A 72089-nucleotide genomic window follows, 5' to 3' on the forward strand; every position below is an offset into this window, starting at 1 on the left:
TTAGAGTCTCTGAGATCTAGTTTCAAGTCAGCTTTGGGGACACATTGGCTCTCAGGGCTCTGGGTGACTTTCTCACACTCTTAAGTTTCAAATCTAGTTTAGTAGAGGAAAGTTTCTCACTAGGAACACCCTACTTTGCTGAAATCATAGGCCCTGACCAATAGGTAGGTGGATAGATAGATAGATAGACAGATAAACAGACATCTATGTGTCTATCTATAGACACAGATCTCTCTCTCCGTGTGTGTGTGTGTGTGTGTGTATCTCTTAGGGGCCTCCTTAGGCCTAATATGATTTGGGGTGCAAGGACAAGGTTTTACTTCTAAAATTCTCCCCCCAACGCCACCTGCTGAATATTTCCCAGAATTTCTTTATCTGGGGGACTTTTTTCATGTCATAATTAAAGAAAAGGGACTTAAAATATAATTATGTAAGAGGGTTAATACATCAGTACGAATGAGCTTTAGAAAAAGCATCATCTTCCGTGTTGTTGGGAGAGAGTTAAAAAGCAACAAGCCTCTAAACGTCTTAGGTAGGGAGAATGAGATGGTATCTGGGGGGAAAAGGAGGCTAAAGATCTGGAAGAAAACGTCACTAAAATCACAGTTTTGGGCTCCTGGGTCCTATTTATCTTTATCTGTCAGCAAACAGAAGCTGTATGCAAAGATATGTCACATCCTGCTGAGTAGGTCATGTCCTTTACAGGCTGGCTTGGCGGGAATTGTGGATAGAACTGGAAAGGGACAGTGAATGAGAACATCATTGACCTCAGAGGTCCATTCCAACTTTAAATCTATGAGCCTATGAACCCATAAAGTGGGGAAGTCGTGAGGAATTGTCTTGGAAAAGAGGTAAACACGTATAAAGTGAGCTCCTTTGGGTTTAATCAAGGAATAAATCCCTTCAATCTCTGTGCTATTTCCCATCAGACTTGAAGATTTATAGCCAGAGGCCCAAAGTGTTTTTGTCTGCCCACTGGTTCTCCCGTTGAGTGACCCTGTTAATTGCTTAGAATGATGTTGACCATGTTCAGTTACATCAGCATAAATTTCTGCACGATTTAATAGTTGACAGTAATATTTTGGGACCCTTCCTTTGCCTCTCTAATGGAAATTTTGTTTCCTTATGCAAATCAGCTTTAAAGTAGTACCATCAGACCAGAGGTTTAGTGACTCAACTATATACAATTCATATATTGTTTTCTTACTGGAAAGAGAGGAGGTGGCATGTGTAAGGTGGGTCACACTACTGCCACCACCGCTGCCTGGACTCCAGTGGAGAAAACCTAGAACCTAGAGTCCAAGAGCTTGGGAATTAGTCATCCCTCCACAACACCGGTCCTGCATCCAGCCTGGCTCCCACAGCCATTATCTAGGAGAGCCAACCTAGTGGAGAAAGAGTCACCATCCCCACTACCAAAACAAACTGCCAGTCAACTGCTTTCAACATGAGGATAAGGCCAAGAATCTTGGGAATTGAAGTGCTCTTCAGATCACTAACACCGTTATCAGCTTGGGCCCCTCGGCCATCTTCCAGGGGAGCTAGTATTTTGGAAATGTGACCCAACAATGGACTCCACACATACTTGTCCAGCCCTAATTTCTCTCCTGATCTCAGCCTCACATCTCCAACTGACTCATGGACATCTTGAACTGTATTCCTATAGACATCTTAAACTCAATATGTCCAAAACCGAATTATCTGATTACTGTTAAAGGTACCACCACCCTCCCAGCCATTCAGGCTTACCTCTTAGGTGTCATCTTCTCACACCTCCACCCAATCTGTTGACAAATCCTGTCAATTCTACCATCCCTCACATCTTTTGTATACAGCTCCCTTCTCTCCTGACATTGTTACCTTCTGACACAGCCTTTATCACCCCACACCCGGACTGTTGCAACACCTGCTGGTTTGTCTCTCTGCCTCATTTCTCCCTATCATTTATCCTCCACTCAAGTGAACTGATCTTACGGGACTAAACTCTCCTAGTCAATAAACTCCAGTGACTCTCTTGCTGTCAGGATAAAATATAAAATTCTCTATTTGGCATCTAGTCCCCCTCCTACCTTTCTAGTTTTCTCATATCTTATTCACCCTCCATGATGCAAGGACACTGGCTTCCTTGCTATCCTTTTCACAAGACACTCCCATCTCTAACTTCGTATTTTCATTGGCTGTCTGCCATCTCTGAAATTCTCTCCCTCCTCATCTCCACCTCCTTGTTTCCCTGGTTTCCTCTAAGTCTCAGCAAAAATCCTCCCTTCTGCAAGACACTTGTCCCAGGCCTTTAGTGCCTTTCTTCTGAGATTACATCTAATCTATCCTATCTATATCTTGTTTGCACATAGTTGTTTGCATTTTACCTCCCCCCCCCCATTAGATTGTAAATTCCTTGAGGATAGGGATTGTCTTCTGCCTTTCTTTGTATACTCAGTGCTTAGCACAATGCCTGGCACACGATAGATACCTAATGTTTTTGATGGTTGGCACATAGTAGGCACTTAATAAATGCTTGTCAACTACTGAAGAAAAAGGAAAATGGTACTCTCATAGAGGATGACTTCATCATGAGTAGGTCGTATCAGATTAACTTTATTTCCTTTTCTGATAGTTGGTCAGGGGAATGCCAGAGATATAGTATACGTAGGAGGTGGATGGGAGTCTGATAAAGGACAATAAAAAGAAGGTAGAACTACTCAATTCTTACTTTGTTTTATTTATGCCAAGAGGAATGACTTGTGGACTAGAAAGGGCAAAAAAAATGGCTAATAAGGAGTTAATACTCAATATAAATAAAAAGATATTAAGAAAGCATCTAGTTACCCTTAGTGAATTTACATTCCTTGGTTTCCAGACTATATCCTTGGGTACTGAAAGAACTGGCGGATAGATGAAAAATGTCACTGGTATTTGAAAAGATGGTGGAGAACGGGAAAGCTTCCACACTACTGAAGAAGAGCAGATGCCTTGGTTTTCAGATAAGAGAACAAAATAGGGAACTGGGCTGGAAAACATTTCCAAACCCTTCTACAAAAGGGCCTCTGAAATGGTTGTTTCTCAAGCATGTGGATGACTATAACAGTCCTTTCAGGTTTCACCAAGACCTGGAAATCCCTGCAAATAGTTGCTCAATCTTTTCACCACGAAAGGTACCTGGTAGTCTAACAGTACTTGCAAATTGGCAGGGGGCTGCTTCTTACCATTCATGGGCTGCCTAGTTAATCATCCATTTAAGCTTTAAATAGTTATAGCCTTTCCTCCTTATGCCTCCCATAGGGCCTGTCCTCTTCACACTCACTCCTCCTCAGCTGAGTAATTTAAGTTATAGCCAGCAAGCCAAATGATAATTTAAGTCTGGGAGAGTTCACCCAAATGTGATTGGTTTGTCCCTGGGGACTTGCCCCCTATAACTACAGCAGCTGTTGATCCCAAACTCTTGCTATCTGTAAATTCTTCTTAACTCTTTGACAAAGAGCTCTATGTAATTTTGAGAGCTCAGATCATAATCAATTGTCTGTAAAGGCAAAAATCTCCTGTCTCTCTTTTTAGTTTTCATCTCGATCCATCTGGGCCCTTCCCAGCTGTCTACACACTACCATGCTGTCTCTTCTTTAGCCACCATCCTCACCTCTGCTCCCCTGAACCCTGGACTCTACCTGTGTTCCCTGATCCTGACAGATGAGCTTGCTTCAGCCCAGAGCACTTCCTGACTTTGTCTTCGCCACGTCTCTGTGTAGGTCCTACCCTCTTGTCCTAGTGCAAATTACACCCCAACGAATTCCAGTTCTGGGTTACACATCCCTCAACCACCTATCTTCTATTTTCCTACTCGAGAGTTGCTGTTGCGAATGGGCTCAATACAAATTTGGGCTATTGTAGAGGCCTATGGGTTACGGCTACGTCACACAGGGTATGTGCTGGTGGACCCGCAGGCTGCTCTGCTCCTGACTCACTTCCTTACCAATTTCACTGGCTCACTGGCTATGTAGTGGGTATGTGTTGAAATATTCTTATCAATTGTCAAAATGACAAAAGCTCTCTAATTGGATTAGCACCCACCCTAGAATACCCACAGAAAATCTCTTCCCATTGGCTAATTTCTCTGTCTTCAACCCTGAACATACCATGTAGGCTTAAACAGAACCAATAACGGGTCATGTAATTTATGTCAAATAACAAAGAAGCAGATAAACATTTTAAACAAGGTCTAGGCTTCAATAAGCCTCACAGACAGGCACCACCTGTACTCCGGGAAAGCCAGGAAACCAAGCTGCAGCCTGAAATCCCTTCTTACCAACTGTCACCAAGTGCCGACTGCTGTCAAACCTGGCCTCCACTTCTGTCACACACTTGTCTGGCTGGGCCTTCGTCTGCTTGTGCATTATTCTTGTCTCTCCTGTCTGATTCCCCTAAACTTGGGTAAAAGTCTTCCTCCCAAAACACAAAATCCACAGAATAAACTGATCTCTCTCTAGAACCTGTCAACAGATCAGCTCCCCAAAGAATGCAGCTTAGGTTTTTGTTTTCCTCAGACTATCCATTAACTGTCTTATTGTCTTCTGGATTTTCTTCTCCAAGAAAGAGAGATCTCCTTAAAAATTCTGGATCTCCTTAAAATTAGCATCCAGTCTCCGATCCTAGGTCTTGGCAAACCAGGGCTACATTATTTAATCTCAGCTGGCTCTCACTATTGTATAATTCTTTTTTTCTCCCTAGTTGACTCTACCACACTCTCCAAGGTGACTTCCAAACCTCTTCTTTCTTAAGAGGTTTTCTCCATCCCCTCTTCCCCTTTCCCTATCAGCAGAGGTCCTCACCTATTTTACTGAAGAGGCTGAATGTTCCAAGCTCCTTCTCTCACTCCACACCTTCAATCCCCTCTGCATCATCCTACACTGTCTCTTTTTCTCCAGTCTCAGGTGAAGAGATGGGCTTTCTCCTGGCAAAGGCTAATCCCTCCACTTGTGCACTTGGTCCCATAAATAAATCAATTTAAGTTTTGTTAAGTGCCTACTATGTGCCAGGCACTGGGGATACAAACACTGAAACAACTTCTGCTGTCCACCTTTTAATTGGAGCTTCCATCCTTGCACCCCACCCCCTCCAGGCTTCTCTGAGAGCTCAATCTCTTCACCTTTCCCTTTTTCTCCTAGCTTCAATTTCTTTCCATGCCACCTTATATAAATATGATCAGGTCTCCACATACTTTAAAAACCTTCACTTCCATTTCTGAAGCAACAACTTAGGCCTTCTTTTCACACATTCCTAAAATGTTTTCTACGTTTTGTTTAGTAGTTTCCAGCTGTGCCCAAAATTTTTTGACCCCTTTTGAGGTTTTCTTGGCAAGAATCTTGGGTTTGCCATTCCCTTCTCCAACCCATTTTACAGATAAGAAACTGAGGGAAAGAGGGTTAAGTGACTTGTCCAGGGTCACACAGCTAAGTGCTTGAGGATGGATTTGAACTCAGGTCTTCCTGACCCCAGGACTGGCATGCTATCCACTTTGCCACCTAGCTGCCCCCATTGTCTATACTTGTCACCTATATTTCCTCACTTCCCACCCCTCAATATTTTGTAATCTGGCTACCAAAACCGTTACTAGACAAATTGCTCTCTTTAAGGTTGTTAAACTCTCTTTTTGCTGCTGAGTCTATTGGCCTTGTCCCAAGCCTCATTGTACTTGATGTCTCTAAAGCTTCTGCCACTGTGAACCCCACCCTCCTCCTTGGCTTCCATGACACTGCTCTTGTCATCCTTATCTCCCATCTGTGGGGCCATTATCTTTGTCCTGTCCACTAAGTGTCGGTATACCCCGTGACTTTGTATTGTGCTCTCTTCTTTTCATCCTCTCTTGGAGATCAACTACAATGAGTTTAATTATCATCTGTATGCAAAAACTATCTAAAACTACATACCTAGCCGTCCTGAGTTCTAGTCTCATAGAAAGTCATCTGCCCGCCGGACTTCTCTACCTGAATGTCCCATAGGCAGGCCAAACTCAATACATTCAAATAGAACCCATTCCCACCCCTCTTCCCTCTGCCTCCAAACCTACCTGTCTTCCTAACCACTATTTCTGTCCAGGTACAACCACCCAGGTTCACAACTCAGTCCTCAACTTTTTCACTTTCCCCTCATCCAATCGGCCTCCAAGACTTGCTGATTCTAATGCCAAAACTTTCCTCCTTCCCTTTCTCACTACTCATGTGGACACCATTCTAATTCAGGCCATCATCACCTCACCTGGACTACTTCAATAGACACCTAATTAGTATCCCTTCCTCCAGTCTCTCTTCTTCTCCAATCCATCTTTCCACCCAGCTGCCAAAACAGTCTTCTTCAAGCCACTGCTCTTGTAGCTTGCCCCTAGGAAGACAGAAACTCCTTTCTTTGGCATTCGGACCCATTGGTGGCCTCATTTCAGCCTGCCTACTTGTTTCTCACATGCTCCATTTCCCCTTTCCTAGACTTTGCACAGGCTGACCTCCTGTGCTTAGAAGTCTTTCCCTCCTTCCCTCTACCTCTTGAAATTCCCAGCTCCTTCCCCAATGTTCTTATGTGGAAGAGGGATCAGAGTATTTGTTCTGTTTGACCACAGATGGTGGAAATGAGCACAGTGGGGTGTGCAATGGGGAATATGCAGAGAAGTAAACGTAGGCTTGGTGTCAGGAGGAACTCCTCCATTATGACGAGAGACGTAGAAGGGGCCACCACCAGAAGCGGCTGCCTCCTCTATGGAGGTTTTTAAGCAGAGGCCGCCCTCTTCTAGGGTGTGCTGGAGTGTCTTCCTTTCCCATGTGCTGTGGAGGTCCCATCTATCTCTCCAATTCTATGATTCTGCAAAGGCTCCATCCAAGTGTCACCTCCTACACCAGGCCTTTCTTGATACCTCTCCCCTAGTTATCATCATTCTGTTCTTCCACCAGAAGATGCTGTGTCTATATTTTGTGTTTATTCATCTGGGCACAGCTCGTTCCTTCCCTGATAGAACATGAGCTCTGCTCCACCCCTTGTATCCCCAGTGTGTAGCAGGTTACTTAAATATTTGTTGAACTGCACCCTAAAAACTCCAGGGATGTTCTGTCTGGGATAAATTCTCAACGTTGTCTGGATGAACAATCTTGATACAATGATGGGAGCTGTGATGTAGACATGCCCTGGACCAATGTTAAAAAAAAATTGGCCAGTTTTGAGTCACTAGGCAGTTAAGAGTAAACTATAGTCCTAACCCCTTTTATTTATTTGTTGTGACTGCTTATAATCACCAGGAAATTTTTATCTGACAATGATGGTTATTTGAAAATGGCTAACATCACCATGAAAATACTCAGCTGAAAACACTTTACCAGGTGCTATATTTATTTCTGCCCTGTTCCTTCTCCCATAAACAATTTGTGCTAATAATGATATCAGTCTGTGGATGTCCATAACTGCTATGACTGATGAAGCTGTTCCTATTATAAAGATGGAAATAAGACTACCATTTCAGCAGGAGTCAGAAAAAAGAGAGGGTACCTGTGGGAGGTAGTGGCAAGATGTCATTAAAAACACCCCCACTATACTAACACTTAACAAATGGGCCATTTAAGGGAGTGAGCTCAGGAGGCAAATATGCACACAACTTGTCAGAACTGCTTTTCTAAGATAGAGTCTGTAAAAACCAAGTTTGGAAAAAGAAGGTAGGATCATTTAAAAGACTGCTGGATCTGGATTTTAGCTTAAATATGCTCATGCCTCCTTTGGTCCTTGTCAGTAGCATCTAATTTCTCTCCTTCCCTCCCCACACCCCAAACCAGGAAGCGAGCCTGAAGTCAAATAGTGGAGCCAGAAAGAAGCAGGGACAGGCTGAAGTAACCATCTTCCCATTCACAGATCTGGCAGTGGTGGCATGTGATGGCTTGAGAAGCCCTTCACCCTGTGCCCAGGGCCTTTGGCTTGTATGCTTTACTCATGTGAGTATCCCTTCTGTATTTTGCTGCATTCATTCACTCCCAGTAAGTCTCCAGAATTCAAAAGAGGGGGCTACAGAAGCAGTCTGGAGAGTACCTCTTACACTATTGTTTTGGTTTGTCCTTTGGAGCAGGGGCATGTCCTAGCAATATGCCCCTCATGGTTCAGACCCCATATATTGAGCTACTTGTGTCAGCTCCAATAGTATGACTGTGGAGAGGGAGGTCATAAAGGAGCTGGGGGAAGGTATCTAAGCAATGTCTATGGAAATGGCTTCACAGAGGACTGGCCCCACTTGAAGTGGCTCTTCATTTAGGAAATGGGGTCCAAAAGGAAGGGGAGCCCTACTTGGCTTATTGTCCTGGGAGAATCTATCAGAGCAGAGCAGAGTTTCTACCACTAGCTACCCACTCCCACCCTTGGACCTGGCAGAAACCATGGGTGTGAAACAATATACACAAAAACATCAAAACGTATTTATTCCTAACAAGTTATAAGCGCCTATTCTGATACAGGCATAGATTCTCATCTGTCAAAAAAAAAAAAAAGAGTAATGATGCTGCAAAGGAGACTGCATAGAAGCCACTGTCCCCAGATGACTTTGTACACAGTATTAGATACACTATTCTATTTTCAATTGAAACTTAAAATGTTTTTTACACTTCCATCTGATGACAATAAAAATGCGGATTTTTGATCTTTATGGATACCTTCAAATTTGCTTGTACCCTCAGTCAAAAAGTATGTATCTTTGTAGTTTTTGCTAATAAAAAAATGCTAGTCAGGAAGTTTAACCCATTTTAGGGCTCCTACCTGTATGTAATTTTTAAAAAAGAGTAAACCTGACATCAATTCACAATAAATTTATTTTACATAAAGGAAGAAGCTTGCCGTTAGTGAAAAATTCAGTAGAAAACAGATCTCCTGCTTTCTATCTAGGTTTACTCAAAAGTAGAATCCGTTTGTTAGTGAAAACTTCAGTAGAAACAGAGAATCCTGTAAGAAAACATCCTTGGCACGAAGTAAAAAGCTCTTAACACCAAATCTGAAGCAATGAAAAATTTACCATGCAACGTTATTGGCAGAAAAGCCTAGTTCTGATGGCTGGTAGTTTCTGAGTCTCTTTTAAGACATTAACATGGAAGACACTTAAACCTGCTTTACATAGTTAATCATTTATAAATATTATGTCATAACTGGTAGTCTGGATAGAGGCCCCCACTTAGTTGAGCAGTTCTAAGTAAGTAATTGGTACTTTGCCCTTTTGGTTTCCCCTTTCACCCATCAGCCAGTCTGAATCCATGCCAACGATACTGTATACTGTGATCACCTAAAAAATAAAAAAGTTTGCAGTTATTCATTTTTTTAATAAAATATGACAGTGACTATAAGTGCTCTTGTGAATCGTGTTTTATATAAAAATTAAGAAACACTTCTTCCAAAACTACCTCTGACTAGCTCAAACTCTCATTTTTTCAAGGAATTAAACAATGTTACCAAATCTTGTCAAAAGATACAGTGTCTCTTAGGGCTACTTCTCCAAACACAGAAAAAGTACCGTCTTACCAGCTTTTTGGCATCTTACTCTGTTATACAAGATTTAAAGTCAAGAAAAGACAGACAGTAATATAAACCATCAGAAATCTAAAGTCATGCCTGTCCCCAGGGAACGTCCTAAGGGCCTTACCTCATCGGCGAGAAGTGATAATTCACTACTGTTTGCAGCATCATAATCATAGAGAACCCTGGCCTTCCTACTTCCGCTGGATTCCTTCAAGTCACTGAGGGAGGGAGTAACAATTGTGCTACTTGCTGAAGGCAACAGAGAGGAGGTAACTGGGGTTGATGAGGAAGTGGAGGTGTTGGACGTGGAAGTTGTGGAAGCCTGATTGTTGTTAGATATGAAGGCAGATGGAAAACTGTTGAAAACAAAATGGCCAAGGGATTATTTCCCTACTCTTTATTTTTAAAAATTGATATACAAATTAGTCGCTAAATTGTTAAGGCTTCTTTCAGCTCACAACGACGAGCTTCTTTTTGGTTAAAATAAGGGATTAATTTCTTCTCAGCGTAGACAATCACATTCGCAGGACTACTGTTAAACTCTGCAGGAAAGAATTTTCTCTGAGAAATCGGGCAATAAATATTTTAACAAGTTTCAGTCGTCAAACAGTCAGCACCATAGTGCTACCACTTGGCGGCACTATTCACTGTCTTTGGGAAAAAAGTGGTTAATGACAAAATGCTGTGGCACAGCCCCCAGCTCCCATTCCCTTCTAAGTCTGCAGAACAATGATGCTGGATAAAGTTCATAAAGCTCCAGGGAGAAAAAACAAAGTGTGTTACAAAAGCTTTCTCTTAAAGACCTCTGGAATAAAATACTGCTTTTTACAAAATGTTTCTTGAGTGTGAAGGAATTTTCCAGAAAAGTAGAAATTCAGATTTGACCTTAAAAGTGTCATGGGGAGGGGGGGGAAGGGGCAGGCAGAGAATGGAACATTCATTTAAATAATAATGAAAGAGAAAAATTCCCAGAATTCCCCCTTTAAAAATTCAGGTACAGAAATGAAAATTGTCATGGACACACAGGCACCATTATAGTCAGTTGCCTTTACCTTATAAAAATCCATATTTCAACTTAAATGGTATTACATAACCATCCTGGGTCATTTTTCAGTTGTCTGACCCTTCATGATCCCAAACGGGGTTTTCTTGGCAAAGATACTGGAGTGGCTCTCCATTTCCTTCTCCAGCTCATTTTACAAATGAGAAAACTGAGGTAAACAGGTCACGAGACTTGCCCAGGGTCACACTGCTAGTAAGCGTCTGAGGCCAGATTTGAACTCAGGAAGGGGACCTGGTGTCCCATCTCCCACACCACCTAGCTGTCCGTCCCACATTCTCCATATCCAATGTTAATAATGCTAGCTAATATTTGTGTAGAGCTTTAAGGTTTGCAAAACGCTTTACAAATATTATTTCATCTGATCTTCACAACAACCCTTCGATGTAGGTGTTATTATTACCCTCATTTTACAGATAGGGAAACTGAGGCATGAAGGTTAAGTGGTTTGCCCAGGTTTACACAGGCAGGGCTCACACTCAGTTCTCCCAGACCACAAGTACAGCATGTTCTCCACTGTGCCATCTAGCTGCCCCCAAATTTATGACTTCTAACATCTCTTGTATAAGCCCACCACCCCGGGGCAGGCAGGCCCTTCATCACCTCACGGCTGGTCACCCTGCCACCAGTCTCTCTCCCTTCTCCAGTCCATCCTCCACTCAGCTGTAAAAGTGGGCTTCCTAAAGGGCCACTCTGGCCATTTTCAGTAAATTCTCATGACCCCCTATTACCTCTGGTAGCAAATACAAAATCCTGTTTGCCTTTTAAAATCTTTCACCACTTGGCCCCTTCCTACTCCTCTCTACATACTCCACAATCCAGTGACACTGGTCTCCTGGCTGTTCCTCAAACAAAACATTTTATGTGCCAGCTCTGGGCATTTTCACTGGCTGTTGTCTCCTATACCTGGAATTCTTCCCCTCCCTCTTCACTTCTGCTTGCTGGCATCCCTGGCTCCTTCAAGTCTCTACTAAAATTCTATCCTCTGTAAGAAGCCTTTCCTGAACCCCCTTTCATGCTACTGCTTTTCCTCGGAGATGACCTGGATGTATACAGATGCTTGCCTAAGGTCTCCTCCATTAGACTGTGAGCTCCTTGAGCGCAGGGGCTGTAGTTGCCTTTCTTTATATGCTTATTACTTAGTATAATGTCCAGCACGTGGCCCCTGCTAGATAAAACCCTGAGGGCCTGGACGAGCAAAACTTTGCAAAGAGGAATTCTCACTAATCTACCACTCCAGGAAATGTCCTAGGGCTATGCTCCCGACTTTCTCCCAAACCCTGCAAGAGCATCTTGACTAGTTAGCTACCTCATAAAGCAAGGTTTAACAGAATTTATATTTACTCAAGAACAATTTTTAGAAATACTTGAATTTAATGCTATTCTTAACACAACTGTCCAAATGACAGTTTTCTCTACTACTTTCATTTCGGTTTTATGCAGTTTCATCTATGCCTCCTAATATTTAGAGAAAAAATAGGAAGTATTCTTTGAAGTCATTAAAGCTGTGTGCTGAACGAACATTATTAGATTCATGAAAAAAATTAAAGACAAATCAAGATTTTTAATTTATAGCATGGCTACTAATCATATTATATCATATTAAAGAGAAATTGAGTTCAAGTCTGGCCTCAGACACTTACCAGCTGTGAGACCTTGGGCAAGTCATTTTACCCCATATACCTCAGTTTCCTCATCTGTAAAATGAGTTGGAGAAGGAAATGGCAAACCACTTCAATATCATTGTCAAGAAAACCTCAAATGGGGTCACAGAGTCTGAAATGACTGAACAGCAACATAGCCTCTGTTCATTCTAACCTAACCTTTTCCAATTAGGATGAAACAGACATTCTGACATAATGAGCCAAGAGAAGTGGTCTCAGAATCCAGAGGATCTGGGTTTAAGTGATGCCTCAGACTTACACTTGGCTGTGAGACCCACTCAGGGCTCCAGGGCCTTCCTTAAGGCTATACTTACAGATTAGGCCCCAGCTCGGTAATGGCAGAGGGAATTTCCTCACTGGGGGTACCTGTTTCCAATGAAAGCAAAAGGTCTGGTCCCCAGATTCCCCAACACCCCCCCATAAAAAAGAGGAAAAAAACAGTCTATATGACCCTATTTAAATTTTATTAAATACTTTGGTTCAGAACATTGAAAAAGAAAACTCACTTGGTAGAAAAGGGGGGTGGGGTGGGGAAGGCTGCTCCAACAATACAACTTTTTGTTTCAAAAGGGAAGTTAAAATAAAAAACACATGCTTCTGTTAGGTGGTTATGATCAAATACTACAACTTTCAAATTTAGGTTCCACCCTTCAAAAGGTCAATAGAGTTTTTAAAATATCACTTCCCCACAAAACCCTAATGTGTATTTCTTCAATGATAACTCAGGGTACCCCTCAAAGATCAGAAGAAGGGAGGAAAGCTCTTATTTCTCCCAGCTCTGTGTTCTTGTCTCAGGCATACAGCACCTAGCTGCTTCTCTGCCTGGCTGTCCTACTATTTGGTGTTTCAAGTTTCATCTGACAGAAGTCCTGAAAAGGTGGGGTGGTCTTATGGGAAACTAAGAAGAGAAACGATGGGTTATTTTTCCAATTTGAAACTTATGCCCAAATATTCCATTTTAAAATTAGTGTAACTTCTTATATTATTATGTAAATGCCAACTAGGATTCATACAACATAGATTTGTTAAGATTATTAATGTAATATTTTAAAATCCAATTTGGTGTTCAAGAATTAAATACATCATATTTTAAATTCAAATGCCTCAGTTACCTTTATACCCTTTTTAGTGCTACTATTAAAATAGAGGTCTTGAATAGAAATAAATGCAGGTTTGGAAGAGAAAAAAATGAGGTACCTAAAACCACCCTTTTACTGGTAACCTGCATTTTGTGTATAAAAACACCTTACAGTCCCTCGACCACAGGACAGGAGGTGAAGACTAGCCAAGTGATTCTTGATTAGGACAAATCTTTTGAACTTTAATTTCTGATCCACTCTCTTAACACCAGATTAGTCTGTCCAAACTGACAGAACCGGGTCTCTCTCTTCTGTGCTAAGCAGAAAAGAACAAATCCTCCACAGAGAATCCTGTCCTTCGCCTCCGCAAGGCCTTTCTAGACAGCCTCAGCCTTCCTAGAGCTCAGCAAAGGGAGGAGAGTTGGTAAGTCAGGTTCCCTGTCCTGCTTCATATTTGCATGACCCTCTCCTCCTGTAGACATGTGCTGATGGCAGACTCGGAATGACTGAAGACGACAAGTTCCCCGCCAGTTCAGTGGGATGGCTATTGGACACTGCCTGGGTTACTTGGCAGCAGCTTAACCTCTCTGGGCCAGACCTTATCTGTAAAACAGGGATAACATCTGCAGCACTGACCTCCCTGGGTTATTATGAGCATCAGATGAAAACATGTAAAAAAAAGATCCTGCAAAACCCAAAGTACGATATAAACTGCAGCTGTTATGATTCTCTTAGAACCCAGGATGCTTTGATAGGTCACTCAGATGTTTTAAGGTCTAATGTGGAAGCAAAAATACCTGCAGGAGACAGGTAATTGTACATTTCAACTGGATTACTAGAAAGAACTTACGAAGTATAGCTTGGGAGGCAGCAGATACGGCTGAATCTGTAGGGACAGGGACTAGGTTCAAACTCTGGCTTTGCTACTTCCTTGTTTGACCTTGAACTAGTCTCTTGCTTGGGCCCGTTTCCTCATCTACAAAGTGAGGTGGTGGGAGCTCTAAATCTACACCCTCTGATGTCCTTCAGATATCGACTGACCCTTTGCCTAACTGTCCTTCTTGGGGTCTCAATGTCTTCATGGAAAACAAGGTGACTGGATGGGACTGGATTGATTTTATGAGGCCCCAGTTATATTTATTTTTTCAAAGTTCCCTTTGACACAGCGCAGAGAATGTCCTCCCTCAACAGGGCTCTCACCTACATACTGACTGTTGATATCCCTAAATCCTTGCAAACAGCTGCAAGTACTTTAGTGCATGGAGAGAGTGGTGAGAACCAAATTACCATTCTTAAAAATTAACTGATCCTAAGTGTTGTAGAAACCATTAACATCTCTGCTCTTTCTTCCTGTGATCACAGGGAAGTCTCCCTCTAGGCTGGTCCACAGCTCCACCTCAGAAAAGGCACTCATTCCTACCTCCCAAGTTGTTTCTGCAGGTCCAGCATGTACTGGTAGCACTGAGCATAGTAAGTCATCTGGGCTTCCACAAAGTCATTCAAGCAGCGAAGATGGTGGGCCTAGGGGACAAAGTTAAAGAGCAGGACAAGGGCTGGCAAGTAACAATGACACTGATGAAGAATTATAAAATCCACCCTTAGCTTACGATGCCACTGCGTTACTGAAAGGAGATAATATAAAGTCTGTTTCACTAATATAATCACTAATATAACATAATGTAATACAGTGAGTGTGTATAGAGAAGGCCATGTAAAAACAAGAGAAGTAGGCCTGAAAACCTGCATGGCTCTACTGGACAAAGTGAGTCAAGGAGAAAGTTGTATTTTCCCCATTTATCATGACAAATTCCATACAATTTATGCCCCTCTTCCCCCCTCCTGGTATGCACTTTTAATATTTTCATCCCTTTGGAGTATATCTGTATTTTGCTTGAGTGTTCAATATTCAAAATGAATGATTTTAAGTACTTACATGTGTACTGCTGATCCCTTCCAGAAGGAGTCTGGTAATCTCTGCTTGACGGTCAAATTCACTCTGAGTTATTCTTAATTCCTGTTCAGACTTAAGATAGAATATATATGTATATGTATTTAGAATTCACTGAAAAGAAAAATGTATTAAATCAGCATTTAGCCTAGTCCTTCAATTATTTTTTAAAAAATGCTTTTACCTGACAACTACCTAATTTTAAGTCTTAATGTATCACTTATCTACAAGGGAATTAAGTGATGCTTAAAGGGAAATTGCCATACAAAAGATAGGTAAATATGCACAAAATACTGGGGAAAAATGGAAGGGAAGAACTCAAGACATTTTTAACAGTACTTAGGACTTCAGTATCACAACTACTTTCTATTTCATGAGGTTTGCTTGGAAAAAAAATATATATATATGTGCATATATATATACACACACACACACACACACACACACATATATATATAACACCACACACACATTTGTTTATATAATTAAATTCTAAACATTACTTTCAAAACTGTCTTACCCATTTTTGTTTCCTTTTGAGCTTTATTCTGTTCTCTTTTATCCATGTTACAATGGCCCTTTTATTGACATCACTATCGATAACCCCTGACATGTCCTCCCTCCCCCCAAAAAACTAAGGGAAAAAAAATCTTTGCAACAAGGAAGCATTGTCAAGCAAAATAATCACATTAATTTTCCAAAGAAGCTGTTCTCTTCCAAGTTACCAGTGACATGTAAAATACTAAATCTGATGATAATCTTTTCTTAGTCCAGGCTTCTTCTTTCTCCTGGGTTCTACTCCTTAGTCACCAAATGCCGATCAAACATTTTCACCTAGATATCCAAAAGGCATCTCAAAAACCCCATTACGAGACAAAGCTCATCTTCGCCTTCCCCATTCTTAACCTGTTTCTGCTGAGGCATCATTCTTCTTCTAGGCACTTGGGGTCACCTTCACTCTCACTTCCAACATACATATCACCAAGTACCAAGTCATGTCAATTCTATCTTTTTTCTATACTCACATGGCCTTCACTTTTCTCTCCTACCTAGACACTGAAATAGCCTCCTAATGGGGCTGTCTCCAATCTCTTTCCACTCCGATTCATCTTTCACACAGCTGATGAACACAGAACTAACAATGTCATGCCTCTGATCAAAAATCTCCAGTGGCCCCTGATTATTTGGTATTTAAAGTCCTTTTATCATCACGCTCCTGTCGACCTTCCAGGCTTATTTCACATTACTTCCCTTCATACACTCTGTGTTCCAGCTAAACTGGCCTACCTGCTGCAACCCACATTTGGTGTTCCAACTCTCACGCCAATGACTTTGCAGTGCGTTTCTCCCATGTCTGGGATGTACTGTCTCCCTCGTCCATACATCTTACAATCTCTCCCTTCACTTAGAACTCAGTCCAAGCGGTGCTTCTCCTAGCCCAGTAGAAACAAGCTCCCTGAGAGCAGAAGATGTTCTGTTTTTTTTGTCTTGGTATCCCCAGCACTCATAGCAGGCATTTAACAAAAGGAAGGGAGGGAGGAAAGGTTTGATTTCTGAAAAAGCAATTTTCAGTAAGTTTCAAAACAGTATTTTAATGATCATCAATTGTACTTCTAGGTTTTTTCAAACTTAAATCTTGGGGACAAAGCTCTGAGATCCTTCCCTGTTGTACTAGTCACTATAATGAGTCTACATAAATCTGAGGCTTCTTAGTACAAGGACTCCTTTATCTTAGCTTTTGACCTTTTCCCTGAGGTGCTCAAAACTATAAAGTGATAGCTGAGATTTTTGCTCTCTAGCTCCTCAGATCATTTTTTGCAAAAAGAAGAGCCATCAGCATTTCTGTGACATTTTAAAGTTATGTAATATTTCTCAAAGTTACAGCCAACCCTCAACTACCCGCTACAAACCGGAGTTGAGACAAAAAAGTTCACTGAAATTCATGATTCATAAATAATTTTTGCCAATAGTCACTAACCACCTCAAGCCTTTACCCAGAATTGCTTAGACAGCCTTGCTAATAAATACCCAAAGAATAACTGCTTAGCTCATCCAAATGTACTAGTTTATCCTCCTCAGTTGGGGGTACATCAGTGGAAATGGAAATAAGAACCTCAGTATCTTTTCCCCTTGCCACACAGTTAAGCTGTTCTAAGTTCCATGCAACAAGGCAAGTAGCTTCATCTAAAACTTTAACAAGCACAAAGGCTAACTGGACTGATTCTTTTCTCTTTCTCAACCCTTTTCACCCTCTAAGTTGAGGCATCTGAATTAGTTACGAAAAGATACAAAATCAGGAAAAGGGAAGCAGCAATAAACGTACTGATAATCTAACCAGACAAGCAATCGCCACCGCACTGACCTAAATGGGAAAAGCAGGTTCACTACTGGGGTTGAGCCCTTGGCAATACACCTGCATTGCTTAACAAATCATGTGATGAAATCATAAAAATTATTTTTGGTCTCAACTACAGTACACTGTGCTTTAGCAGTAGGCTCAAGTATATTTCACTTAGATGCTAATAACACAAACTAGATCAAGAAAAGGAAATATTCTACCTAACAAAGATTTTAAGGAAAAGCAATAAATCCAAAGTTACATTTGAATCGTGTGCATCTATAGCTGATTGGGTGACTGTCAAGGCTTAGAGGAAAAGAATAGAAGAGAAGCAAATTAATGTTACAGTAAACTCTGATAACACAATACTCTGGCAAACTCAGAAGGGTTAACAGCAGAAGGGAAGAGAAAAAGAAGGAATTAACTATACTTATATAATAAATTTATAGAACTATGTTGCTGGTATTGGGCTAAATGCTTTTTATAAAAATCATTTCAGAATCACTCAAGAGATGTTGGAGGCCAGCCACATTTACTCCTTCCTTTGTAAAAACATGACATATTCTGAAGGGTCCACGATAACAAAATCAGAGACATCCACAAGATAGCAATTTTCCACATGTAGATTAACTCACATGATTTAGCAGAGAGCACAGACCTTGGGAGTCAGAAATAATCTTGGTTCAAATACAAAGTCACTTATAGTCTCTTCATTTGTAAAATGGTGATAGTGTTTGTAATGCCTTCCTCACAAGGGTATTGTAAAAGTCAAGTGAGGTTTTATATAAAGTTCTTGGCCACAAGGAGCCACAGAAATGTCGACTGAAGTGATTATGAATGTTTGAGTAAAAGAATGCTGCTGAATTTCAAAGGACACCAAAGATAACTTTACTGAGAGCCTGATTTAATATTTAATTTTGTAGGAAAAAAGATGCAATTTATCATTTCAGTTTGGTGGGGACGCAAAGGACTTGCGAGACTGGATTGAATTCCTGCCTCTAGGACACAGACCTGACACTTCTGAAGAAAACAAGAAAAGTTTAAATTATATTTCATATGTTCTGTTTAAGGCATCTGATATGTTTTGGAAAGGGTGCTTCAAGAGTTAACCTTCAGATATACAGAAAAATCACACTACTCCAGCAAGTTGAGGTGTGGCATATGGTAAGAGGGAAAAAAAGCCTTTTCCAAGCTGCTTTTCTAACAACTGCTCTAAGGGACGACCTGGAAAAAAGGTACAAGGAAGTGAGTAGCAAGAGGCCAACTCCTCACCAGCTTGCTCAGGCCCCAAACACAAATGCAAGAGGACTTGAACCCTCTCACTCAGCAGCTTGCTGTTCTGATAGGGGGTTGCCTCCCCTGCTTTCTCCTCAGCAGCTGGCTGGTCACCCTCCTTGCCAGCTCAACTCAGCCATGGCAGCTAGGGCCTTGTTCACCATTCCTGGCCACTGCTCTCCTCTAGGCCCCACCTTAGAGCTCCAGAGACTGTCTTTTGCCTCAGTGTCCCCTTAGCATCATGCTAAGGTAGGTGCCTAATCAATGTTTATTGACTGACTTAAAAAATGCTTATTCATTCATTCCTACAGTATAGGGTTGAAGACCTTTAGCGTGAAAACAAGTCTCCCCACAACCTGGAAGTAGCTGGTCAGTCTTTTGGAAAATTCAGCTGTGTGGCTTTTTCACATTCTAAGCTAATGCTGAATACATGTGACCTAGTTACATTTAACAATATTCTGACAAGATCTTAAGGATGCTTACATAAACAGATTTCTATCATGTTTATGAAATGGATACCTTTAGGGCAGCTGGTAAAAAAAAGAAAGTCCAAGCCCAAATGCAAGCCTGGTGATTGCAGGAAAAGAGAGTTTGTTCAGACAACTACCACAAGCTCTTCCCCCACTATAAACTAAAAGAACTAAGAAAACATGTCTGAGCCAAAAAGACAAGCATACTTAGAGGGTTGGCTGTTCTATAATTTGGGGGTCCTATTGTGTTAAAGAGTTGATTATAGGGAATCCCTTAAAATATTACCAACAAATGCCATTGCCAGGTAGAGGCTCATTCACAACTCAGACCTTAGATCAGGGATTAAATTGGGTTCTGTGAACTTTAAAAAAATAATTATAACTATATTTTAATATAATTGATTTCCTTTATAATCATATGTATTTTATGTATTTAAAAACATTATTCTGAGAGGGGAGCCATAGGCTTTGGCTATATGACTATAAATTTTGGCAGCACAAAGGGGTCCATGGCACACAAAAGGTTAAGAACCCCTAGAATAAATGTACAGATTCCTATCATTTTTAACACTAAATTGGGAGAGCCAGCTCCTTTGCGAAACTGATTAAACCCAATTAGAATTATTCCTAAATGCCACATGACCAATGTGAGTTCATAGAAGCCAATACCTGAAACTATAACTTTTAAAAACAGTAGTTCAAGATACTCCACACAGTTTATATAGCAACCAAAACTGATCCCGAGTAAATACATACCATCTTTTCTATTACATGGCAAGAATAAAAACCCATTTATTATTTTCTCTTAGAATGTCTCTTTAAAAATTACCTTTTCAACAATAAGAATGTGCAACTCAACATTGCATAAGCAAAATTAAGCAGTATATTAACTTAAGTCTTTTCCATAATTTTCAGATTTGATCAGTAAACAATTTTAGATTTCAGTAATCAAATCCTTTTTTCATAAATTCTTGTGTAGACTTACTTACTTTTGTCACTTCCTCTGCCCAAATCTAGCCAGCATTAAAAATCAGAGAAAAATCATTGAATAGCATGAAAGAAAATTGTGATTAAACATTTTCTATATCAATGGATAGACAAATTAAAACGCTATTGCAGCATCCTTACCAGGACTATCTCTTTTTCCCCAGTTACTGAAATTTTAGGAGACTTAAACATTCTAACAACTTATTCAGTCCAATTTATAAAACATTCTTAAGTGATATGTATATTCAAATAAAACTATCACTTAAGTAACTCAATAATAAATTATAGCTCACAGAAAACAATTACTACATAGGAATTAATGAGAATTAGAACTCATTTTGGGCCAATTTTAAACTATTTCTAGGTCTAAGTTTCCTATCTATCAGCATGCCAAGCAATTGTCAAAATCCCTTTTGGCTCAAATCATGGATTTGTAATTAGATAAGATTAACATTGAGATGGGCTATAATTGGATACTTTACATTGATACTATGAACTTTAGAAGAGTAAACCCAAGATATAAAAATAACTTTCATATTAAAAAAAAGTTGGGGTATAAATATTGGAAACATGAGCTGCACAAATTCTATAAAAATTTTTAAAAAGCCTCTATAAACAGTTGGGAAAGGTTTGTTTTCCCCTTTTTAACCTAAGATCTTCAGCTAGATGATCTGACTTTCCTTCTGGCTCTAACACTCTATGAATACTAAAATTTACATACAAATTTTAGTATTATGACAAACATTTTCATACATTCACATTATCTACTAGATAGGACAATGAAAATAAGTAAATGTATTCTCTTGCTATTTGAAAAATACGCTGAGTTCTTAAGAAGGGCCTCAATAACTGAGGTAGTAGAAGACTGAAAATCATCACAAACTGTATGTGAAATTACTTTTTCTAATTATATTAAGCCTGAGCATTATGTGCAGTTTCCTTGCTTCCGGCAAAGCATTAATTTTTTAAAGTTGTCATGCCAAAAGTGGTCCTAACAATACTAGAGATTCTCTACTATTCCAGCTGGAGTAACATATGACCAGGCCATTATCCAACAGTCATGACTACTCAATAAGCACTTGTTGACTAACACTGGAACTTTGGGCTGCTTGCAGTTTTTAATACTTTAAGTTGAAATAATGTTCAATAAACATTTTTCAAAAGTTGTTTCCTCAGTGTCTCAAAAGACTACATGAAATTATAAAAAGTTAACCTTAAGGTTTAAAAAGAATTTTCCCCCAAACTGGGGTCAACATATATCCTACAGCAGAAATATGAGCTGCAAAGAAAATAGCAAAAAAAGAAAACAGCAAAAAAAAAAAAAAACCAAAAAACTTCTCAACAACTCACTTCTGGCTCCTTTGTAGACCCACAAGAGAGGAGCTGGGGTTGGGTAGGAGATGGGCAGCTGCTGGCTGAGTGCCTCCTTGTTGAGAGGCAGTGACAATATCCCAAATACTAGGATGGGAGAGAGAATGTTCTTATAACTAAGCAAAAATCAAATTCTAATGAAAACACTGGTCTACATATATCAAGGAATGCAATTTGACCAGTACAGGAAAAGGGTCTAAATTTGTCTTATTAAAATCCTTTCCCAAAATTTACAATACAGCAATTCAAATAAAACAACATCTTAATTTGTACAAGAAGAAAAGGCAGAAAAAAAGGCCTCTTTTAGTATATTATAGATTCTGACAACAACTGGCCTATAAATATACTGTTCAAAAGAGGATCAAAAGAAGAATTACTTCGATGACAATTTGTTAGAGTTTATTTTTGTATTATATGTAACTCTGAATGTCTAACTTCAGACTTGAAAATGGGAAGAGATGTTGAATAGCAAGAGAAGACAGTTCACTGAAGATGTAGAAAACATGGGAGGCCAACAAACCTTCAGCCATTTTACATGCAGCAAGTTGAGCATGTAAGATAAATTTACCATAATGTTATCTCCTTCAGGTACAGTCGAATTTAGTTGCTTAAGTGCACAGATAAGAGACAAAGAACATATTATAACAAATGAACACAGTGAAAGAGTTATCTCTTTTGTACAAACAACACTAACCAAGATGAACAGATAAAATGTCTTTTAGAAAGAGAGTAGCTATATATTGTGATGGCAGTCTGTGCTATTCCTGTAATTTTTATTTAGGAGACAAATTTTAAAATCACACCACTCTCTAATGGAGATCCAATATAAATCAAGATAATGTAGAAGAGTCTTGATTACAATCATCCCAAGACAGGCAAAAAGGCAGCTTTGGAAATACAAAACTTACAACAATCAACTTCTACGTCTGTTCTGCCTGGTCAAAGGTTTTCTATTCAAAGATAATTTTTCCACTATGAATAAATAATTTTAATACAATGTTATCTTTTAACCAGTTTCAGGCAGTTCTTAATATTCCCTAAGATAACATGAAATGCATGCATAGCCTTTCATTTTTATTAAATTAAAATTTTATTAAATGTACTCATGACAATCTGTGAGAATAGGTGCTGACATTCTAAATGTTTATAAAGTGCTCAATTTAGAAATTATAAAATCAGCCCAGTTAAAAAAATACAAAAAACGGGATTACAGCTTAGTATTAAGGTTGAAGACATTCTTTTCCATATTCATAACTTGGAAACCCAGAGCAATGATGAGCAGCACTCCAACGTAACTCAACTAAAGGGGTAAAAAGGGGTTGGAGATACATTCCCCAGTAGTTACTGAAGCACAGGAAAGCGAGCTCATGTATGTGGTAAAGGAAAAAGGTACAACTAGCTTTGCCTCTATCATAGAATTTTTATCACATTAAACCCCCCGCCAAATTGATAAAATTGCAATTTGTGACACTTTAAATGTTAAATTATTGTCAAAAGGTAGGTTTACTCTTACTCTTTCTAACCAGCAAACCTTGAGAAATGCCTTAGAAGCTTCCATTTGGGGCATCTTCATTCCTGAACACAAGTTGCTATCACATCAGAGGTCAAACATGTCAATGTTTCTAATAGGCAGAATCAGGTATCTAAAACTATATCCTAATAAAGCTTACAAAAATGCTTACACTGTGAAGTGCTATAAAAAGTAATATGATATCCCCTTGGAAGAAATATCCTTTAGTTAAAACAGCAGTATCTAGTTCATTTTTGAACGGTGTTCCAAAAAACACAAAATTTCTTCTCGGCAATTGAGACAAAGCACATTTTTGGCTTTTTGTGTCAATTGATATTATTAGATGGACAGAACAGGCACTTGGTCTCTGGGTGCTACACAAAAGTAAAATACATTCTGTATCTTAAAAGATCTAAACTATGGCAACCAGAAGGCCCAGGGTTGCCACTCTGATATGGGACTGGTCACTTGGGCCAAAGACTCTATAAATAAGCTCAATATGTTTACTCAGGGCATATATGGCTCAGAATCATAGTATCTTTTATTATTTTGATCAATAACTATTGAGAATATACAATTGCATAATATCCTGTGGACTATCAACATACAGGGACAAGACTGCAAATACTCACAGGCCTGTTAGAGATTCTGAGCTAGGAAGAAACTCGGAGATATAGTCCCACCTCTCCATTTAACATATGTGAAAACTGAGACCCAGAAAGGTAGAAAGTCATTAGCCCAGTCTTTCAAGGCAGGTAATGAGTGGTACATGTATCAAAGTCATAACAACATCTTAGGACTCTCAAAGATATAGCTACTCTTGGAGACTGATATGACAACTTACTTTAGAATCTAAGGTTAGACAGCTCCAGAATTACTCATTTGAAAAGATTAAAGGTTACTTCCTCATCTGTAAAATGAAGGCACTGGATCTGAGCTCTGAGATCCCTTCTAGCTCTAAATTTAAGATCCTAAGAAAGAGGAAAATGTAAAAAAAAAACCAACCCAGGAGAGCTTAAGAGCATCCATGAGTCCCAATCATAGTTCAGGCAGTTTGCCTTTTCTCTGGTGTTTGAAGGACAAGGGAAGTGCTCTAGGTTACTCTCTAAGACAATAAGCTGCAGACCTGCATTGGGAGAAGAGGTTCCTATGTTGATGAAGTTACAGGTCCAGTCCTTATTGTTAACCTTCTTGTTTGATCAGCTGATTCAAAGAAGACCTGAAAGATGAGTCTGACAAGGAAGAGGGGGAATACCTCTGCACACAGGATGAACGCTAGCGCTATCAGTGTGTCTATTAGCCCTGGGGTGTACAGCACTAGCTGGCCATTCCTCTGCCTCCCTCTTCTTCTTTAAACAAGAGTCTGAGGGGAGCCACAGGCTGTGTCCAGGAAACGAAGTGCTAGGAGAAAGTACATCCCTTTCCAAATGCAGACTTGGAATGGAGACCCGGGAAAGGAAGAGGGCAGCAGTGAGAAACCTGAAGGGGAAAACCAGGGAGCCCAAGTTCTCAGCTCACTGGGTTTAGGGGAAAGCTGGAGGAGGGCTCGCTTTGTCCCATGGCAGCAAAAAAAAAAAAAGGGGGGGGGGACTGAAAATGCCAAGCCCTGCTCAGAGACCATCATGGCAGAGCCATCCTTCTCCCTCTAGAATCCTGTGCTTCTCAGGCCTTTGTGTGTGAGCAGTCTAATCTTGAGCAAATAACATAATGTTCATTTTGGGGGGAGAGGGGAACCGATTCCACAGGGATATAAGTCTAGCAAATATCTCTTAAGCTATTGGCTAAAAATGTTAAGGCTTTGGAAATGTGGGTTCAAGTGTTGGTTCTACCATCGGATAACTTAACCATGGGCAAGCCACTTAATATCAACCTCAATTTTCTCATCTTAGAAATGAGAAGTTGAATTAAATAATCTCTATTCCAACCAATAATTTTTAAAAATCAAATTCTAAAGGACTGAAATTTCACTACCTCAGACTGCATCTTAAACATTCTGTTGACATTTCATTGAATCCATGATTTGCACTGTGATCCAAGATTAAAATTGCAGTCAACTTGGATTGCTAGCAACACTGAATTTTCCTACTAGCAAACTTGTTCTGCAAACGGATAGCTAATCTGACGATCTACAATTCCATGACACTGTAGAAATCCAAATCTGTCTAAGCACTTGGAATCAAGATTACAGACTTAAAAGTACATAAGGAAAAAAAAATCTTTGCTCAGACTGCACTCATGTTTATAAAGCTGAATCTAAGTTTGCACCATATCATAAGTTGCTAGATTTTGTTATTAATGACTTTCCTAGGGTATCTGTAAATTTGAGAAAGCTTGTACTAAGAATTTCCTCACAGTCAATTAAGAACTCACTTTTCAACCTGTATATATTTTCCACAAGTACTCTGTCCCTTTCCTCTTTCATTAAGTTACAACCTTAAGGGAATGAACTTTAACTTTCTGCTTCCTTTGCAGAATTAGCAAGCTCTGAGCTGTCCAATGATTTTCAAAGGGGCAAAGTTTCATTTGTAAGAAAATGCCTAAAGTCATGTGAATGTGGAAGAAAAAGTGAATTTTGCAGTAAAGTGATATCCCAAGAATTTTTGTAGTAGGTGTAAAAATTAATGAAATTACATAATAATAAGTTTGGTCCTAAACAGACCAAAAAAAAAATCTGTAACACCCTCAAAATGGCCTTACCTAGGCTTATTAGAATTTAAGTAAATAAGTGATTGGAAGGATATATCTCAAAGTAAAATGAATAGCTAACAGAATCCTAATTCCCATCCCTTCATATTAATCAATCTTAAAGCTGTGGGATACCTTCAAAGGGTTTCAAAATTGCTCACTAGCACCATTATTCAAACCCATAAGAGCAAAACTATCTAAAACCACTATCACAATTAACTTGCAAATATATTACTCTAGCAAGGCTTAATAACACAGCATTTTGAATGTAAAACTGTGCTTTCAATAACTCTTTAACTTGCATGTTATCTTAGAAACTGATAAATAGGTAAAAATGAATAAAATGAATATGCTTCAAAGGCAGTTAGGTAGCACAATAGATAGAATGTGGGCCTTGGGAGTCAGGAAGATACACTTACTGCATGACCCTGGGAAAGTGACTTAACTTCCATGTGTTTCAATTATCTCATTTACAAAATGGAGAAAACAGCAAGGCTCACCTCCCAGGGTGGTTGTGAAGGTCAAATGAGTTCACATGTGTAAACCATTTCTCAAGCCTTAAAGGCTACCTAAGTGCTAACAATCAGTATTATTATTTCAAAGGTCATAAGCACCAATAGGTTTTAAGCGTCAAAACTCAACTTATGCCATTGCTTGGTTAGGGGAAAAACCAGATCTTGTTCCGGTTTCCCTTTAGGTGCCATCTTCGGCAGTTATCAAGAAACACAAAACACAATGCTGGAGGCCCCTTTCTTTTGCATCCATTGATTTAAAAAAAGGGAAGACTAATTATTAAAGAAATGATGTCTCAGAGTTCTGATTCTTTTTTTAAGCAAGAAAACAACATGCAGCCAACATCATAACCACAATTCTCTGCTTCTCCTGCCCCAACAGTTCTAGATATTGTCCATTACCTTATTCTAACCATACCGGCCAGCAAAACCACAAGAGCAATGAAAGCTTCCTAAATCCTCAGAAGTATATGCAGAGTTTGTAATCTAGGATAATGAGTTTGGTTAATATCAAGTCCCTGATGATATTAGAATGCTTACTGAAAAATTACGTAGAAATGGATTTTTTCTAAATGAAATCATTTTTACTGCTGACCCATATTGTAATTTTAGAGATACATTTTTGTGAAGAAATTTGGGCCTTATGACAATCAAAAGTAGCACTAAAAACAGAGCAAATCTTTTTCTAAGTACATATTTAAGGGAAAATAAATTCTAATAAAAATGAACCCAACTTTGCATTAAATTTATTTATAGGACTTAAAAAGCTGTGGCAAAGCAACCACAACAGCTCTTGGGTGCCTTCTATCTTTGATGGTATGAGCATTCCATGGTTCCCTCAGTACCTAGCTAGCTTATCCTGGGTATACCATAACTGATGAAGTGAGTGTCGGCATGGGCACAGCACAAGACTTGTATTCAATGTCCTGGCCTCACTTTACTAGGGCAAACCCAGGCAAATAAATCACTTTTCTAAGCCTCAGTTCTCATGTTATATGGTAATACTATTCCTTACAGTGCCTTCTTTATAGAATCAATGAGATTATGTTTATAACATTTTACGGTTACAAAGTACCAATATAAATGTGAATTATTGCATATTTTTCATCTGGAAAAGGAAATCATCACTTTATGAAAGTTTTAGGCAAATGAGAGTTTTGCCTTGAAATCTAATTCTTATCTTCTCATTCCACAATTATCTCTGAATATATTTAGCCTGTCTTGGTAAAGTGATTTCTATTTCTATAAAAGTAAAATGTTTTTGGCTCTAAGTATTTTCGATATAATTTACAAAGCAAAAGTATCACAGCTATTCATCATGAAAAATACAAGAAATATACATACTCCTGAATTTCTGACTATTTGTACAATTCTTTTCAAGCACTATTCTGTAGGCAATCTAGAAAAACTGTAGAAAAAACTACATGTAAGAAACTTTTTTGCCAGTGACCTCAGAAATGCTCAGACTTCACTTTCATCTCTGCAGCTCTGCAGTTGGTACTTCCTCCTAACACAGAACTTCCAAAGGAAGGGAAGACATGAAATGTGTACAAGAAACTTCTTTTGCTCTCCCTAGAGTGGTATTCTTATGAGTTCTCATCAGAGGGTAATAATTACCATAGTTGAAAATCTTGGTCTACAAGCTCTGTTAGCCAATCTCAATATTTACAATGATGTAGTAACAAAATCTGTTTCTTAGTTGAAAAGTAATGTTTGATTAGTTTGTCGATTTGTCTAATGCAAATTTTTAGATGCTATAAAGCAAGTCATTTAATTTTATTCCCTTAGCTTATCCAACTATAAAAATGTAAAAAGCCTAAAAATCCTGCTGAGGTAGGTACATGAATTCCTTTGAGAATAGTTAATGTGTACAATCTCTGAATTACTGCATCAATAAACAAGTGTAACCTAACCTGAATGAAACCTTTTAAAAAAAAGCCACTTAACATAACTCGTACCTTTAATTAAGTATGTTCTTCAAAATGGGGTCATTTTCAATTAAGTGTCACAATAGCCTCCTAACATGACCATTGATCCAAACATTTTGGGGATTCTTCACTTGGCATTCAAGTTCAATGTGCCACAGCGCCGTGATATGTCAGACAAAAATGCTAAAGCAATGTTGGGCTATGCTAAGAACAACATCAGGGCCACTCAGGCCTAGGAGAGTGACAGTCCTGCTCTTTCCTGCCCCAGTCAAACACGTACAATGCTGGGTTCTCTTTGGGGCACCGCACAGATAAGCTAAAGAGTGTCCAGAATAGAACAAAAGTAGGTCTGTGAAAGGACTTGGGGATGTGTCATATAAGAACTTAAGGACCCAGAGAAGAGAAAACCTAAAAGAGACATGCAAATTGTCTTCAAGTCTTCGAAGGGCTGATCTGTGACAGAGGGACTAAGGTCTCTTCTTAGTCCCAGAGAACAGAATTTAAAGTGTGGGTGGAAGCAGCTGACAGACATGATTTTAGCTTCATGTAAAGAAAAAGGTACCAGTACAGCTACCTAAAGTGGACTGGGATGCCTCAAGTGCTAGTAAGTTCCCCCTTACTCCAGGTGTCTGGATATGGCCAAGGTTGTATGTGGTTGGACTACAGGGCCTCTGGGGTCCCTTCCAACCTTTGGTTCCATGTAAGGAAAAACTTAATACTTTGTAATCATACTTAAACGGACTCAGAAGACCCTGGCATGAATTCTGTCTCTGGCCCTTCCTAAATGTGTGATCCTGGGTAAGTCACTCATTAACTTTTATGGGTTTCGATTTCTTCATCGATAAAAGGTGAATACAATACCTATAGTATTTCATGAGGTTGCAGGGAGGATCGAATGAGACGGAGGAGAGTTTTAAATGTATGTAGAGAGAGCTTTGCAAACTTTTAAGCATTACCTAAACAGCAGCTATGACGATGTTTCCTTTTGTATTCTCCCTTGTACTAGTTCTGTACACATTCGTCTTCTCTCTCTTCCTAAGCGGTAAATTTCTAAGGAAACAAGGGCTCTGTCTTGGTCACTATCTTCATATTCCATCTAGTAGGGGCATGATAGTAAACTGAAGGTGATAAGGGCTCTAAATGCCAGTAATTATTTCCAGAAAGAATAGCATAACTGGAATACGCAGACAGCCTCGTTAGTTTGAAGAGAACAACAATAATTTGTTGTATAAAATATGGGTGAGTTTGATTTCAAAATCGAACAAAATAACTTTCTTACAGTCATACCTCATGTGACATACCAGTAACAATTCTGAGTCTTTAAAGCTAATGGTTTTTTCACTGAATAACAAATCTACAACACTACTTACTGAGGCTCTAGTCTCCGCAGTTTTTGCCTTTTTCAGTCTGGTCTTTGCTGCATCCAAATCAAGTCTCTTATTTTGCAGTAGTTTCTTTTCTTTCTGTAAATATAAAGAAGGGCCCTTTGAGGAGCTGAGAGTTCAGCACGCAGAAAAGGCAGCTGGTACATTTTATCTAGGCACTCAGGTGGTGCAACAGCTACCGTACGAGACCTAGAGGGAGGAGGCAATGATTAGCAATGTGACCCTGGTCAAATCCCTTGACTTCTCTAAGTCTCAGTTTCTTCAAGTATAAAATTGGGATCTAGGAATAAAAGAGAACACTGTTATGAAGTTCCAGACTGCTCCTGGAGAACAGGTGGAAAATGGAGCTCCCTCCCACCTTCACTGAGGTTGATCCCTATGGGCAGGGAATACTAAATATTTTCAGTTGACATGTTGGTTAGTTTTGATGGACTTTTAAAGATAAAGATATCAATAACATTTTTAAAAGGAAAAAGTTACTCAATTCTTTTGACTGAGGCTAAAAAGCTATAGGGAAATCAAATGCTACCGACATTTAATTTTCACACCAACATTTTCCAAAAACAATGCATTTCCAAAATGTTTTAGAATGAGGGATCTGCAAATCAGCCACAAGGTCTCAACACTGGGAATCAAGATGACAGCGTTTTCTTGCTTGCATTCCAGGGTATATATAAGGTCTAGCCTGGGGAACATAATGGGGTGGGTCTGGAGGGGAAAGAGCAGGAAAGAGAACATGTCAAAGCAACTGAGAGGAATTTACTTCTTCCATAAGGCAGGGTTGCATCACATTTCTAAGGAAATCAAGAGGAAATGATGCATAATTTCCAGAAGTCTACATGCCCACTGATGAGGTTCCCCTAAGGCAAACAGGTGGGTGTTTGGGACTTGTGCCAGTCTCAAGAGTCTCCACAGACAGGGTAACAACTACAAGCATAGTCTATTTCTGCAAACTCTCCTATGACTTCGGTGCTACTTGAGTGACAGCTCATTGAATTTCCAGGAATTGCCTACAGATGCATTCAGTGACAGAGACAAGGGGTTGCTTAATACTAACACTGTAGTCTTACCCACTAAATAGAATTCACATTAGTTCTTTTAACTCCCATTTCAATGGTGTGCTGAACAGGGGGCACAACTGGATGGATTTTTTTTTAAATTTCTGTGCCTGTTACATCCCTGTAATCACGGCTTTTAAATCAGTCAATAAGAAGGTGAATATAGTTGCCAACACTTATTACAGTGTGGGGTACATAAAGATATACTATTTTACAAAAAAAAAAGTCTTCCAACTCACAGCAATTGTTTTATAATCTCCTTCTATAAAGTTTCTTAAAGGAGTAAGAAAGTTTATTGCAGATGTATGAATCAGTTCTCTGTCTGCTGTTCCAATTCGTTTTTGTGTTTCTCCACATTTGATGAGGGCATTACCTGTAAAAGAAAATTTTATTTACAATCTTCTGGTAATGCATACAATTATTAAGCTCCTACAATGAGAAGATAAAGCAGTAGCTTGCCTATTCAAAAATCAAATAGTTCTTACCAAACCAATAGTAAAAATTATATAACCTCAAAAAAGACTTTGATCCTGGAGTTAGAACACCTGGGTTCAAATCCCATTCTGATGCCTACTTATCTGTGTAAACTTGGGCAAGTCACAACCTCCCAGTACTTGAACTTCTTTGTCTGCAAGACGAGGTAGTCTGACTGTTTGGTCTCTGAGAGAGGTCTCTTCCAACTCTTTAGTTCCGATCCTATGACTTGTAGTTAGGTTAATTTTTAAATCAAGAAATATTTAAAGTTATAAATATATAATTGCTAGATGCCTTCCTATTAAATCAACATTAATTATAATTAACAATTTGGCTATTTTAAATCATAAAATTAACTCAGCATTAAAATATAGATACAGTATTAGAATAATACAAAACTGTTTATATGATGTGAATGCTCACACAATATTTTGTAAAGTATCTGTGGATAACAGGAATATTTATAGCTGAAAGGTACCATTCCTTCAGTAACAGTATCTACTACATGCAAAATACTGTATAAGATGATATGGAATTGAATATCAAAAATTATAGTCCCCATTCTCAAGAAGTCTACGATATAAAAATTGTATTTTTTGTTGTTCAGTTGTTTCAGCTGTGTCTGACCCTTCATGACCCCATTTGTGATTTTCTTCACAAAGACACTGGAGTAGTTAGGCATTTCCTTCTTCAGCTCATTTTACAGACAAGGAAACTAAGGCAAACAGGGTGAAGTGACTTGCCCAGGGTCACACTACTAGTAAATGTCTGAGGCCGGACGTGAACTCAGAATGAGGAGTCTCCAGGCAAGGTGCTCTATCCGCTGTGCCATCTAGCTTACATAAGAGTTGCATTGAGAAATGCATAATAATGACTGACACAAGTTGGAATGAGAAAGGTCAGAGCTGCATGTGAGATCTGGGAGAGTGGAGTCTCTACTAGCTGTAGAGGAGGGAAGATAAGGGAAGGTTTCCTAGCAGAGAGAGCACCTGAGCAAAACCTCAGGAGAAAACTTGTCCTGGATTACAGATTTAGAGCTGGGAGGGATCTCAGATGCCATTTGATTCAATCCTTTCATTTCATAGATGAAGAAACTGAAGCCCAGGGGATTGAGCAGGGTGAGGTGTTAAATGTTTAACAACCACATCTCCAAACCACATGCTTTTTTTTTCTTCCATCCACCTGCCACCCCCCTCTGAACATGTTCCAGTTTACCAGTGCCAGTAAGGCCCACATGTGGTCTGCCAGAGTGGGACCGCCACTTCTCCAGCTGTGGATGTGACATCTCAGTTTATGCTGCTTCAGATCACGTTAGCGTGGGCGGGTGGGGAAGGGCCTCTGAATATGCCCAAGGATAAAGAGTGTGTATGTTATTCTTAGGGGAGCCAGTGAAATGATAGCTAGCATTTCAAGTTTTAAGAAATGCTTTATATATACTTGTTTGATCCTCGTAAGAACCCTGTGAGGTAGGTGCTACTATTATGTCATTTTATGGATGAGGAAATTGAGGCAGCAGAGGCTAAATGACTTGCCCAGGCTCACAGAGCCAGTGAATGCCTGAGGCCTGATGTGAACACAGACCTTCCTGAATCCAGGCCCAGCATCTAACACTTTCTAAGCAGGGAGTGACACAGACCTGTGCACGAGAAAGACTGTTTTAGCTGTGGTGTGAAGAAAGGACAGAAGAGAGACTTAAGACCAAGAGGTCAGTTATGAGGAGATAACAGCAGCTCAGGTGAGACAGAGAGCACATGAAAATGAGGGGACAGAGATGGGACACTGCAGAAGTAGAAAGGACAGGAAACATGACTTGGTGGGACACGACTCTTGACTGGAAAAAGACGCATGAGTATACTTCATATAAAAAGACAAAATGAACAGCAACGAGTAACACAGTAGAGTAAGAACATATACTCATGTGAGGAAATTCATGAACTGAAAGGAAATAAATGTCACAATTTTCAAAACAGGAAGAGGATGGACTACAAGCTAATGAGCTTAATTTCTATTCCTGGAACAAGTTCTAGAATATTATTATTAAAGGGATTTTTATCCCTTAAATGTCAGCATTTAGTCAACAGAGCAACAAGTATTAATTGCATGTCTATGACGGACCCAGAAACTGTGCTAAGCATTAGGTACACAAAGAAAGACAGGACAATTCCTGTTCTCATGGAGCTCAGTCAGTCTAAGGTGGGAGACAACATGTAAACAGCTACATGCAAACAAATACAGACAGGACAAAGAAGAGATAATCAACAAAAGGAAGGTTAAGGGGGACTAGGAAAGGCTTCTTTCAGAGATGGGAGTTTAGTTGAAGCTTGAAGGAAGCTAGGGAAGTCAGAAGGCCAGCCAGTGAAAACGTTCCAGAACTAGGAGATAGAGGCAAGGAGGTCAGTGTCATTGGACTGCAGAAAAGTGAAGGTAGGAGGATCCCAGGTTATGAAAGGCTTTAAATGCCAAACAGAGAATTTTAAATTTGATCCTGGAAGTGATAGCGAATTATTGGAGTTAACTGAATAGAAGGACGACATAGTCAGACCTATACTTTAGGAAGATCAGTTTGACAACTGATTCAGACACTGGAGAACGGACTGGAGTGGGGAGATTGTTGAAACAGGGAGACTAACCAGCAGGTTACTACAGTAGTCTAGACAGGAGGTAATATTATCAGGACCTACATCAGTGACTTGGATAAGGTATACATGGTCTGTTTATCAAATCTGCAAATGTCATAAAGGCTGGGTCAGTTTACAAGCTAGATGTCTTAGTCAGAATTCATAATAGGGTCAAATGAGAAGTCCTACACTTAGATTCAAAAGCATCAACTACACAAGAGCAGGACGGAGGAGGTATGGCTAAAGAACAACTGGTGTGAAAAATACCTAGAGCTTTTACAAGACTGGAGCCCAAATTTTAAACAGCGTGCTACAACAGTTCCCTTAAAGCTAACATAATCTTTAGCAGCATAAACTGAGACATTGCTTCCACAACCAGGGGAGTAACAGTCCCACTGTTTTCTCCTTTGATTAGACCAGGTCTAGGCATCACATACTATACAGGCCCTGGCAAGGTAGAACATGGTCAGAAGAGGGTAGTGAGTAAACTGGAGACTATGTTTTCCAATACAAAACTGAAGGAACTTGGGATGTTACTGAACTTATTCTAGTTGGTCCCTGACAGGAAAACTAGGAACAATGGGTATGAGTTGAGATTGTATATCAAGAGAAGGCAAATTTCCTGGCAACTCTGGCTGTTCCAAGCGGGCTGGCCTGCCTTGGGAGGCATTGACCATCTGCCTCACTGGTTTGCAGACTATTCGTGGGGCTCATGGAGAGGATGCTCCCGCTTAGGTCTCTTATAGCTCAGGTTCTCTGACAGGCTTGGCAAATGACTTGATCATTGGTGAAAGGACAGGGAATAATCAAAGCAAAGACTGAGGTTTCAAGTCTGCATAACTAGGAGAATGGTAGTACAAACAATGTACATAGGAAATTTAGAAGAAAGAACGGTAGGGGGTGAGGAATAAGGCAAAAGATAAGTTTAATTTTTTAAATATTAAGTTTGAGGGGTTAGTTGGACATTCATGTGAAGATGTCTGGCAGGCAGTTGAAAATTAAGCATTAAGAATTCTTGGGAGATGCCAGGTCAAGAACCACAGATATAAGAGTTATCCAAACAGAAATGGTGACTAAAGCAGATAGAATATTGTGTGAAGAAAGCCAAGGATAAAGACATGAGGTATACCCAAAACACGGGTAGTGGAAGGGGAAAAAAAAGGAAGCCAAGAAGAAAAATCAGTCTCACAGAAGCCAAAGAAGGAGAAAACAGGAAGAAGATTGAGATGGTCAGTGTCAAATGCTTTCAGAAAAGTCAAGGAAAATAAAGATGGACAAAATGACATTGAACATGTATCAGAATCAATGACAACTCTACTAAGAGGTGAAGCAGGAACATCATGAGATGGTGGAAAGACCATCAGGGCAAAGGTGAAAAAACGCCAGCACTCTGGGCCAAACTCTGACACTAACTAGCATGATCTTGATTAAATCAGTTCAGCTAGCAGGGGCTGATTCTTCTTATCTGTAAATTGAAGGAGTTGAATTAGATCATCTTCAAGGTGCCTTTCAAATCTAAAATTCAACGACTAAAACCACTGATTTTTTTTAGCCATTACTATAAGTTTGTGACTAAAATGAGGCAGGGACAATGATTAATTTGAAATCTCAGTATAATACAGATTTAGCCAACCTTAAAAACTGTGAAGAAATAATTTTAATTCTTTCCTTCAAAAAAGCACAGGTCAGGAATTTCTTTACCTTCCTAAGAACTAAAAGCCCCAATGTTTATGTAATTCAGAGATGTTAAACATCCTTGGAACTCCAAGAAATCTAAATTTTGAGTAAAACAAATGAAGTCCTAAGTGTAAAAATAAGTAAAGTACATAAAAACCCCCTAAGTTGAGGTTTAAATGATACTAAGGACCAGGCTGGTGCATTTACCATTCATATTATGATTTTGTTTTCAAGTGTAACAAAAGGTAATTGAGCCTCTACACTAAGTGCTTTCTTTTCCTCCCAGCTGAAAAGCTTTCAATTTTCATACTGTACTTCAAAAATTCAAGATTCAGTTCCTTTTTCCTTGAGTTTCAATTACTATGAAAATTATCTGTTATGCACCTGTTCATAAACGGCACATGGTAGAAAAATTTTAGTTACACTGTGTAACTGTGTAATGAAAATGTGTGCATAAGAATGAATAGTATACTTAATCTAATACTACTAAGTGTAAGAAAATGAATCTTCCAACCAAAGAACTTAATCAGAGTTTTTAAGGCAGAGCTTTTACAGAGTTCCATGGATACTGTTAATTTTTTTTAATTAACTTATCTGTTGCTTCAAGTAACAACTGAATATCCCAAATTTGAACCTAAAGTAATTTCAAAAATATGTATGTCTAATGAAGATCAAATCCTACTATAAAGTATTTCTTACCAAATCTTCTTGGCTTTCACTTACCGTAAGCAGTTCCTGGGCCAAACTCATTCCCTGAATCAATCATGTATTGCCCCAAAAGTTCTTGGTTGTTTATACGACTTGGAACTTTTCTATCCAACTTCTCATAAACAAACTCTTCTATTCTAGCATCTGGAGAAAAGTTAAGATTACAAACTTAACTTAAAATATTATTTTTAGTTTAGCAAATTACTTTTAAAAACATTTTATTATGAACCATGCCATCTCTTTAAACAAGTATGAAGCTACCACCACATATTAAAATATAATCTTATTGACTGTAAAAAATAGCAAAAAAATCTTATCTGACCATCAAAATGCTAACAGACCAATATCCTTCCTCTTTAGAAGTTTATTTATGTGATCTTTTTTTTAAAATCAGGAATTAAACATTAAAATAACTAGATACTAAAATTACTTTAAAAGGTAAAACTTTTCCTGCAGTTATATGAGAGTCCTATGTGATTTTAAGTTTTTAAAAAGTCTGGTACAAACAGCTACTCAGGCATAAAACTCCTTTGTTCCATTTAGATTTTTCTTTCAAATCTATTAAATGTTTGCCTATATCCAGGACTTAGAAAATGTAAATACAAGCTATTTCTAAGTTTAGAAGAGATCCATTATTAGAAAATGAGAATGATATACAAGTCTCTGCTACCTTAATCTAAATCTCTACTAGGCCTAGCTGAAAGTTTCCAAGAGCTTAAAGACTAAATACAGAATGAGTCTGTAAATGGGACAGTTCAGACTATGAAGTGATAGTGACCTGATGCCAGCAATATACTGTCATTATGATACACATCTGTCTGTAAGTTTAATTTAGTTGGGATGAAGAAAACAACTTCACACTTTATATCTGCCAGCCATAACTTACTTCTGTTATGTTAACACTGGAGCAATAATGATTTCTATGGTAGATTTTGCTGCATAGTAGAAAATGCTTCAGAGACATTTGTGATTTGGGAGAATGGAGGGGTGTTTACATTTCAAGGACTGAATTTAGGACGAATATATACTTTAAGTTAAATCTGGCTAATAGGCCACTGTGGAGCATTAATTAAAATTCATTTAAAAGTAGTAAGTTGATTGTCTACTTGGTTTTGCATACAAATAAATGACTACAGGAATTTTTTTACTGTGGATTACTAATATATATTAGAAAAAATTTTGTTATCATAAGGGAAGGCACTGAAATAAAAGTGCCTATTCTTTCCGGGCTAAGATCATTAGGCCTTAAACGAATGCCCTTACATGATAGATGAACTACATAAGCATGAAAGACTAAACATTTCTCCAAAGAAATTATCCCTCATTTAAAGAAATGTCTGTTAAGAAAAAAACAAAAAAAGCTATGTAAGCTAAGTAAGAAAAAACCTAGAACCATTAATAGTGCTTCTTATAGCTCTTGAACTTGATGTTCATGTGGAGTAGTAAATTCTAACTCTAAAAAATTTTAAATCCAGATAAAATATCTAACAATAATTTCATGACATTTTACAGTTAACATGTCATGGTGGAAGAGACGGGGAGAATTAGGCAAGGAAAAAATTCACATGGCTCATTCCCATCAACCATTTGTCACTTGTTTTCTTTCCCCCACCCCCCCTCCCAAAATGATACAGTGGACTGAGTATTTGACTGGGTGTTAAAAGCCCTGAATCTTAGTTCTGGGTCCAGTGCCAATAAGCTGAGTAGCACCTAGGTCAAGTTCACCTAACCTTTCTGAGACTCAATTTCTTTATCTATAAAACAGATATAAAATTACCTGCTCTAAAATTCTATGTTTGGAAAAATACAAAGTAACCCAAATGTACTGTATGTCTGGAATAATTCAGAAATATTCCTGTCTCTAGGCAAACAAGAGGATTTGTTTATCTCCGTAGCCCTTCCAATCATATATTTCTTAAAATTCATTGAGATCACAGCCTGAGAAGTAAAGGAGCTTGATTTTTTTACAATTTAGGTACTGAGCTTAACTTGCATTTTATTCTGATTGTACTCAGTTAAACAAGATTCCAGAAAGCTTTCAAATACTATCATAATATACAAAGGTTTTGTACTAAAGAAAAATGTAGAATACTCCATTTTTAATCGAAAACAAAAGACAAAAAAATTCCAAAATTAAAAGACCCATTAAAACTAACTAGGAAAAAAAAAACCCATCCATGTAGTAGAAGTAGCACTTTAAATAAAACTGCCAAATAAGACCAAGTCAGAAAAAGGATTCCTTACTAGGATTTGGCTGCAATAGCACCTCTGTTTGCTTCATAATTTTTTCTGTCCAATGTTTGGTGCATTCAGCTTTGCTTAGAAGGTTCTCTAAGTGAGCATCCAATTCAGTCTTCTCTGCCTGACCAAGCTTTTCCTCTGTGAACTGTTTTTGACAAAAAAAGAATAAAGTAATTATCTCTCAAATTAAGTTTTAAAAATATGATTACTTTTGAGCATAAATTTATATGAGTATAAATGAGTATTATATCAACAATAAATACAGACAGTTCCCAACTCATGAATAAGATGTATTCCAAAAGACTCATCACCTAGAAAGTGTTTCAAAATCAGGGTGTACAAATCCCTAATGGCCAGACATCCTGATAACTTAACAGACTGACATGATCACTTAAGGGGGAAGCTGAGTAGAGAAGGAAATCATTAGTGTGGGAAAGAATACTGGGAGAGTGGAGGGCAAAGGTCCTAAATGGGCCTGGCCTATAAACTTTCACCAGGTCAAATAAGTACTAACACTCCAATGAGCCTTCTTGACTTACTACTCTATTGCTTTTTAGGCTTCCCTCAACAGGAACCCACAACTTGTATCTCCTGAGTTATCATATAAATCGTTTATAATTTATAGACAGTTACAAGCTGTTCAGCCCATAAGCATTAAGCTCCATTTTGTACCGTGTCCCAAAGGTGTGAAGACACCCTACATGTGGGTGTTATGCTAGAAAGCAGCAGCCAGGAAGCCTGCTGTATTGGGGAGCTAAATGTTATTTACTGATCCATAACAACAAAATTACACATACTTGTGCTTCACAGTTTATAAGCATTCACAGCCACCATGCAGGTAAGGTAATATACTTATTGTCATGTCCATTGCAGTGAGGAAAAACTCAACCACACTCACATAACCACAGGCAGGTATGGCTCATTTCATCAGGGGGTGTGGGTGCATCCAGAAATTTTATTTTTATCTTTCATGGCAAACATTTATTCAATGATCACGAAGGACATTTTTATTCAAACAAACTAAAAAAGCCAGAACTTAATTAAATATTTTTTGAATAACAACTTTATTTAAAATGAGAAAATACCATTTTTGGAGACATTTGGATATAGCCAGGCTCAAAATCACTATCCTGGACACCCTCAAAGGTATGCCTTATACCTTGTATGCAATCCTCTGCACCTGTCTACTGTTAGGGCTTAGAATCTTTTAACTCTTTATTTGGTGTATTTTCTATTATACCATGTTGGGACCTTTCTTGATTCCTGCTACCATCTAAGTCCTGGAAGGGATTATGGCAAAGTGTGGTGACCTTTCCATCTGAGAAGGCAGGGTACATCCACACAATCCTAGGCCAGTGGGCAGTGTTTAGGAACTTAAGACTACTGCTGCTCCCTCCCACTTCTAGGATTAGCCTGAAAGGTTCTATTTTTATATTCTAGAAATTATATTAAGCTTAATTAAATTCCTGGTTATTAGGATCTGGTACAGAAATAGTGATATTTGCTTAACAGGAAATGACCACCTAGCTTTTAAAAAATTATCCTTAAATTCAAAAGCCACTGGATTCATTTGAAAAGAAGTCAAGGCTGTTTTTTTTGTGGAAATACTCTAAAACCCAAGAAATTTGAGAGTTCAATATTGAAGGAAGTAATTTTTTTCTCACTCCACGAACTTTGTCAACATGGACAGGGAAATCAACTTACCTAATCACTCTATGCTTGATTTTCAAGAAGGCACTGAGTTTTCCTTCATTATATGCTTAATCGCTTAGTTGGGGCAGTGTATTAGAAGGGGAAAAAGATTCCTATCTGTCTGGATTAAAGGAGGTTAGTTGATTTCAATACTGGATTTCATACACAGATCTTCTAGAAGTCAGAAGACTGGGGTCCTGTTCTGACACTACTTGCATGACTTCGTGCATTTTGAGTTTTAGTTTCCTCATTGGTAAAACAGGAATAACACACCTACTCAGACAAAGACTCTATGAAGATTAAATGAAATAATTCATGTGAAAGCATTGTGTAAACAGAAAAGAGCTACATGATCTATTATTAGACTGAGAACCTAAAGAGGAAAACCTAAAAAGCAGATAAAACAAAACCAGAAGCTGATTGGGTTTATACTCTCCTGTGTAATTTCCCTCTAAACAAGAAAGCATCATAAAAAGTCACAATAAGAACCAAGACAGCATATAGGCATTTAAGAAAAGAATAATGAATTGAAACACAATGGGACTGAATCTACCAATGATATTTACCCAAATTTTTATAGCAGCTAGTGGTAATTTCCCAAAAGTTATCTTACTCTGTTACTTGAGGATTTGTGTAGTCCAAGAAAAACAAGATTCCCATGAAAGCAAAAAAAAAAAAAAAAAAAAAGAGGAGTACTTTAAAAGATGGATGGATGGATCCATCCTAAGTGGATCAACAAAGATCTCAATGATTAACTACTTAGCTTTAGAGGAGGAAAAAGGCCCACACATAAGATAGAAATAAGGAAAGGTAATGAAATGAATTTCATTCCAAAGACCAAAAGCTACAGGAAAAACAAGGCTAATGAAGACACCCAGGGCTAGGGTAACTGGGCTTGAATCATGGAGTAGCCCTGGGTGACCTGGGGTCAATCACTTAATCTTTCAATTTCCACATCTATTAAAAAAAAAGGGAGGGGGAGTGCAAGGGAAGGAAAATCACTTAGTGAATCAAGGATCAGAAAAGGAGGTGAGTTGCGTAGCGAGAGAGAGAGAGAGAGAGAGAGAGAGAGAGAGAGAGAGAGAGAGAGAGAGAGAGAGGGAGAGAGAGAGAGAGAGAGAGAGAGAGAGAGAGAGAGAGAGGAGATATGACAGGTCATCAGCCTGAGAGCCTCACTGACCTCATTTGGGTTTAAAAAAGCCTTGAATACTTGGAAGGATTTGTGGGAGAATGGGGATGAGAAAGTGTGGAAGGACTGCAATCTGATAAAGGGGACATCTACATTAAGTGCACCTTCTTCTTTCCTCTAACACTGCCACCACTCTGGCGAAGACCCTCATTATCCCACTCGTGCACGACTTTAATAGCTGCTGGGGGAGTCTGCCTTCCTCAAGCCTTTCTCCCACCCCAATTCATCCTCCATTCAGCCATCAAAGTGGCTGATCTGACAGATCTGATCATGTCACCCCCTACTCAATAAACTCCAGTGGCTCCATACTATCTCCAAGATTAAATGCAAAATCCCCTGTTTGGTATTTAAAGTCCTGCATAACCCAGCCCCCGCCTCCATTCCAGTCATCTTACAACTCCCTGCCATGTACTTTTCCATCCAGTGACACTGGCCTGCTGGCTGTCTCACAAACAAGACAGTTCATCTCTCTGGCTGTCCTCCATTCCTGTAATGATCTCCTTCCTCATTTTAACCTCCTGGCTTCCCTAGTTTCCTTTAAGTAAGTCCCAACTAAAACCTCATCTTCTACAGCTAGGTGGTGAAGCTGATAGAGTGCCAGGTCTAGAGTAAGGAAAACCTAAGTTTAAAACCAGCCTCAGTCACTTAGTAGCTGTGTGACTCTGGGCAAATCACTTAAACTCTCTTTGCCTCAGTTTCCTCATCTGTTAAATGGGGATAATAACAGCACCCACCTCACAGGGTTGTGGTGAGGATTAAATAATTGTAAAGGGCTTAGCACAGTGCCTGGCTAAGTACTATATAAATATTAGTTATTACTATTAGCTAATAATATTATTATAATAATACTATTATAAGCTATTGTTGTTATTAGCATATTATTATATGCCTTTCCTCATTTAATTATTTCTTATTTGTCCTGTATATAGCTTGTCTGCACATATGTGTTTACCTATGGTCTCCCCCATTAGATTTTGAGCTCCTTGAGGACAGGGACTGTCTTTTGCCTCTCTTTGTACCCTCAGAGCTTCACACAGTACCTGGAACATAATAAAGCATCTTAGTAAATGTTTACTGACTGACAAGTCACTGGTCATATGAGTTACTGGTCATATATTTCTTGCTATATCCCAAAATACACCCACATGCTTTCCTATTTCCACATTTGCTTATGCTATCCCCTCTGTGTTTAGTTGTTTCAGTTATGTCCAACTCTCTGTGAACCCTGGTAGGATTTTCTTGGCAAAGGTACTGGAATGGTTTGCCGTTTCCTCCTGTAGCTCATTTAACGGATAAGGAAACTGAAGCAAATAGGGTTAAGCGACTTGCCCAGGGTCACATAGCTAGTGTCTGAGGCCAGATCTGAACTCAGGAAAATGAGCCTTCCTGACTCCAGACTGGGTGCTCTATTCACTGTACCACCTAGGAGCCCTCTACCTGGAATATAAATATATATTATCCTCTCCCTCCTATCCCCACCATCTTCAGTTGTCGAAATTATAGCCATCTTTTAAGGCACAGCTTCAACACACCTTATCCACAAAACCCAATCTAATACCACATTGCCAAATGTCTGCTGGAAGTCCCAAAGACACCTCAACTTTTCCCAAAACGTGTTTGTCTTAACCGTCAGATAATCTCTCTTCCTCCCAATTTTCCCGTTTCTGTTTAGGGCATTCCTCTTCAAATAACCCTGTCTTGAAATGTCAGCGTGATCTTAGATTCTTCCTATCTCTAATTAATTGCCGAGTCTCATCAGTTCTGTCCCCATAGTACCACCTGCATCCATATACTCTCATGGCTCTCCATGCTGTTACTTAGGCCATTCAGGCATAGATTTCTGCAGTAAAGTTCTCCATGGTCTTCCTACCTTCAGCTCTCCCTTCTACAACCTATTCTTCATGTAGCTACCAAAACAAAGGTCCTTATATACAAGAACTGAAAGTTTTGAGAGTAAGAGAGAAAGACATAGTGGTCATGACAAGGTTCTGACACACCACAAAGAATTAGGAAGAAGCAGACGAGAAAGGAGGTCCAAGTTACATTTCATTGGGAAATATCAGTTGATCACATGGTGGAGTGGAGGATAAGCAGCGGCTTATGCTCCCCTGGGAGCCTTGCAACATTAAGAAAATTTGAGGAAGGCATTCAGCAAGTTCGATGGACATCCAATGTCGACCTTATAGGAAGGAGGGCAAAGATGAACGCCATAGTGTTGGCAGGCATAGACAAGGTATGATCTGTATTACTGGAGGCAATATCCACATGAATAAAAAATTCAATGCGGTACTAGACTGGAGCATGCAGGTCTGATCATACAGCCCCCTCTTCAAAAGCCTTTAGTGGAATGGAATTGAATGGAAAAGAAAAACATTATTAAGCAATTACTAGTGTCAAACACTTGGGGTAGAAATAAAAGAATGAGACTTTCAAGGAGCTCACCTTCTAGTTGAGAGACGACATTAAGGAATGGCTCCTCACTGATGAGAATAAAATACAAACTTAGTCCTATATTTCAAGGCCCTCTACAATATGTGCAATCTACCTTACCAGTTGTATTTGCTGTGCCTTTTTTCCATCTGGTCAAAGTGTCCATTGTTTGTTCTGCAGACTCATTCTTTTAAAAAAATTAATGTGGCAGGACAATAGGCTTTGGCAAATAATCTATTGGAGTCATGATATTTACTATTTTCCTGGTTCCACATCAGTTTATACAAGTCTTCTCATATGCCTCTAAATTTCTCGTATTTGTTATCTTATAGCACAGTAATATTCTATTATATACTTATTTCCTAATCCATTCAACCACAGGGAGGCAGTGTGATGCAGTGGAAGGAGGGTTAAGATTTGGAGTCAGGATTTTGGTCTGCATTCTTGCTCTGACCTGTAGTATCTGAGTGATATTGCGAAAATTGTTAAACCTCTCTGGGTTACAGGGGTGTACCAGATGACCTCTAAGTTCCCTTCCAACTCTAAACCTGTGACTATGTCATCCACTCCCAATTTATGGGCACCCACTGTTTTTTCCCCTACCACAAAAGTGCTGCTATGAATATTTTATTATATGGGACTACATCCAAATCTTTTTAATTTTTATATGTAAAGATCATTTTAGCAATACACATTTCAAAATCAAAACAACTCATTTTTACTATAATGTCTGTAATCTCTACTATAGACTAAATGTGTTTAGGAAATGAAAATATCCTAAGTCAAGTCAAAAAATATGTGGTTTATTTTAAATGGTTATATTCAGGAAGGGCTAACAGTTTAGTCCAGCAATCTTACTTTCTTGTACTGAGAAAGCTATACTAGATGACCTCTAAGGTGCTTTTCTAGCTCTGAGAGTCTATGATTTTAAGTGGATTTAAAAATATATATATAAACTGAAGCCTATTTTAAATGCCCTGGGGGAGGTCAGTACTTAGAAGGGCTCCACTGTGATCCCTTCTGTAATTAATCACCTCCCCTCCTATCTCTGCCAATTTATCTTTTGTGTTCAACTAAATTCACATATCAGGTCTGTCTAGCATTCTTTTTTTTTTAATCTATGATACTAAATTAAATCAAGATTATAAAAACCCTATCCAACGTTCTCCAAATGGCAAACTTTGACACAAAAGAAACAAAAAACAGTTCCCTTTGACAACTGTTTAGACCATAGAAAACAAGAGATTTTCCATTAATCAGTTCATTTTTTTTCAAGCCATTAAACCTCCTTTTAATAACTACAGAAAGTATAAGATCCCACTATTTGGCTATCAAGAAGTATCTGATTTAGTAGAGCAAAATATAGTCTTATAGCTCTTTTCCAACTAGGTTACTTCTATGAATATCTTAAAATCATAGAGGATTCCTTTAAAGGTAGAGATAATACAGTGGGGTGACTCATCAACTATTTACATCATATGGAGCATAAAACAAGGGAGATGTTTATCTAAGGTGCTTGCCACTGTCATGAAGGTTGTCCAATGCAAAGCCCCTAAGAAAGAGGGATTCCTTGTAGAAAGTGAAGTCCTCTAGATGTTTGTTTACAAATAATATTCCACTGACTGCAAGTTCTGAAACACTCCAGAGCCTCCTAAATGAGATACAGAATCACTAAAATTTGGCCTATCTAAACAAGAGATACCTAGTGGATGATAAAGTCTCTTGTTCAGAAAATGTTTAGTTGCATGAATGGTCCGCAGAGTTTGTCTATCAGTTGTTGTTGTTCTGTCGTTTATTTTCGAAGAGGACTAATGACATTGTAGGGTGAAGTCTTGACTTGTGACTGAAATGGATTTAAGAGTTACACAAAGTTGTCAGCCCCTCTCATCCAGAATCATAGAAGAAAAATGGCAAGACAAAAGTCAAGAGGAACAGTGACGACCCAGGCTGCAGTGGATGACCTTGGTATCTTCAATGTCCCAACAAGCTCTAAGCATTCCACAGCTCCTGCTTTAGCAGCCTTCATGGCCATTGGAACAAACTGTTCTCATCTACCCATTCCACCAGGGGACATCTTCACATGCGATAGATTACCCCCCAACTCACGGATGGGTTTGAGGCTGGTCAGTTACCCTCAGTTTAACCATCTGCCGAAATGGTTTACTGGGTGTGGCTGCTGTGCATATTACAGCTTCTGGGAGCCACTGGTGAGAGTTGAGAGGAGTGCCAAGGGATGAGCAACCCCAAAAAGGGCTCCAAAAGCCCATATACCAGACGTGCTTGTCTGTCAGTACATATTATCTTGAATAAAAATGGACCATAAATTGGGTCCAACGAAGTGGGCCCAGAACTGAGTACAAATAAGAAAATGAATTCAACTGCAGCACTGTCAATGATGCCAAGCTTCTCCCTGAAACAAACTCCCATTTTTTTCCAAACCAGCTTTTTGGTAAAGTTATATGGCTATGAATCAGGCAGATTACATCATTAAAAGGTTCACACAATTGTGATCACTGAAAGGGCAATGGAAAGTGACACTGTAGCCCTAAATAGACTATGGAGGACTCTAAAACAGGAACAGTACACATATGTAGTCTAAGTCGAAGAAATGTATCAGAAAAGGAGTTAGTCTGGTCATAGAATGAGAAGTAACAGGTGAACACCCCTTACTTACTGCAATTAAGTGAAAATGTTCCACTACGTTGTGTACCTGAGAATCTGGACACAAGTAGCACCAGATGAAGACAAGCAGACATACTAGAATCTACCGTTTGCCGGGAGCAAGTAGCCCACATCGGCGAGATCAAGGAACCAATGAAGTTAAAAAGAAAGTTCAACTTTTGCAGCAGCAATCAGTGTGGGTTTGTGGAAAACATTACAAACTCTGCAGTCAAGTGTTGTATTGTGAAAAGTGAGCCTGGGGTGGGGCTCTGGTTGTGTCACTTCCTGGATGGATCTGGGCAATTACTTCACCTCCCTGGTTCTGTAAACTCCACCATCTCTTCAATATCTAAAACAGTATTATCTTATTTCAATTCAATTACAGACTCAGTTTACAATGTATCTTTAGTGTCTGAGATCTACACTACACGTAAGTAACATAAGATTTACTCAACATACTACCTGCATTAGCTGTGGATCACCCCAACCTACCCATTCTGAAAACAATAAACCCCACTCTTCTATATTATTTAAACATTTTCTTCACACGAAGTTATAAGGCAGAAACACGAAACCTTTTAAGAATTAAAAGTTACGGGGACCTGACGGCAATGGAAAGATGCCTACCTGGCACAAGAAGATTGCAGCATATTACCAATAATGACAAGAAGTGACATTCAAGGCATCAAAGACAGGTATGAAGAGAAAAGAGGTAAGCTGGTCATGTAATAAAAATAAGATAGGTAACAGGTGGACAGCCCAGCTGCTACAATGTTAACCCAGAAGTATCCAACGAGTATCTAAGGTCTTCAGAGTGTCAGATGGATTACCCATAAGATAATGGAAAAGACCCAGGTGAAAGGATGGCATTAAAGCAAATAGAAAGCACTTAATAAGTGTTTACAGACTGACTACAATGACAGAAGGAACTATCACACTTAGAAAACCATGAATACAAAAGTACCAAGAATTAAACTGTAATTTGTGTTTCCTGTTATTATTTCACTACTACAGTGAAAGAGGATAGGGTGATTTGGTAAAAGCAGCATTCTGACTTATTCTTCCTTACAAACTGTTCTAAATGAAATGTTGTTTTAGCAGTATACTTAACTACAATGGCTAGAGAGAGTAGAAAAAGAAGAAAAAGGGAATAAAAAGGCTTTTTCCTGGACATAAAAAAGCCAGATAGAGACGTCTGAGAGGTTATATTCTTTTGAAAATTTAAACACATCATAAAGATTAAAAGCACCTAAAAAGTTTTGGTCCTGGCCAACCATACTTGAGTTCTCTATTAAAAAATGTGTGGCCCACTGGATAGACCATGAGACTTGAGTACATTTATCCTATTCCCTGCTTCACACAGGGCCATGAAAAAATAAAACATATAAATTCAGCGAGAAATACATTTAATGAAGGAGGGAATATTAACTACTAATTCCATGAGGGAAGGACCATCTTTTGAAAGAATCCAAGTTTGTTGGAGGATGGATATTATAAAAATTCTGATATAACTTACTATTAGAAAATCAGAAAGATTTCTAATCTCATAATTAGGTATCAAACATATATAATTCCCTACATTACTTTTCTTTTACCCCATCTTGGCAACCTGAGTCTTTTTTTTTTGGAGGGGGGAGGGCAGGGCAATTGGGGTTAAGTGACTTGCCCAAGGTCACACAGCTAGTAAATATGTCAAGTGCCTGAGGTCACATTTGAACTCACGGCCTCCTGACTCCAGGGCCAGTAGTCTACTAACTGCAGCACTTAGCTGCCCCACAACCCAGGTCTTTATCTTCATATCATCTAGACTTTTGTTTTCCTATTCAAATAACTTGATTATATCTAATTTTTAAATCACCAAGTCAATGTTTAAGCAATACATAAATAGTTGAACTGGAAGTTTCATAATTTTCAGCACATTATTTATTCTGGGTACAATATAAAGCAGTATTTAAAATGACAATTAGAACTTTGATTATTTCGTGAGGTGTTTAGGCCATACTCACTTCACTTCAGCTCCATGGCTCCTCTGCTGACCCTCTCCATATCTCAACTTCCTATCCAGTAGCCCCTTTCCAGGGGCCCTTCCAACCACTCCCAGCCTGACAGCTCTTCCATTTGGTGCTGTTAATCCTCAACTAGAATGAAAACTCCTTGAGGGTAGGAACTGTTTTGTTTGCTCGCATTTGCTTAACACAATGTATACTAGAATATACCATATGTCTTTAATAAATGCTCTATCTCTGTCACCACTTTAAAGCATATTAAGTGGATGGTTTAATGAACAGAGATGGGGCCCGAGTAAGGAAGACCTAGATTCAAGTTCTCACTGATACTGATTTGGTAATAATCCTGGGCAAATCACTTAACTTGTCAGTGCCCTGGGGAACTCTCTAAAATTACAAAATGCAGAGCTGCACCAGTAGAGGGGTTTTCCTATTCTTCCCTATTGCTATTCTAAGAAAACTACAGTTGCAGAACAAAAATTAGGTACGTAATTTTTCTCTCTGGACTTCTCCTAATTACTTCATGTTATAAAATATCAAGATTAAGCATAATTTAAAAAAAAACACAAGGCTTTCAGAAGGCAAATGTAAAAAGTGAGGTTCTTATAGACATTAATTTTGACCCTTTTAAGAAAGTAGCAGAAAAGTAAGTATCTTGTTTTAATTAAGGAATAACCACATACAAAATTGGAAGCATCTAGCATGATATTGAGCTGAGATGATTTTGACCAATCAGTGATGTGGATACTTAACTCCAGATGTCCTAACACAAAAATATATGAGACACTAAATAGGTAAGGGTTACTCATACTATATGAATTTTATCCATGAGGTGCTTTACATATAAGAATGGGAAGGGAATGGAAAAGTTGTTAACCTTATAATCTCTAAAAGAAGGGTTCTCAAGGAGGCTTGAAAGAGAAAAGGGAGAATATTTTACAAAAAGAGAGAAGAAACAGTCATCCTAAACAGAACAATAGAGAATCAAAACTCACATTAAACACCAAGATCATGCTTCTTAAGTTCTTAATCATGAGAAGCCATATTTCTTCCAAAGGGAATTTGTGCATAACATAGTTTGACTTCAGAATGTACTGTGTAGTGGGGATCCAACAAATATTTTTTTCTGACATGCAGCACACAAGTAAATAAATAAATATTAACTACCTACTGTGTATCAAGCCTTTGGAATAATTTGGAATAAAGACAAAAATGAAATGATCCCCCTCCCTCAAGAAGCTTACATTCTAAAGGGGGAGACAATATGTACATCTAAGTACATAAAGAATATATAAAAATGAATACAAGGTATTTTCTTTTGCAACATGGTTAATAAGGAAATGTTTTATATGACTACACATGTATAATTTATATCAAATTGTTTGCCTGCTCAAGAAAGGAGAGGGGGGATAGAATTTGGAACTCAAAATTTGAAAAAAAATGTTAAAAATTTTGTTTACATGTAATTGATAAAATATAAAGTAAAAATAAATTTTAAAAATGAATATAAGGTAGTTTTGGGAGAGAGGACACTGAGGGGCTGGGGAAGGGAGGAAAGGGGCTCATATGGAAGGTGGTATGAGTGAAATCCTGAAGGCAATCTGTCCTTCTAAGAAATGAGGGTGCAGAACATAATCCTTTTGCTATCCTGCCTTTTTTGTGGTGGTGGGAAGGTTGAGAAACTAGGTCTCCTGATTTGCCCAGACTGGAAGTAGAGGAGCCTTCTCACTGCTGATCAGCACACAAGCTTTGTTTTCCTGTCCAGGCTACCTAGTGATGATACTTGATTAGCTTTATCCGTACTAAGACTCAGACCCCTCCAACCTTAAGTGATTCCCTAGCCTCAGCTGTCCCAGTAGCATAAGCCACTACACCTGGCCTCCTGATAGGGTTTTAAAATGAAAATTATATATTTTCTCCTTTTAATTCAACAATGAATGACTATTGTTTACAAGGCACTCTTCTCAGTGTTATAATATAAACAAAGACAAAACCCATTTTTGACATTAATCTTATAAGAGCTTTAAATGACAGTTCAAGATAATGATAGAAGAGATCTCAAGTTTGCACCAACAAATTGATAATATGGATAATAATGTCCACAGGAAAGATAGAGTACTTTGGCCTAGTGTGGTCAGGAACAACTTTATGGAAGAGATGGGATTTTTTTCTAAGACTTAAAAGGTCTGCCATTTGGAGGAAACTAAAATAAACAGGTACAAGCGAGTGGGAGAAATAAGGAATCTGGGGTCTTTACAAAATTCTGGTTTGTTGCTTATTCTTACCAATACTAAGAGACGTTATTTGATTTTAGTGGAAAATTCTTAATATTTAGGTAGATGAAAATTTGTTTTCCTTACTTTTATAATTTATCTGGTCGGGTACAGTTCTCAAGCTTTAATTGCAACTCATTAGACTTTGTAACTCATTATAGGCTAGATGACCTATAAGGTTCAATCTAACTCTAAATCTATGATCTCTATGACTGCTGTAATTATTGATGTCAGTAAAGGGTAGAATGAGATCTCAGTTACTGACTAAGTGCTGTAACTGAAAAAAGCTTCACAAAATAGTGTTTTGTCTAAACACTCAAGCACAGTATTTTCAATCTCACATGAGATATGGTCCCAAAATCTCTTAACTCTGGAAGGTGGCTTTATTCTTAAAGTAATGGATCCAGCAATGTTAAAATAAATAAATAAATAAATAAATAAAAAATTGACTTGTTTATATTAATTTAGTATAATATTTTAAAAATTATTCCTGAAAAGATCAGTCCAAGTTATTGTTACAGAATGGTATTACTAACAGGTTAAATAGACTTCAGCATAAATAAAGCTCACAAAAGCTCTTTTCCTATTTTCTTTAATCACCACTTCTTTAAAGGCATTACTATCACCACTTCTAGACTTTACTGTCTGTCTTCTGAAGTTAGGATAGTAAATTCCAGTTGTGTCTCCTTAGGCTATACAAACATATCAAACCAAGTCACTCCAATTGGAACTGAGTATGTGGAGAAAGATGTTAAATATAGACAGAGATTAAAACTGCATTTGGCACTTAGAGGTTTGGCCAATGTACAAATTGACCTAGTGGGCACTTGGAATTCTGATTTACTGAAAAAAGCATCCAGTTAGTCAAACATTTTTAATACACACAATATAGCCTGAAACTCTCCCTGATTCTTGCCTGGCCAGTGGAAAAGTATTCCTTCTGTTCTCAAATTTTCCTGCATGACGAGGCCATGTATTCTTACAAGGAAAAGAATCTGAAGACTTAGGTTCAAGTTCCACTTTTGCCACTTTCTTCCTGTATGTCTTTGGGCAAGTCATTTAACCTCTGCTGGGCCTCCACTTTCTGATCTGTAAAATAAGGAGGTAGGACCAGATACCCAACTGTCCTTTCCAGCTCAACTCTTCCAACCTAAGATTTGGTTCCATACCCAACATTATCTATAATCATTATCTATGTACCTGTCACATCTTTAAAGCCAGTAGAATATAAAGTTCCTTGAGGATGAAACCTGTCTTTTTTATCCTTTACATCTTCAGTGATTGCCATATGATCAATGCTTAATTAATATTTGCTGATCTGAATGATGAACAAATCTGACTAGTCACTGATCTATTTATGAGGCAAACTTTCAAGAAACAATGAGTAAAATTTCAACTGAAATTAGCTGGGTCAGAAGAAGTCTCCTGCTTTTTAACAGATATACAGTTATAGGTGACATTTTAGTGGCGTAAATAGAAAATGTGAATTTCTCAGTGAAACTATAAGGTTCAAATCCCAGAAAGACTAATTAAATAACTCAAATCCGACAACATAAACAAATGTGTAAGTAACCCTACTGGCACCCTGTTTTACGAACATAAGAATACACATGGGAAGAACTAGACTCTTTATCAATTATCAATCGCCCTAAAGAAGGGAATTATTTTATGGGTATTATAGGAGATCAAAACAAAACATGACCAAGGAAACCAGTTCATTGGTTTTTTTAAATGGCCAGCCCTGAGGAGAATTAGAAGAAAATGATCAAGCACCATAAATTTAAATTCACTCCGAGTCCTCAATCACTTCTGGTAGTACACACGAACACAGAAAATTTACACAACCAAAAAACCTCAATCTCAAATTATGACCTGTTGAACTGTGGCTAATTTTTTAAAAGAAGCTACTTTCACTACAACTCAAGGTGATATAGTTTTAAAATATCGTTAAGAATCATACATAAATTTGATATCTTAGTAATAAAAAAATTTTTAAGGTGTTTAAGGGAGCAATTATGGCAGCTGTCCTGGTGGGCTTTGGAACCTAGAGTGTATTGCTTATTTTTTAAGTGTAATTGTCTTAAACCGTGGTGAATCTTTAAAACGTAGGTGTTAGTTGGCTTCCAAGAACGTCCTAGTTCGGCACTTCTTCAATAGCACAGTATAAGAGAAAGTGCAAAGGTTTTCTAAGTGAAACCTGACTGCAGCTTACACTAGCTGTGCGACCTCGGTCTCTTTCCCCATCTGCAGAATGAGGGCGTTGGTCTGGATGGCCCCCTGAGGCCCCTTCCAGCTCCAAATCTAAGATCCTGATAAAGAAGTTAGGTTACTCCTCTTGCTTGACACCTCTCCCTCGGCCTTGCCTACCTAACCTACTCCTCTCATTTAAAAAAAAAAAAAAGCTCCTGCGGAAAAGCTTGGACACAGAGCTGGGCTTTTTAAGTCCCAGACCCCTTTGGCAGTTTGGTGAAACCCACGGAGCCCTTTCCAGAAGGTTTTTTAGAAGGCACAATAGTATGTGCAGCATAACAAAGGAAACCAGTTACACTGAAACGGCAGATCTCTTCAAAAGTTCAAGGACCGTACGTTAGGGTCCCTAGCCAAAGAGAAGCACTCCAAGGTAAGTCCGGGCCAAGCCCCAGGGCGAGCCCGCTGGGAGCTCCGGGAGGGGGGTGTTGGGAGCGCGGCCGGAGCCAGCCCCGGGGCGCACCCCCAGCTCGGCGCCCGGAGATGGGACGAGCTGGAGACGCCCGCTCCAGCCCCGGGGTCCCGGAGCACCCCAAGGCGCCGCCTCAGCTCGGAGGCTCCGGGCCCAGGACCGGGCAGGGGTTGCCTTTTTCGGGCGCCTCCCGGCGCGTGGCTCCGAGGGCCTGGGACCCGACGGCGGCGGCCGGGGAGGTCAGGAGGTCAGGCCCCGGCTCCGGCCTCGCTCCAGCCCCAGCGCCCGCGGCCCTCGGGGAGAGGAGGAGGGCGAGGCCGCGGCTCCTTCCGTTACCGACCCGCCCCACCCCGGCCCGGCTGTCAGCCGCGGGAGGCGGGGCCTCGGGGAACGGGCCGCTGGCCTCGGCCTCCCGCCCGCCCCGGCCGGGACCGGCCCGCGCGCTACCTGCACCGCGCGGCTGAGGAAGGTGCCCGCGTCCGCCGCCAGCTTCTTCACGTTGAAGTCCATGATGCTCACGCCGGGCCGGGGCCGGGGCCGGGGCCGGAGCCGGAGCCGGGCGGAGCCGCCTCAGCCGCCGCCGCCACCGCCTCGCAGGGAGCAGGGAGAGGAGCCGGGGAGGCGGGGGCGGAGCCCGGCCCGGGAGAGGAGAGAAGAGGAGCGAGGAGAGGGGAGTAGAGAGGAGGCGGCAGGGGGCGGGGCCTATCTTGGGGAGGCGGGGAAGGGCGAGAGGAGAGAAAGCGGAAGGAGCGGAGGCGGCCGGGGGCGGGGCCTAGCCTACTAAGGAGGAGAAAAGGAAGGGAAAGGAGGGATGGAGGAAGAGAGAGATGTGGCGGGTGAGAAGGGCGGGATGAGAGGAGGGAAAGGAGGGGCTCGGGGAGGGGAGGAGGGGGCGGGGCTTAGCCAGCTAAGGGGAAGAAAAGGAGGACCGGGAGGGAGGAGTAGGGACGGGGGCGGGGCCTAGCTTGGGGTTGTGGAGAAGGGAGAGGAGGGGAAGTGAGGAGAAAGGGAAAGACTGGAGAGAGACTGGGAAAGAGCTGCGGCGGCTGGAGGGGACGGGAAGGAAGCGAGGGGGTGGGGAGAGGAGGAGAGGGTGGGGCCTAGCTCTCCAAGAGGAGGGGAAAAGAGGGAAGGGGAAGGGGAAGAAAGAAGGGGAGGGAGAGGATAAGAAGTGGGGGAGGAGGGGGCAAGCAGGGGAGGAGGGGGTCTGGCCTGTCCTGGGAGGCGAAAGGAAGGGAAGGGGGGAAGGGACGGGGCGGAGAGAGGAGGGGAAGGAGGAGCTAAGTTTGGAGGCGGGGTCTAGCCTTGGGTGGGGGAAAGGAGGGGGAGGAAATGGGTGGGGTTAGGAGGGGCTAGGTTTGGGGGCGGGGCCTAACCTGGGGTGGGCGGGGAAAGGAGGGGAAGCGGGGCCCGGGAGGGCGGGGAGGCGGAGGAGGGACGTGGCTCAGTGTAGGGGAGGGCTGGGTTGAGGGATGCTGAGGCCGACCCTAACCCAAGCCCACACATCCAGCTCCCCCGGGGGTCCTACGGCTGGGGCTGGGGCTTGGGCTGGGTCCCCTCCCACCCTTCCACAGAGGCAGGTGCCACGAGACACCTCTACCCCCCCCCCCCTCCCCCGATGACTGACCGGAGAGTGACCGTGGGGCTGTACTGGCCTGAGACGCGAGGCTGAGAGCCTGACGGGGAGTGATTAATTAGGCCAAAGGTAGCCACGTGGAATCCGTATTTGGAAAGGACGCCTGGGGCCAGGGCACCAGCGACAGTGCCTGGATAGGGCAGTGAAACGATGAGATCTGGGCTCTACCAGTGTCGTTTGGAAAGTGAACGGCACAGGAAAGGAGCCGAGAGACGGGATAGAGGAGAACTGGGGAACGAATGATTGCAACAGAGCACGCCGAGCCCCTGGGGGCTTGGACTAGGGTAGATGGAGAGGAGGGCGTGGATGGACAAGGTGTTAGGGCTTTCCAGCTGACGTACTGAATGTGGTCCGAGTGAGGGAAGAGAACCTAGAACGACCAAAGGTTTGAACCTGGGCGATTGGAAGGATGGTGGTGCCTCAATAGGGGAGTCGATGTAAGGGGAAAGCTAGAGTTCTGTTATGGACATGTTGAACTTGATGTGCCTGGGTCATCAGGATGACCAGCAGGCAGCTGGAGATGCAGGACTGGTGCTTCGGAGAGAAATGGAGGATGGCTAGTTAGATTTTGTAGTCATCTGCAGATGATAGAAATAGGATAGTTGGACCCAATTATAATTGAAGAGCTGCCCAAGTCGGAATGTGTAGAAAGAGAAAAGAGGCCCCAGTACACAAGTGCTCATCCAGCCTTGTTTGAAGACTCCCAGTGAAGAACAGATTGCTTCCTAGGAAGCACGTTCTGATTTGGACCATTTCTAATTGTTATTAATTTTTTCTGTCAGTTTATCCTAGATCAGCCTTTCTATAACTTCAGTCCATTCCATCTAGTTCTGCCATCCAGGGCAGGATGAGTCTAAGTATTTAAAGAGGACTATCATGTGCCCTCCAGTCTTCTCTTCTCCAGGCTAACCGCCTCCAGTTCTTTTAATTGATCCTTATGTGGCATGAACTTGGGCCTTTCACCTCCAGAGGTTCTCGAGTTTATCATGGCATCCCAAACTGACCCAGGCATGGGCTAACCAGGGCAAAAAACCATGGGACTATCCTCCTTTTTAGTTCTGGGCTCTCAATGCATCCTAAAACCACAACCTCGAACTCCAGTACTTAGTGGTTATTTGACTGGGAGCAAATCACTGAATTGTAGTTTCTTTATCTCTAAAATTGATATTCCTAAAGTAACCACCCGACATGACTGTTATGAGGCTCAAATGACATTATGTATGAAAAGGAGTTTGCAAAGCTTGAAGTGTTGTCAAGATGTCAGCTATTTCTTTTTTTTGTTAAACGGTCTCAGTGATGACTTGTACCACCTGGCCAAGCTTCCCTTATCTTCTACTTGTAAAGGTTTGTTTGCTTTGGAGACCAAATGTAAAACTTTGTATTTTATTCTATTACATTTCCTTGTAGTAGTTTTGACTTAATGTTCTATCTTGTAATACGTGCTGGTAACTGAGCCCCACAGAGAATGGTTGACAGATTAAACTGTGGTTGAGACACACACACACAGAAGCATATCAGGGTAAGTGAAGGGCAGGGATCGTGCTATACACAGAGAGACAGATACAAGAATAGTCTTCAAGTAGTTGGAAACAGGTATGGACAGCCAGGTAGCTGGATTTATAAAGAACATTTTTAATAAGTAGGAATTTGGAGGAAATTTCTGCTCATATTACATATTTACCACATACAATCGAGAGATAAGACTATTACACTTTAGGGAGAATGATTAAAGTTAAGAGAATTAAAATTGGAAGAGATCTCCAAGATTATCAAATTCAAATTCCAAAATTCCAACCCAGTTATTTCTCATTCAAGACAGTGTGCTCTTTCCATTGGTAGACTGCCTCTCTAACAGTGGATTGGGGGTTAGTATCCCGGCCTTGATCTAGGAAGGGTCACTCTCCCAAATGACTTCTATACTTGTCCTGTGCCCTCAAGCTGCAAACAAAGGTACACAAAGAAATATGAGGGCCAGGGTCAGCGACAGGTGTTTAGAGAAATTAGATTAGAACAGTCACATGCAGTCTTTAATGCAATAAAAAGGTCATCCTTAGAAACAGGTTCCTAAGGTGGGAAAGGGGCCAGTTCCTCCTTATTTTTCCTCACCACTCCAGCCACTTTAGCAAATGCCCACAATAAAATACAGTCTTATACCTTGTTTCTTGAGGCAAGATCTTTAGGCTTCATCTCTCCAGGCTCCCCAGAAGCATGGGTTTGAGTAGGGTAATCGTAGATGTTGTCTAGCCGAGATGCTTCTAGCCAAGTAGCTCAGCTGCTCTATAAGAACAAGGGAAACTTCCCACAACCACCCTCTTCTCTTCCTGTGCATTTTCTTTTTTCAAGTGCTCAGTGGCATATCCCCCCACCCCCATTCTTAAACCATACAATATTCCTTTGCCTCAGGAGATGAACAAAAACCTTAAAAAACCTGAATTCTCTCCAGATCCACACCCTTCTTCTTCCCTCTAAAGTAGATGTTACATTATACAACACATTAGTAAGTGTCCCTTTGTAAAAAAAGAATTGACCAACAGGTTAATCAATATTTGGGAGCATAGCAATGTTGGCTTGAGTGACAGTAAAAAAAACCTGGCAGGGTTACCCTTTAGAATCTTGAGAGGAGAAGTAGTCATCTGGCATCTAGGCGCACAGCCTGCCAATGAGAGTGGGGCTTGTGGTGAGTAAGCCCAAAAGAGATGCAAATAGTACAAATTACATTAGAGGGACAAATATTTGTGTACAGGAAAACAGACCCATCTCACTCTCCTGTCACATTTCCCTTATCCCAACCAGGTTTATCACTGAAGAATAACTTGGTTTTCCCTACCCACTATACAATCCTTAGAGCATTTTCATGCTTACAGAATCACATTTGCTCTCTCCCCGCTCCCCACCACCCAACTACAGCTGATGAAAAAATTCTTTTATATATCATTGGATGAGTGAGATACAGGGTAACGATTAGTAGGTCATTTAGTTAACTGTGGCAACTAAAATATTTTTATTAAATTTATTTTGAGGTAACAGACACTTCCTAACAAACTCCCAAATGAACCCTCCCACAAAATACATTCCCTGAAGAGTACTTTTCACATTAACAGAAAAGAAAGCTCTGTGCTTCAGTATCAACAGCTTGGTCCCAATATTATCCCTTGTATTTGACCTTTCTGTTGTCTTTTAGTTTTGTCTTTCTCTACATTGTGTAGTCATTGTGTATATTGCTTGAGAGGAGTGATCGATCTAGGATAGAGCCTTGGGGAACACCTACAGTTTAGAGACGCAGTATGAATGATGAACCTGCAAAGGGTATGGACAAGGAGTTGACAGGTAGAGGTAGAACCAGGAGACGGTAATGTAAAAAAATCTCAGAATATCCAGGAGAAGATGATGGTCAATGGTGCCAAATGCCAAAAGAAAGGCCAAATGGGATGAGGGCTCAGGAAAGACTATCAGATTTTGCAGTTAAGAGATTTCTGGTCACTTTGCAGCGAGTTATTTCAGCTGAGTGATGAGGTCAGATGCCAGACTGTAAAGGGTTGAAGAGTGAGAAGAAAGGAAAGGGAAGCAAGAAGTGTAGGCAGCTTTTTATAAGAGTTTGGCTGAAAAACAGAGGAGAGCTATTGGATGACAGCTTGAGGTAACGTCTAGTGAAGTTTTTGTGTTTTCTTTTTTAAGAATGGGGGCGACTTGGGCATCCTTAAAGACTATAGGGAAGGAACTGTAGCTAGAGAGAATTTGGAGATGTGAGAGAGCGAGGTCATTGAAGGGGACAATTTGCTGGGGACAGCAGAGGATACCATCAATACAAATAGAGGTCTTGCCCTAGGTAAGAAGAGTGGCCACTTTGTTGTTAGAGAAGGTGGTCAAGAGACTTAACCAGTAAAGGAGGAGCACATGGTAAATGACCTTGGTAAAGTAAGAGGCAGGTTCTTCAGCTGAGAGGGAGGACAAGGGAAGGTCGGAGTAGAGAAGAGAAGGTCTGGCATAGCTTCTGAGTAGAGTGACATAGTAAATTAGGGAGGAATAAAATAATTGCTTTGCTTCAGTGAGGGCCCTGTTGAAATTGGATAACTTGAAGTTTATATAGTGTACTCAGCACCATTGTGTGATTTCCTCCAGTCTCATGCAGCAGCCCTTAATTAGGAATAGAGGAAGTATACGGCAAGGGTTTGGCAAGGACAAATGGATCGAGGGATTTGTGAGTTGTAGAGGTTAGCTAGAGGGTCAAGATTAGGAAGGGAAGGAAATGAATTTAGAGTAGAGGTAATGGCAGAGAAAGTACCTAGGGTTGGAAGGTTTGGAGGCCAGTACTACAAAGAATAGGTTTAGAATGGGATGAGGCACTGGGAGAGATGGAGTGATAGGAGATTATTATCAAATAGAGGAACACCAGAGTTTCAGATAAAGGAAGTAGATAATGGATAATGGTGAGATCTAGGGCATGACCATCCCTGTGTCTTGCAGAAGTGAAGTAAAGGAAATGTTTCTTGCTGTTCTGTGACCTTTGATCAGACAAAGAAACACAAAGCATACTAGGCAGCCAGGGATTTTAGATTCAATCTCAGGCTTCCCTAGATAAGCACATATTTTCACTGGGATGCTATATGCTTGTAACTATCATGGCTGCTGGGAAGAGAAAATGTCTCTCCCTTACTGGAAGTCGAAGGGAGAGCTGGCAGAGTCCCAAAGGAATGAGAGAGAGAGCACACCTTTCTACAGCTCTCAACCTAGTAGGGGAGCAAAGAAGTTCCTCCTGTCTTAGTTACCATACATCTTCAACACTACCCCATTCATGGAAACCAAAGGACCAATTGCTGGGTTACATTTATCCTTTATCAAGTGGCCAGAGCATGCGTTCCCAAAGAGAAGGAGGCCAAGCACACACTCTGATATACTCTAACAGCCGATTGCCCTGATTACTCCTCTTACACAAATATAACACTAGAATAATCGTTTGCAGGAAAGAGCCGATGCTAGTTTCTCTCTCCCTACTGACTCCATTACCTCTACCTTCAAACATGCACTGATCTTCCTTCTCTTGAAAAACAATTTCGCCAGATACTGTCCACTACTATCACTGTATTTCTCTCTTTCCTTTCACTGTGGTTCAACAGATATCCTAGCACTTTCCTGTGCTAGGAATAAGCCAGCATCTCTACCCCAACCTAGTTTATCTGGAGGCTGGGGTGTGCAACAGCCAACTTGAACTGGCTGGAGAGGCTTGATTATTAAATGTTCATTATGAGCGTGCATGCCTCAGAAATCCAAAAGTTACAAATCAGAGTTTGGTTTATTGTTTGGTTGATTATTGAGATGTAAGAAAATGATGGAGAAAATGTTAATAACGCAGATTAAAAGTGTGTTATTGGTAAATTTTTTTTTCCACAGAGAGCCAATTGTTAAACATTTACCAGCACACCCTTGGCTGGAAGGGATCTTAATGACCATCTAGTCACAAGGTGTCAAACTTGATGACCCTAGGCAGCAAGCCACAGCAAAACTCTGGCCCAACCAGATTAAAATGTAATTGGGAAATGGTTAACAAAATAAATAAATATACAATATAAATAATATTAATTTGTGGTTTTCTAAGTCAATATGTGGCCTTCAGGAAACCATTTGTATCAGACTATGATACCATTGTTCTAGACCAATCCCCTCATTTTGTAGATGGTAGAGGAGAAACTGGTTCAGAGAGGTAACAAGATATGCTTAAAGTTACACAGGTAGGAAGAAGCAAAGCCAGGATTTGAACTCATGTTCTCTGACTCCAAATGCTGGGCTTTTTTCACTACACTGTTCTTTCATTATACCTCACTACAATACATACACACAAACACACACATACGCACATGCACATAATTTATGAGGTAGAACGTGAATAAAAGAAGCACAAAGGAAATATCATAGTCCAGAGAAAAGAGCAATTACTTCCAGCTTGGAGGAATCAGTAAAGATTTTACAGAAAAAGTGCCCTTTGAGCTGAACCTTGAAGGGCAAGCTAGATCATGGGCTGTACCCAACAAGATGAAATTTATGTATTTCAATAGCTTGGAATTATGGAGTGGAGGATTAAAAGGATAAATCTGTGAGCGTTTGGAAAGGGATGTGGCCAACAAGGGTTCATTAAGCACAAGTCATACAAGACTAACCTCATTTCCTTTTTGACAGAATTATAAAATAGGTATATTAAGGGAATGCCCAAGTTTCTCATGCTATCCTTGTGGACAAGATAGAGAGAAGTGTTATAATTAGATGTATTTGGAGCTTCTTGGATCCAAAGAGTGTTGACATTAATGGATCAAAGTCAACAAGGAGAGAACTCTCTAGAGTCCTTGGCATTATTCTATTCAACATTTTTATCAATAACTTGAACATTAATGTATTGATGATATGGTTTTCCCCCGATACACCATGTTGCCTTTATTTCCATTTTTCAAGGATACGTAATTTCACTGATATGGGCACTCCCTGCACAAATGAATATTACAACTCTCTATGCTGTAGTAAATAGTCTTTTTTAGGGACTCTAACTGAAGGATTCATTCCTCCTTGGCCAGCCGTCTGTTGACAAGCCTCTCTGAACTCAGCTAGGCTTGTCCTTGGATAGGAGACATGATAGTGGGCCAAAACTGAAGCCTATTCAATTTGGGAGAACCTGCCAGATCTTAGCTTCTGTTGGAGTAACCTTGGAGAACCCAACATCACTTCCACATCACAATGAGGCATTGAAGAGTAATCCAACGTGCATTTATTAAGCACCTACAGTGTTCAAAGCACCAGCAATACAAAGATAAAATGAAAAAGTCACTACTCTCAAGGAGTTTACCCAGCATTGTGGGTATACAAAGTGCAAACATGTAAGTATACACATGATCATTTGAGGAGACAGAGAGCATTAATCCCCGGGGGAACCCTGAATTGAAAAAGCACTGCATTTAGAGTCAGAGGACCTGAGTTCAACTCCTGGTTCTGCCATATAATACTTGTGGACAGCCAAGTCACTTACTTTCTTTAGGATTCAATTTCCCTATCTATTGAAAGCAGAGGGTGGATTAGATGGTCTCAGAGGTCACTTTCAGCTCTAAATCTATAATCCTAAAATTTTAAACCCTATTAATGGAAGCATAGGATCCAGCATGAGAGAAGTCTTATTGCACTCTGCCCTGGCCAAGCTAATTTGGAAGGAAACTTGGCATCTGGAAGATGTCCAAGGGAAGGAGAATGGGATAGCAAGGGTCCTGGAAACTATGCCATAAGAGGATTAGTGGAAATGACTGGGAATGTTTAGTTCAGAAAAGATAAGACTCAGGGAAGAAATAATCTGTTTTCAAATATTTGATTGGTTGTCATGCAGAGGAAGGGTTACATTTACTCTGCTTAGCCCCAGATGATAGAATTATGGTCAATGGGTAGAAGCTATAGGGCAAATATGTTTTAGTTCAATATAAAAAAGAATTTCCAACAATTAGGACTGCCCCATAATAGAATGGGCTGTCTCAGAAGGCAATATGTTCCCCAGTCATAGAAGTCATTCCATGAGTGGCCAGATGAACACCTATAGAGGGAATTAAGGTTTCTGGTAACAGTTTGGATTGGATAACTTCTGAGATCCAGTCATGTGCCATTTGGCCCCTGGAGTGTGAGGGAGAGAGCATGTAGATCATGGAACCTTAGCAGGTCACTTCACTTCCCTGTGCCTCATTCTCCTCATCTGTAAAATGAGGGGGTTGGACTATGGCCTCCTAAAATTTTGCTCAAGGCTTGTTATGTTTTCCCTCCCTACCCGCCTTTTCTAAGGACCAAGGACAACTGTCATTCAAATGCCCAAGTACTGCTCTACCTCTCCCTCTTCACCTTCCCCTGATTGGGATATCAAGACCAGAATGAATAGCCAATCACAATGGGTTGCTTCTGAAATGATGAATCTGCAGGGTGAGGTAATGCACAGTGGCATTTTATTCCTTGCATAGTTTCAAATGCACTTGACTGAGTAGAAATTTATAGTTATTGGACCAGAGCTAACAGGACACTGGGGTTTGGGTAGTGGTCCCGTTAACAGAAATATGGAGTATAGAAAAGATGTTGATGATGAGGTCAGTTCTGGATTTGTTGAATTTGGGGTACCTCGTGGATAAAAGATGGATCTAGGAAGCTAGGTGAGGCAGTAGACAGAGCACCAGGCCTACAATCAGAATTACCTGAGTTCAAATCCAGCCTGACACTTATAAGTTGTGTGACCTTAGGCATCACTTAAAAATACCCAAACCTTCTGCTTATCTCAGTTTCTTCAACTGTAAAATGGGGTTAATAATAGTTCCTGCCTCACAGGGTTTTTATGAGGACCAAATGAGATAATATTTGTTAAATACTTGGCATAGTGCCTTAAATGTCATAGGCACAATATAAATGCCAGCTATTATTAGCTATTAAGGGTCCATCAGACATTTAGATATATGAGATTGGAGCTCAGTAGAGAAGGGAGAGCTGGCTGTGTAGATTTGAAAGTCATTTGAGTAGAGGAGATGACTCAAGAAAGTTGATGAGATTACCTACTCATAGAGAATAGGCAAGAGATAGTGGGCCAAGAATGGAAGTCTTGGAGAATGCCAAAGTGTAGAGGTTGCAAGAAGGCCTCTTTGAGGCTCGGTTTCTTCATTTGTAAAATGAGGGTATTGGATTAAATGATTGATCACATTTCTACTAGAACTAAATTTCTGTGATTCCGATCTCTAGCAAGTAGAGAAACAAGGAGTATCTATCCAGAGAGGTAGGAAGAGAAGCAAAACCACAGGAGTAGGAATGCAAAACCACAGAACCTAAGGGTTTCAGGAAGGAAGCACTGGTCACAGTGTCACATGGGACTGAGGAAAGGTCAATGGATTTGGCACCTAGGTCATTGGTGACTTTAGAGAGAACGGTCCCAGTACAGTCATGGTGGTAGGGAAGCAAGATTTAGAGAGACAGTGCGGAAGCTTTTGTTTCTGCCTTTTTCTCCTTCCCCTCAAGTCCAATTGGTCGATGTGTAAGTCCTAATAATTATCCCTCTGCAGGATCTTTTGAATCTTCTGTCTTCTCTTTGTTCTGACTAGCACTACCCTAGTTCAAATCCTTCTTGTCATCTGGTGTTTCCCAATTGGTCTTTCTGCTTCTATTTTTTAATTCTATGACCCATCCTCTGCACCACTATGAAGTGTTCAGATCATTTTCTTTTGGATCCTTTCCCTCTCTCTTTTTTTTTAAAGTTAAACAAATTATTTTAATGTTCACATTTGTACTTGTACTCATCCTACATCTGTTTCCACTGTATGTAAAGCAGCTCAAAGAATCATAAAATGTTAGAGGAGGGAAGGATGTAAAAGATAATTTAATCTAGTTAAAATTTTTTTAATTTAATTTTTTTCACTTAACAAAAACATCTTCTTTCCCTCCCACTTCTCCCCTACCCTTTTTGAGAAAGAAATGAAAACAAAGCCATCCAAAAAAATACACAAAGTCAAGCAAAACAAATTTCCACATTGGTCATATTCCAAAAACATCTGTCTCAATCTATACCCTAAGTCTATTACTTTTCTATTAGAAGGTTCGATAGCATGTTTCACCACTAGTCTTCTGGAATTGTGGTTGGCTATCACACTCTTAAGTCTTTCAGTGCTGTTTGCTTTTACAGTGTTCTTATTGTATAAATTGTTCTCCTGTTTCTCACTTCACTCTGCATCAGTTCAAGAAAATGTCCCCAAAGTTCTCCAAAAATTTCCCCTTTGTCATTTCTTGAAGCACAATAGTGCTTCCATTATCAGGCAGCCAGGTGGCTCAGTGGATAGAGTGGTAGGCCTGAAGTCAGAAAGACTTGAGTTTAAAGCAGGCCTCAGATACTTTCTAGCTATGTGAGTCATTTAAACTCTGTTTGCCTCAGTTTCCTCAACTGTAAAATGGGGCTAATATTACTGCACCTACCTCCCGGGTTTGCTATAAGGATCAAACAAGATATTTGCAAAGCACTTAGCACAGCACCAAGCACCTAGTAGACTCTTAATAAATGCTTTTTTCCCTTCTGTCCTTCCATTACCAAATCACCTATTTTTACAAAAGAGGAAACTGAGATCTGAAGAGAGTGAATTGCCCAAGGCTACACTGCCTGTAAGTCATAGAATCCAAACTCTGAATCCAGGTCTTCAGACCCAAAGCCCAAAGCTCTTCCTCCTATATCATGTGGTCTTTCAGTTGTATAGCTTCATATTTGCATAAAAAAGACTGAATCATCTTTTATATTGTTATTGTTGTTGTGTTTGTCCTTCATTCTCTAAGAGGACCATGACATCAGGGAGATGAAGGTGCGACTTGCAGTTGACTTTGATTTGAGTGAGTGAGGGCTGTGCAAGGCCACCAGCCTCACTTTTTCCTCCAGAGCCATCTGGGTCCAGTGACCAGATATTCACCAGGACTACTGGCGATGGCCCAGGTTGCATTAGAAGACCCTGGCCCTTTCAGGCTAAGGTCTTTTCAGGTTCTCACTTTGAGTAAGGTAACACCCATTCATTGAATAGGCCTCTTTAAGAAGTTAATCAAGGGATAGCCCCTTTAATCATTTAAGGAAGATCTACAGATATGAAAGACTGTCCTGGTTAGTAAATAGCACAGAGTGCTGAGTCCTAAAGAGCTTTCTTAGCTCTGCCATTTTCACAGCACCCCACTGTGGTACTTGTTATTGCTGAAGATTCCTACCCCACAGCCCCTGATAAAACCCCCAGTCTGCATGAGAAAGGATGGACTAAGACCCTGCCATTTGGTGTTCAGCAAATGTCCCTGGGGCCCCGTGACTGCTCAAGACTCAGAGCCTGAACTAATTAACTAGAAGGAAAGCCTAACCCTAACAGTCTCTTTGTTCTCTGAGTGGGCTCAGAGATGTCTCTATATTATGTCAACAAACCCAGATGGAACATCCCTTGGTCTGTCCATGGCCACTAAGGGTGAAAACCTTAGCCCCAGACATTATCTTGAATTATGTGACTTGCCCTTATCTTAATATTATATGGGCATTTACCATGTTATGGAATGTTGATGGCAAATTAAACACAGAGATCCTGGGTTGTAATTTCAGTTGACACTTTGACAACTATCTGATTTGTTGTATTTACAATCTATTCCATTAAGGAAGTTCATCTTCTTGTATTATGGCCATAAAAGTGAGGTAACACAGGCTTGTTGGGTCTGCTAAAATAACATATGTAAGTTTCAAGAGATAATTAACCACTGCACCTTGATTTCTGTATAAATATGACTCCTTCAGCCGAACTCATGGCCATTCTGATTTGGGCTGCTAATGCCCTGGAACGGACGCCAGCTAATAAATTCTCCATTTAAAACTTACACTCTGTGGCGTGTCTTACTCACTGTTGGTACAACACCACGAGGTAGCTTACTGTGGTGATCCTCATTTCAATCTTTGAGAAATGTCAGAAAAGACAGACCACACCATGAAGGGAAATCCCCAAGTCTAGTGGACTTCCCATATTTACATCATAGCTCTAAGGGATAAGACTGAATAAGTAGATCTGCTCCCAGCATATGTAGGAGGTGGGGTTTCAGTCAACAAATTCGCTTGCACACTCACACATAAACACAGACACAAAACTAAACTCCTGTAACTTCCTACTATTACAACTTGTGACCATGTCATGTTAAGTGCTTAATATGTGCCAAGTCCTGTGCTAAGCTCCAGAAATAGATGTAGAAGCAGAGACTTTACATCTAATTAGGGAAGACAACAAATAAAAGGAAGGTGAAAAAGGGGAGGGTAAGGAGATAAAGGTACCCAGGAGTGGGGCATTATAGAGAAGTCAAGGAAGAGAATTAGGAGTCCAGCCTGGAGAGGAAAGAAGACATTGGTGGCCTGAGTGTCTTCCTTTAGATGGAGGTTCTGGAGCATAACAGCTAAAATTAAGGTAGACCGAGGCAGAAGGTTCCTAGCATAATCAATTTATTGGTAAAGCACAACTTTGCCAATAAATAGGATCTTAGCTTCCCCAGCAAAGCTAAGATGCTGAATGAGGGGAATGGCTCACTTTTATAGTTTTGGGGAGTACAGAAAATAGGAAGGGGAGATCCACAGGTGGAAGAAAATACGGTTGGGTGGAAATTGGGAATGAGGACTAGCAATAACCCCCTCCTTCTTTCCTGTGACTAAGAAATGTTCATTTTCTGAGTCCAGCTGCATCTGCAAGGACAGAGATGGCAAACTAGACTTCTTTGGATAACAAAACAGGCAGCCTTGAAGGACAGCTTGGTCATATCAAGATACTAAACCAGATTCTTTGATGTCTACCTGTATTCTTGATGGGAACAGATTTCCTTGACAAAAGAATAGAAGAGTGATTAACAGGAGAACTAGATTTCTAAACTTAACTCATTACAGAGCAGCTGAATTTCTGAGCTAAGTTAAGGGACAAAGAATGGTGACTTTAGCAGTTACAGGACAAAATCAATTAACTGTAAATAGGAACAATAAAAAAGACACAGAATCAATCTGATTATTTCAGGAGGAACCAGCAAATCAAACAGGAAGGGCTGCCGGGGTGGGAGATACTTCCAATCTGGTGTTCTGAAACTTCAGAAAAAAATCTAGTATTAATTCTTAGGAATTTTGTCTTCTCTAGCCATCACTGACCAGCAATGATTAGCATTTGCTGCAGAATAAAAGGCACAAAGAAAGATGTTCCTTCTTTCCAAGTAGATCAGATAAAACATTGATCCTGGTGGCTGGATATCACCTTGGACAATTCTAGCTCAATTCATGGCTTGTTTCAGCTAGTATTTACTTTTTAGGTCAAATCAAGGGTCCAAAATAGCTATGATAGGCTATAGTAAAAGGAAAGATGTAGGGTCTTTCAAAATCAGCTCCAGGAACAGGTTCTGAGACATGACCTGAACTGGGATGTTGTTGTTGAGTTGGTTCAGCTGTGACTCTTCACGACCCCATTTGGGGTTTTCTTGGCAAAGATCCTGGAGGGATTTGCCATTTTCTTCTCTAGCTCATTTTACAAATGAGGAAACTGAGGCACACAGGGTTAAAGGACTTGCCCTGGGTCACACAGCTAGTTAGTGTCTGACATCAGATTTGAACTGAGGTCTTCCTAACTCCAGGCCCAGAGCTCTATCCACTGTAGCACCCAGCTGGGATACCTGCAGCAGTCTGGTCCCAGCATGCTTCCCCCTCCCCCTTTCTTAAAAATCTCCCTACTGCCTACCCACCCCCCCCACCCCCACCCCAAACAAACATACGAACAATATCATCTTAACCTCTAATACAAGGCCACTCTTACTTTGGTTCTAACTCACCTCTCTAGACATCTTTTATATTGTGAATGTTTTATGCCTATGTATATAAGTATGTGCTATGATAGAATGTGTGTCCCATAAGGCAGAGACTCTTCTGATTTTGTTTTTGTATGTCTGGTCTAGCACAGTGCCTGGCACAGAGTAGGCATTTAATAAATGCTTATTAATTGACTGGTAATTAACTGGATTACAATCTTGCCCCCAAACACGTGCCTTGTCTCTGTTCTACCAGGAAGTCCTTCTCAGGCTTCACCACTTTGAAATACTTTACCTTTCTTGACATTGTTCTTATCGGCCTGTGTCATCCTTTTGAGTTGGTCTGCAGTCCGCTGCCCTTTCTTTCCACTTTTGAATATGAACTTCTGAAACACGAAGAAGAGTTCTCCCTGAAGCCACCTGGGCCTCCTTAGACACCTCCCACATCCTTCAGAGCAGAACCATCTGTACCTGTGTTGTCAGATTTGCTTTCTTGAGAGTCGTCTGTGAGCAGTCTTGGAGGCAACGGACCCTGAATGTGAGGGAGAAGTCCTCTGCTCCCCCCTCCCCACTTAGGCCAACACTGGTTCCCTCTGATCCATCTTCACTTTATATCCTGGAGGCACTCCAGGAAGGAGGACTCCCAATTGAACCGTCCCAGGTAGAAACCCCACCAGCCCTAAAGGCCACTCCCCCAAAAGAGAGAGCTCTGTCCCTGCTCCTGCTCTTCCTCTCCCACAGATTGGTGTCCTGGCAGAAGCTCATCTTCCCCTGCCAGCTTCCAGCCCAGCATTCTAGTTCATCAGTGGTCACAGCTTCCCTCTTTACAGCCCCTTGTGATGTTCCTCATCCCTGAGGAGGGGGAGATAGAAGAAGTAGAAGAGGGCAAGACAATCCACCTTTCTCCTCATTTTATCTGCATTTTCATTAGTTAGTCAATAAGCATGTATTAAGGACCTACCATGTGCTAAGTGCTTAGTACCATTAAGTCATAAGTACTTTGCTTTCCCAGTTTTCTTCCTTATTGCTCTCCAGCTCTTCATTCGAGGATTAGAGCCTGTCCTGGCACTGTCCTGTTCCCATTCCACAGATCCAGTATGGAAAGTGAGGTTGGACAGGAGGGGACCAGAGAGGTGGGGCGGAGGACCTCTCCCTGACATTCTGGGGTCCATTACCTTGTAATAATAATCATAGTTTTTGTATAGGTCCTACTCCATGCCAGAAACTGTGCTAAGCACTTTACAAATATTATCTCATTTGCTTCTCATAGTAACCCTGTGAGGGAGGTGCCATTATCCCTATCTTATAGTTGAGGAAACACTGGCAGACAGAGGTTAAGTGACATGCTCACAGTCACACAGCCGGGAAGTGTCTGAGGCTGGATTGAGCTCCAGGTCTCCTGACTCTAGGCCTAGCATTCTATTCCTCGACGCACCAGCTGCCTTCCGAGGCCAATGTCACCTTGATGTGAAAGGCTGAGGGGGATTGTGAAAAGAGAGCCCGACCTCCGTTGAAACCACTCACATCTTGGTGCGTTAGATTGAGCCTTGGGTCTGGAGTCAGAGGCCCTGCCACTTACTGCCTATGTGACTTTGGGCAAGTCACTTACATTTGCTTAGGGGCCCCAGTTTCCTGAATTGAAAAAAATGAAGGAGTTGGTCTAGATAGCCCCTTAGTCTTCTCTGGCTCCAAATCTGTGACCTTACGAGTTTCATAACAGGCTTTGATGTGTACTGATTATTCTCTTGTAGGGATGAGGCCAATAAGATGAGAAAAAGCTTGCCTCCTTTTTTCATATAACCCAGATTAGATCTACAGCTGGAAGGGACCTTTAAGACCATCTAGTTCATTTACTTCAACTCCCTTCCCCACCCCCACTCTTTTATACCTAGAGAAACTTAAAGCCTGGAGGAAGTGACTTACTCAAGGTCACACAGGTGGTAAGTAAGAGAACTAGGATTTGGACTCAGAACCTAACTCACAGCAACCTCAGGAGGTAGGGACCATTATTATCCCCACTTTACAGATGAGGAAACTGAGGCTAAGAGAGGTTAAGTGATTTGCTCAAGGTCAAACAGCTGGTAAATGTCTGAGGCCGGATTTGATCCGTAGAGGTGGGAGTCACCTCCCTAGCTCTGGGGAGTAATGAGGTTATCAAGACAATATAGACAGAAGAGAGAAGGGGGCTGTGGGAGGCCCTCTGCAGAGAGCTGTGGGTTCAACGCACACTTAGCAGGTAGGATGTGGATTATGGCATGGAAAAGAAGCTGGAAAAGAGGAATTCGGCCAATAAGAGAACCAAGAGAGAGCACTATCAAGCAAGCCCAGGCAGGAGCCAGTGTCTGTCTAGAAGCGGTGGTGGTCAGTGGTGCCAGATCTTCAAGAAAGGATGAGAACTGAGAAAACGTCAGGTTTAATAAAGAATTAATGCCCCAGGCTCAACCCCAGGCCTTCTCTTTTCCCTTTGAGCTTCCATGAATTCAATTATCCCGGTACTAATGGTTCTCACATCTCCAACTGCCTAATGGACATCTCAAACTAGATGTCTTGTAGACATCTTAAACTCCTTAAACTCAACACATCCAAAAATGTAGTTATCCCTTCTACCTTGTAGGGTTTAGGGGCATGGCGCCCCTGGGATCTGGAAAATCTGCACAGAATGTTTTGGCTTTCCCTTCATACCAGAGAAGACGTCTGAATGTTTTCCTTTTTTATGGGGTATTTACAGTATTAAAAGATAAAATATGTTGACATTATACAATACTATACGCATATTTTATGCACTTCTGAGTTTCTAAACTTTTTCTGTGTTGTCTGATGTCTTTTTCACATGTCTTTGTGGCTTCTGCAAAACTCCCAAAAAATTCCCACTTAATTTTTTATGCCAACCCGTGATATATTGAAACTGTGATGTGGAAGGGAGAACTGTATACTCATTATCTCTTGTCTCCCCCACCCCCCTCAGCTCCCCAAGCCCTTCCTTCTTCCTACTGGCTTTGAATGATGCCAGCATCTTCCCTGTCACCCAGGCTCTCACCATAGGTGTGATCTCCATCTTTTCGCTCTCTCTCACTTCTCCCAAATCCAATCTGTCATCACGTCCTTTTGATTTTAACTTCATAACATCTCTGCTGTATGCCTACTACTCCCCTCTGCTGCTGCTGCCACTCTGGTTGGGTGCTACTGCCCTTATCACCTCCTGCTGGAGGTACTGTAATAGGATGCTGCTTGGTCTTTCTGCCACAAGAACAGGGATGGGGAACCCGCTGCCTCGTGGCATAAACAAATCCCCTTAATCAAAGGGTTTGTTCTGGGAAGTTTGGATTCAGTCAGAGGGCCACCCTTGAGGACCTAGAGGGCCACTTTGAGGTGGCACAAGAAGCTCAGCACTGGCCTACCTTCCACTCAGCTGTTAAGCTGATCTTCCGAAAGCACAGATCTGATGATGTCAACGCCCTAGCCAATGAACTCCAGTGGCAAATTGTCACCTCCAGCATCAAATATAAGATCCTGTGTTTGGTCTTCACTGCCCATCATAAATAGGCTCCTTCTCACTTTTCCAGTCCTCTTTCTCCTTTACACACACTACAATGTAGTGATATTGGTCTTTCACAGAAGTCACTCCATCTCTTACCTCTGTATTCTCACTGGTTTTCCCTGGTGCCTGGAATCCTCTCCGCCTCACATCTGCCCCTGGTTTCCCTGGCTTCCTTCAAGTTTCAGAG

The 72089-nt window shown here is 40.4% G+C and overlaps 1 protein-coding gene across 1 annotated transcript; it reads right to left on the reverse strand.

Annotated features, from left to right (window-relative positions):
- Positions 1-8801: 8801 nt before the first annotated feature.
- On the reverse strand, positions 8802-54801 carry SH3GLB1 (SH3 domain containing GRB2 like, endophilin B1). The gene is made up of 9 exons (XM_036755419.1): positions 53862-54801; positions 38508-38649; positions 36279-36407; positions 31026-31159; positions 29714-29806; positions 15253-15342; positions 14740-14840; positions 9641-9872; positions 8802-9283 (listed from the first exon to the last, which is right to left on the reverse strand). Exons 1-9 carry the CDS (start codon positions 53922-53924, stop codon positions 9176-9178), a joined length of 1092 nt encoding a protein of 363 aa, XP_036611314.1. The 5' UTR covers positions 53925-54801; the 3' UTR covers positions 8802-9175.
- Between the last annotated feature and the right edge of the window lie 17288 nt (positions 54802-72089).

This window comes from Trichosurus vulpecula, chromosome 4, assembly GCF_011100635.1.
Source record: "Trichosurus vulpecula isolate mTriVul1 chromosome 4, mTriVul1.pri, whole genome shotgun sequence".
Taxonomy (NCBI): Eukaryota; Metazoa; Chordata; class Mammalia; order Diprotodontia; family Phalangeridae; genus Trichosurus; species Trichosurus vulpecula.

What these genes read in the sequence shown, in the direction of transcription:
- SH3GLB1 (XM_036755419.1), bottom strand. Translation starts at nt 53,924, where the DNA reads ATGGACTTCAACGTGAAGAAGCTGGCGGCGGACGCGGGCACCTTCCTC. An exon ending in CTGCGGAGACTAGAGCCTCA is followed by an intron (nt 15,343 to 29,713) that starts GTAAGTAGTGTT and finishes TTCTATCTTAAG; the next exon opens with TCTGAACAGGAATTAAGAAT. An exon ending in TATCACTTCTCGCCGATGAG is followed by an intron (nt 9,284 to 9,640) that starts GTAAGGCCCTTA and finishes TTTATTTTTTAG; the next exon opens with GTGATCACAGTATACAGTAT.